This window comes from Trichosurus vulpecula, chromosome 8 (genome assembly GCF_011100635.1).
Source record: "Trichosurus vulpecula isolate mTriVul1 chromosome 8, mTriVul1.pri, whole genome shotgun sequence".
In the NCBI taxonomy this organism is placed as follows: domain Eukaryota; kingdom Metazoa; phylum Chordata; class Mammalia; order Diprotodontia; family Phalangeridae; genus Trichosurus; species Trichosurus vulpecula.
In genome coordinates this window covers 64,636,779-64,708,867 of record NC_050580.1, presented here as the reverse complement: position 1 = coordinate 64,708,867, position 72,089 = coordinate 64,636,779, and the positions used below count along the sequence as shown (strand labels likewise).

The 72,089-nt window shown below is 40.6% G+C and overlaps 4 protein-coding genes and 1 pseudogene across 4 annotated transcripts; 4 read left to right on the top strand and 1 right to left on the bottom strand.

Moving 5' to 3' along the window:
* The first annotated feature begins 16,607 nt into the window (after window positions 1-16,607).
* Window positions 16,608-18,008, top strand: LOC118829534 (probable E3 ubiquitin-protein ligase TRIML1). Its single transcript, XM_036736516.1, has one exon. The coding sequence runs from the start codon at window positions 16,608-16,610 to the stop codon at window positions 18,006-18,008; it is 1,401 nt and encodes a 466-aa protein (XP_036592411.1).
* Window positions 18,009-32,058: 14,050 nt separating this feature from the next.
* On the top strand, window positions 32,059-33,923 carry LOC118829967 (tripartite motif-containing protein 64-like). The gene has a single exon (XM_036736832.1). It carries the CDS (start codon window positions 32,318-32,320, stop codon window positions 33,716-33,718), a length of 1,401 nt encoding a protein of 466 aa, XP_036592727.1. The 5' UTR covers window positions 32,059-32,317; the 3' UTR covers window positions 33,719-33,923.
* Window positions 33,924-45,837: 11,914 nt separating this feature from the next.
* Window positions 45,838-47,037, bottom strand: LOC118829533 (annotated as a pseudogene).
* A 703-nt stretch (window positions 47,038-47,740) lies between these two features.
* LOC118829532 (tripartite motif-containing protein 64-like) lies at window positions 47,741-49,141 on the top strand. The gene has a single exon (XM_036736515.1). It carries the CDS (start codon window positions 47,741-47,743, stop codon window positions 49,139-49,141), a length of 1,401 nt encoding a protein of 466 aa, XP_036592410.1.
* A 5,863-nt stretch (window positions 49,142-55,004) lies between these two features.
* LOC118829531 (probable E3 ubiquitin-protein ligase TRIML1) lies at window positions 55,005-56,405 on the top strand. The gene has a single exon (XM_036736513.1). The coding sequence runs from the start codon at window positions 55,005-55,007 to the stop codon at window positions 56,403-56,405; it is 1,401 nt and encodes a 466-aa protein (XP_036592408.1).
* The last annotated feature ends 15,684 nt before the right edge of the window (window positions 56,406-72,089 follow it).

The following is a 72,089-nucleotide window of genomic DNA, read 5'->3' as shown; positions in this document are numbered from 1 at the left end:
CTCTGCACATTCCCAGAGTGCTCTCTTTGATCCTGATGTTTTCCAAAGCAACAATGACAACCCATATATTGATCCCACTGTCCTGATTGTAGATGCTACTGGAAGCCCCAACAGTGATTCTCCTACTAATCATTTTAAAAGGTAAGAAGGCCTTCAGCTCCAATGCAAACAAATCAGAACAGCAATACATTGAATATAGGACAGGCTTTATATAATTTGACAAGAATTGGAAATCAGAAAGGACTTGTGCCTCATCAAACAATAGCAATAACATAAGTCTCCTTTCCTTTATGATGGGCCTCACCTCTTCTCATACCATTTGAAACAACTGAAAACAGATGCACAAACCCCCTGAAACTTTGGGAGAGTGTGCCTTCCACCCTGGAAACAGAGCCTTACTTTAACAAAGACTTAAAAGTCACTAATTAGCTGGGAAAACAAGTGAACAATGGGAAAAAACTCTGACTATTGAAAGTTACTATGGTGACAAGGAAGATCAAAACATAAAGTCAGAGGAAAACAACAAGGTCAAAGTTCCTACATCCAAAGATTCCAAGAAAAATATGAATTGGTCTCAGGCCATGGAAGAGCTCAAAAAGCATTTTGAAAATCAATTAAGTAGACAGAGGAAAAATTAGGAAGACAAATGAAAGCAATGCAAGAAAATCACGAAAAATGAGTCAACAGCTTGGTAAAGGAGACACAAAAAATACTGAAGAAAATAACACCTTAAAAACCAGACTAGACCAAGTGGTAAAAGAGGTCCAAAAAGTCAATGAGGAGAAGAATGCCTTAAAAAGCAGAATTAGCCAAATGGGAAAAAAGGTCCAAAAGCTCACTGAATAAAAGAATTCCTTGAAAATTAAAATGGAAACTAATAATTCTATGAGAAACAAGAAGCAATAAAACAAAACCAAAAGAATTAAAAATAGAAGACAATGTGAAATATCTCAATAGATCCAGGAAAAATAATTTAAAAATTATTGGACTACCTGAAAGTCATAATAAAAAAAGAGCCTAGATGACATCTTTTGAGAAATTATCAAGGAAAACTGCCCCAATATTCTAGAGCAAGAAGGTAAAATAGAAATTGAAATCTTCCACTGATCATCTCCTGAAAGAGATCCCAAAATGAAAACTGCTAGGAATATTATAGCCAAATTCCAGATCTCCCAGGTCAAGGAGAAAATGTTGCAAACAGCCAGAAAGAAACAATTCAAGTATAATGGAGCCATAGTTAGGATAACACAAGATTTAGCAGCTTCTACATTAAAGGATTGGAGGGCTTGGGATATGATATTCTGGAGGGAAAAAGAGCTAGGATTACAGTCAAGAATCATCTACCTAGCAAAACTGAGTATAATCTTTTGGGGGAAAAATGGATATTCAATGAGATAGAGAACTTTCAAGCATTCTTGATGAAAAGTACAGAGCTGAATAGATAAACTGACTTTTAAATACAAGACTTAAGAGAAGCATATAAAGGTAAACAGGAAAGGTAAATCATAAGGGACTTAATAAGGTTAAACTGTTTACATTCCTGCATGGGAAGATAATACCTGCAACTCATAAGACATGTCTCATTATTAGGGTAGTTAGAAAAAGTATATATTGACTGAAGGCACAGGTGTGAGTTGAATATGAAGGAATGATGTCTAAAAAATAAAATTAAGGAGTAAGAGAGAAATGCACTAGGAGAAAGAGAAAGGGAGAGATATAATGGGGTAAATTATTTCACATAAAAGAGGCAGGAAAAAGCTTTTGCAGAGGAGGGGAAGGAAGAGGGAGGTGAGAGGAAGTGAGTGAACCTGACTCTCATCAGAATTGGCTCAAAGAGGGAATAACATACACACTCATTTGGGTATAGAAATCTATCTTACTTACTGTAAAGCCAATCAGTAAGTGAAAAGATCTTTCCCACCAACCGAAAAGCCTTCAAGTGAGGCCAAAAAAGGGAGGTCTGATTAGAGAGAGGCCCACACCCTTTAACTAAATGTGAGGCCCCAGGCCAATTAGCAAACTAGTTAGCTAGTTTGAGAGAGGCAGGAAGCCCTCAGGGCCCTAAGAGGAGTTGCTAAAACAAGAGCCAATGGTATATGCCTGAGCTCTAGTCAATCAGATGACATTCTAGTCAATCAGATGACATCTAAGGACTGTATAAAAAGAGAGAACAGAGCTGCGAAAGGGCAGAAGCTGAAGAAGCTGAGAAGTGGAGGAGCAAAAAGCAGCAGGAACTAAGAAATGGAGGACTAAAAGTGAGAATCTGAAGAATCCAAGAAATGGAGAGCAGCAGGATTCAGGAGGTGAGGGCCAGCCTCCAGAGCATGCACAGCAGAGAGTGCTGAACATAAGAGGGAGTTTCAGAACTTGGAGTCAGTGGAGCCACAGGAGAGAGTGATGAGCAGCGACTTAGGACTTGTGAGTGATGTTCATATAGGAGGGCCCTAGCATTGAGGAGAAGCACAAGTATGGTCTGGTTTGCTGCTATAATATTTTGTTGTAACTTCCTTGTTACTATAGTGACGTAGAATTATTGGTTGTGGAATGTTGTTGCCACAATATTGAATTGGGGGCATTCGTCCTTGGGTCTGATCCTTTGGAGTCTAAATAAATGTTATATTTTCTCTGACTTCTAGCTAGAGAATTCACTATATTCTGCAATTCCAAACCATTCAGATATGCTCATGGTCCCCTTTGAGGTCATGAATTTTGCCTTAATGATATATTTATCCTATAAGAAAGTAGGAAGGGAAGGGGACAAGAGAAGGGTGGGGGTGATAGAAGGGAGGGCAGATGGGGGGATGGGGTCATCAGAAACAACTCTTTTGAGCAGGGAAAATGTGAAAGGAGAGAGAGAATAGAATAAAGGGGGGATAGGATGGAGGGAAATAATAGTAACTGAAAAAATTTTGAATCAAATTTCCCTGATAAAGGCCTCATTTCTCAAACATATAGAGAACTGAGTCAAATTTATAAATAGAAGAGCCACGGCCCAATTGGGAAATGATCAAAAGATATGATCAGTTTTCAGATGAAGTAATCAAAGCTATCTATAGCCATATGAAAAAGTACTCTAACTCACTATTTTTTAAATTTATTTAATATATTTAGTTTTCAGCATTGATTTACACAAAAGTTTAAATTACAATTTTTTTCCCCATTTCTACCCTTCCCCCACTCCAAGATGGTGTATATTCTGGTTGCCCAGTTCCCCAGTCAGCCCTCCCATCTGTCACCCCCCTCCCCTCCCATCCCCCTTTCCCTTCTTCTCTTGCAGGGCAAGATAAATTTCTATGCCCTATTGCCTGTGTATCTTATTTCCTAGTTGCATGCAAAAACTTTTTGTTGTTGTTGTTGTTTTTGAACATCTGTTTTTAAAACTTTGAGTTCCAAATTCTCTCCCCTCTTCCCTCCCCACCCACCCTCCTTAAGAAGGCAAGCAATTCAACACAGGTCACATGTGTATCATTATGTAAAACCCTTCCACCATACTCACGTTGTAAAAGATTAACTATGTTTTGCTCCTTCCTAACCTATCCCCCTTTATTGAATTTTCTCCCTTGACCTTGTCCCTTTTTGAAAGTGTTTGTTTTTGATTACCTCCTCGCCCCCCCCATCTGCCCTCCCTTCTATCATCCCACCTTTTTTATCTTCTTCCTCTTTCTTTCCTGTGAGGTAAGATACCCAATTGAGTGTGTATGGTATTCCCTCCTCAGGTAAAATCCAATGAGAGCAAGATTTACTCATTCCCCCTCACCTGCCCCCTCTTCCCTTCCTACAGAACCACTTTTTCTTCCCACTTTTATGTGAGATAATTTACCCCATTCTACCTCTCCCTTTCTCCCTCTCTCAATATATTACTCTCTTATGCCTTAAATTGATTTTATTTTTTTAGATATCATCCCTTCATATTCAACTCACCCTGTGCCCTTTGTGTGTGTATACACACACACACACACAAACACACACACATATATATGTACATATATACATACATAGACACACACATATTATATATACGTATACACACACACACACACACACACATATATATATGCATACTCCTTTCAGTTACTATGATATTGAGGTCTCCTGAATCATACACATCATCTTTCTATGTAGGAATGTAAACAAAACAGTTCGACTTTAATAAGTCCCTTATAATTTCTCTTTCTTGTTTCTTTCTTTTCATGCTTCTCTTGATTCTTGTGTTTCAAAGTCAAATTTTCTATTCAGCTCTGGTCTTTTCACTGAGAAAGCTTGAAAGTCCTCTATTTTCTTGAAAATCCATATTTTGCCTTGGAGCATGATACTCGGTTTTGCTGGGTAGGTGATTCTTGGTTTTAATCCTAGCTCCATTGACCTCCGGAATATTGTATTCCAAGCCCTTTGCTCCCTTAATGTGGAAGCTGCCAGATCCTGTGTTGTCCTGATTGTTTTTCCACAATATTCAAATTGTTTCTTTCTGGCTGCTTGCAGTATTTTCTCCTTGACCTGGGAGCTCTGGAATTTGGCGAAAATGTTCCTAGGAGTTTTCTTTTGGGGATCTATTTGAGGAGGCGATCTGTGGATTCTTTCAATTTCTATTTTACCCTCTGGCTCTAGAATATCAGGGCAGTTCTCCTTGATAATTTCTTGAAAGATGGTATCTAGGCTCTTTTTTTGACCATGGCTTTCAGGTACTCCAATAGTTTTAAAATTATCTCTCCTGGATCTATTTTCCAGGTCAGTGGTTTTTCCAATGAGATATTTGACATTGTCTTCCATTTTTTCATTCCTTTGGTTCTGTTTTATAATATCTTGATTTCTCATCAAGTCACTAGCTTCCACTTGCTCCAATCTAATTTTTTTAACTTTTTTTTTATTTTTAGTTTACAACACACGGTTCTACATAATTTTGAGTTCCAGGTTTTCTCCCCTTCCTCCCCAAGATGGCATGGAATTTCATATAACTACCATGTATAACTTCGCATTGAATTAATTTATACACTAGTCAAGTTGTGGAGAAGAATTATGACCAATGGAATGAATCATGAGAAAGAAGAAACAGAACCAAAAAAAACCCCAAAAACAACAACAAAAGAAAAGAAAAAAAGGCGAGCATGAAGTGTGCCTCAATCTGCATTCAAATTTCATAGTTCTTTCTCTGGATGTAGATAGCATTCTCCCTCATGAGTCCTTTGGAGTTGTCCTTGCACCTTGTGTTGCTGAGAAGAGCAAAGTCTGTCAGGGTTGGTCCTCACAGAATCCATATATCTGTGGTTGTGTACAATATTCTCCTGGGTCTGCTCCACTTACTCAGCATTATGTCATGTAGGTTTTTCCAGGCTGTTATGAAGTCCGTATCATCCCCATTTCTTATGGCACAATAGTATTCCATTACTTTCATATACCACAGCTTGTTCAGCCATTCCCCAAATGATGGGCATCCCTTTGATTTCCAATTCTTGGCTGCCAGAAAAAGAGCCGCTATAAATATTTTTGTACATAAGGGTCCTTGTCCCGCTTGTGTGATTTCTTTGGGATACAACCCTAGAAGTGGTATTGCTGAGTCAAAGGGTATGAACATTCCTGTGGCCCTTTGGGCGTAGTTCCAAATTACTCTCCAAAATGTCTGGATCATCTCACAACTCCACCAGCAATGTAACAATGTTCCAATTTTCCCACATCCTCTCCAGCATTTATCATTTTCCTGTTTTGTTATTTTAGCCAATCTTACAGGAGAGATGTGGTATCTAAGAGTTGTTTTGATTTGCATTTCTCTAATCAGTAGTGATTTAGAGCATTTTTTCTTTTTCTTTTTTGTTGGGGGGGGCAGAGGAAGGCATTTTATTATGCTCCTCGAAAGAACAGGTGTAGTGCTCACGGGAACACACACTCATACAGCTGCAGGAGCAGGGGTAACCATTACCTCCACTTCTGGTAGAGTTATGGTTAGTTTCCAGTCTTTTTTTTTTACATAGTTTTCCTAGGTTATACAGTTTATATAAATAGGATAATAAGGATACAGAAGCAAAAGTGAAGTTAATGAGATTTTCCTTGTCTTAGTTTAGGATTAAACTACATTCTTTTACTTCCACTACTTTCCCTCTTTAACATATCCAAATTATGCAAATCAGTAGGCCTGGATTCTTGACCAAGACCAGACCCTAATTAAGCTTGAACTGGTTCAAGTGGGTTTGGCCTCTCTAATTCCCCAGACTGCCTTCTCAAAAAGCATGCACATGGGTACAAGCCTCTGACCTCTCACCTGACCGACCTTGAGGCCTGGTTTTTGCTAAAGCTGGCGTGGGGGAGGACGGGGAAGCACACCTTTAGTTCTGTGGAAACAAAACTCCTCCTCCCATTTCTCACAATTTCCCCCTCTTCTTTTATTCAAATTTTTGTTTCCACATTTTTAATATTCCCTTACTCTCCTTCTCATCTGAATTTTTCTCCTTAATCATCACCCCTTTAAATATGGGAAGGATTGATTGACGCATTGACAAATCAAAGGGGGCAGGCCCCTTTGTAAATACAGATACAGAGATCCAAAAAAAAAAAAACGATAATGCAATTGTCCCTTTAAGATTCAAAAGTCTTCTTCCCATAAGACTGTCTGGCAGGGAACAACATCAGTGAAGTCCTCTGGTCCTTGGTATTTGTTCCAGCCATCTCCAGCATCTTCTTCTTGCCTTCTTGTAGGAACTAGCTTTCTTTCCATTCTCCTACAAAAGTTACCTTGGCACAATTTTAAATTACCATTTCTAATCCTTATACCCTGATCATTTTTACAAATTCAGAATTGGAACTTTGGCCAATTCCCATGTTTAAGAAATTTACATCAGAACCCAGTTCCTCAAACTTTACATTAACTCTTTACATACTTTACTTAACATACTTTACATTAACATTTCCTCACCAGGAGAATGATATTTCACTAAGGAATTAACAGCAGACTCCAGCACATACATAAATACATTAGATAACCAATTCTTAACACAGTACATATAATATCATAAACTTTTAGTCACGCCATGTTTCTTTGATGGCATTTACAAAATAAACCACAAACCATTCTTCTTTTAACATTACTAATTGTAACAAAGCTTTAGACAAGCATGATATTAACCGAATAACAAAATATTCTCACAAGCCCTTGACCTAATTGTCTCCACACCACTGCCAAGAAAAAAACCTAACTTAACACTAGTCCCAGTCCTATAGTAATCTAAGATGTTCCACAATCAATTATTTTAATAGATTTACTAAACCTTCTGATTATAGAAATTTGCCACCAAGAGAGCAGGGACTTAGAGTAAGGGGACCATATTTTCCCCAGCTTCCTGTCAACTCCAGACAGAGGCTATGTCAAACTGCAAGCTGCATTGAGCCAGTCTTAGTCTGCCAGGTTTCAGTTAAGTCAAAAGGGTCCCACCTCAACATATGCTGAACAGTTGTCCCCTCAACTTTGCTGAGAAATCATACCTGCAGTTCATGCCTGCCTTCCAACAGGGCTGCTGCCGTCTTGGGTCAGCCTTCCTTGATACTCACACCTGGAGTTAGACTCAGAAAAACAGTCAGTTAACAGTCCCATTAAGTCTTTGAATGGCAAGTTCCAATAATTGGTGACTATAATCTCACATTGCCTAAGGGACATCCTAAAAGCTAGCTCTAAATAGCTTGCAAACATTTCCTCCCTTGTCCATAAAATCTTCCCATTAAGATCATAAGTTACTGCTCTAACACATTTGCATCAGTTTCTCCTCTGAATTTCTATTCTTCTCTAGTTATGCCTGATCTGAAAGAATTCAACCATATAATTTTATCTTTATGTTTTAAACTATGGAATGAATTCAAATCCACATTTAACTTTTCCCATCAATACAAAAATATTCTACACTTTATCTCTCCTAAAGAGACTTACATTGAAATTCCTTTCCCTAAACTGAAGATGTCTCTGGTTTAGTTCCAGTGATTACACTATTTATATTAATACCTAATTGCTCTTATATCACTTTAAAACATCTAAGGACCCTATCCCACATAGATACAATATAACTTTAAATCCCAGCCTTAGTCTATGGGATGATTCAACCTTACATTTGTAAACAATATAATCTCATAAAACTTCTTTTCCCTTTTTCCCAAATTATTCCCATTAATACTTTAGAAGCCATATTATTTTTCATTAGGCTATACAAGAGTACCAATGTAACCAGTCACTTGATTAAAAACAACAAGATTTCACATATCTGCATTTATCCAATTTTCCATATTTTTTTCCATAAAAGCAACTTCTTTCACAACGGTAACAGATTCTGGCAAGTACCTTCCCTTTTGTCACTACTGGCTTATTTCTGATTACAGAGATCTGCCATAAAAATAAGGCATCATATCATCTCACCCCGCGAGTGGGTTCTTTTACATCAGATGGCAAGTTTTACTAATGAAAACTACCAGAACAAACCCCATCTCAAATCTAACCTTATAAGTTCTGCTGACTTTAAGAAGCCAGGTTTGGAGGCTTCTGACCCCTACTGTAATGGTCCTTTAACCACACTCCCCCAAGGCTTCTATAGATAAGCATTAATTCTAATAAGGTTCTCACCCAGAAACTCCAAAAACTCACAATAGGTTTGAACTGCAACCAATTAGTTTACAGGTGGAAATTCAGCAGGCCTTCTAAAAATTATACAAAAAGATTTTACAAAACATTTTTCAAAAGTATTTTCCCTTCTTTAAAACAGTTTAAAATTGATCCTGATATAAACAGGGATTGTAACTAAACTTTCATGAAGAACAATTATTTGGACAGATCTAAAATGAGATGTGTCTCCTTCTTAAAGCAAAATAACCTTTAAACATTGGGATTAATTCAAATTCCCAAAGTGCCATCACCAATTAGTGCATAAATCTCTAGATTGACATACCAAAATATATCTTTAGATGACACAGGCTTGAAAATCACACCCCTGTATTTTTCAAAGTATTATAACAACTCAATTCCTTGTTATTACAGAATTTCTAGATATCACAAAAATTCTTCAGTCAAAAAGGTGTTGTAATGGGGAGAACACTTAGTTTCTATACATTACATACCCAATTAAATTAGCTTTATCACAATAACAAAGTCTACCAAGACTTTAAAAGCTTTGTCCATAGGAATCCCTCTACCCTGAAAACTTTTACACAAGATTGAATATCCAAAAGTCCTTGGTTCACTTAACAACATCAATTTCTTAATTAAGTACAATTCTTAATCTAACCTCTAGATTACAAGAGGAATTTTAATCACTAGTGGTAACATTTTAATTTCTAAGGCCCAATACTCTTAGCATTATAAAAGAAAACATTACTGTTTATAAAACCACATTTTAACAGTTCACAATGTATCCTGAATTGACAGAGATTACAAGAGGACTGAACAAGGCCTTTGTATAAATACTTGATTTATAGCAAAAACAATTTAAACTGAACTTAAACGTGGAAGTTATAACTTCTTAGGTTATAGCAATTGTCCAACTTCTTAACCTAGTGCAACTCTAACAAAACTTATATCAAGCTCAGATTAAAATCACATAATGGTCTTCTCAAATTTCACAATCTAAGAGAATTTTAGAAATACAGAAACAATAAATTTCAGGTGACATCAATTGCATTTCCAGGTTACCACATATAAGAATTGTTGATCCTATTACTTCTGGTATATATAAAAATTGAGCAAAAACCTGTTGACCCTTCCAATTAGATAGGGGTCCATCCTCACCCTTAACTCCGATAACCTTTAGGGCTTTTCTCCCAATTTTTATCCCAATGGGTAGTGTACAAAGGGAAGATCTCTCTGTCCCTGTGTCTATACCAAGAATATTATGTCTTCTTTATGATCCCCAACCTTTAAGTTTACTAGGGGTTCTCAGCTGGGTCTAGAGAGAAAGAACCCCAGACCCCAATAGTCTTCTTCCTCAAAAGTGAGGAGGAGAGCTATCTGTTCTTCCTTTCTTAACTCAGGACACTCTCTCTTAAAATGTCCTTTATTACAATAGTAACAGCTTGTCCTACCTGCCCATTTACCCACATCTCTCTTATATCCTGAAGCTCTGTGCCCTTTGAGATTCTCCTTTAAGAATTGTTCATGATCGCCTCTTCCTTCTTGCTTCCTCATAACTTCCCTCATAGTATTGGCCATGACCCGAGCTTTCTGTTTCTGTCTTCCATCCTCCTGCCTTACATACACTTTCTGAGCCTCTCTCAATAATTCATCTATTGGTCTCTCACTCCATCTCTCTGATTTTTGCAATTTCTTATTTATATCTGGCCATGCCCTAGTGACAAAATTTACCTTTACCATCCCTTGGGCCACAGTGATGAAGGCACAGTCTCTGGGAACACCCTTCAATCTGGAATACAGTCTTTGGGAGCCCCCTTGAACTGTCTTGAATCTTCCAACTAGATCTGGCCTTCCCCTAAGGCCACAAGCCTTACATTATCATTAGGCCCAAGTCTTTACCTAGCCTTGCCCTTTATTGTCCAGCTACTTCCCACCCTTGATACTATCAATATCCATGCCTTCAGCTACTTCCCACCCCCATTTTCTTGGTTGTTGGAGTCTGACCTCATCTCCTCCTCCTTAGACTCCTCCTCAAGACCCTTCCTAAAGCCCTCCTCTAGTCACCCCAGACCACCCCTCAATCCCTCCTACAATCTTTGTGTATATAATCTCCATCTTGCCTCCATGAAGGTGCTCAGATTCAATCTAGCTAAGCCCAGACTAAATCTGGCCTGCCTGTGAAAACAGGCGTCAGAAGGGGTGGGACCTCTCAAGACAACCCATCATGGTGAACCCCCAACAAACCCTGTCCCTTCCCTTGGCTGAGAAGGTCCCAGTGTGTGTAGGCACCTTGGGGTCTTGAGCACCCCCAGAAATCGATGGTTCACTAACAATCATTTTGATTTAACCTCTTCAACAGGATCCTGAATATCTCCTCATTCTTTCTAGGAAGTGAGAAGAGGGTTCATTTTTTTTTCTTGATCTATTTCAAAAGCATAATTTATATTCTGTGATTTTGGCACAGCTTCCCTTACCCCTTCTATTACCAATTGTCTAAGATCCTACATATTCCTATGATGTTCTTAGATATTGTTATCCCAGCTTGGATCTTCATTTGGGAATTTTCTATCTGCAGCTACCACTCCTGGTCCTGGAGTGTGTCTCCTTTCCCATCCCTCCATGGCTGCCTTTCTTAATCATACCCTTTTCTTCTCCCATAAACAGGAGAATGAGTATGGATATTAATTCTGCCAATGTATTATGAATATTTGCCTGGCCAAACTTAAAAAAAAGAAAACTTCATATTATTTGCTTTAAGAACCATCCAGATTTGAATTTGGCACCCTGCTTTCTCCAAGCTTCATCTTATGCATACTGGCAATTAACAAAATGCCTAAGGATTCTAAGGATTTTGAGGGGGAAGGGGTGTGGGCACTTCTCTTAAAAAAAACCTTTTGGACTCTAAGAAAGATAAGAAGGAGTGGTCCTTAAGAGCACGTGGGCTTGCGACTCCCCCATTCATTCTTTATACCAAGCTAAAATATTTCTCAGTTTCCCCTTCAGCCTGCTGCCTCTGATAAAGGGAAAAATCCCTTTCGGTTTTCTAAGGGCTCCTCCCTAGGTTGGGCCTGGCTGCCCCTTAAGAGCAAAGGAGGCTACCTTTCTAAGCACTAACTAATCAGCCTTTTTTTTTTCTAATCAGGTTACAAGTTTCTTTAGCTTCATCTCCTAATTGACACACCCAGTCTTCTAAGGTGGAGTGGGGGGGAGGGGGTGGCCAAGAGCACACGGCAGCTAAGAGGAGCATGTGGATTGAATACCAGGTGGTCTCAAGCCACCATTCTACAACCCCCCCTTTTATCTCTACCTTCTATCTTTCTTTCCCAATCTTTACTGAAACTTTACTCTCCGTATTTCCAATTTCAATCTTTCTTTCCCTAATCTTGACCCAAATTACCTCAAACATTTCAAATAAATAAATTACATACTCACCCAGCTTTCCTTTTTCCCAGCAGCTTTCTTTTTACCTTAAAACTTAAAAATGACCAACAATTTTTAATCACATTCTAAGCAGGCCACTAAACCTCTTTAAAGTGATCATCCAATTCTTTATACAGACCCTTTTTACTTCTACAGTTTTTAAAACACTTTGCTTGATGTTAGATATACTGACTCAATACAAAATACATTTTTTTTCTTTTAGAATCTAACCAACCCTTAATTCAGAGCCCCCAGTCCTCCTGGCTGACAGCTTCCGCTCTGATTCCTTATCTAACTATTTTCATACCAAAGGAGCCCATTTCAGTCTCCCTAGAGTTAAACATTTTTACCTGAACATAGAACAAAAAAAACACAGACAAAACATTAGTTAGACAGACATTTCACATGAACAACTTAGAATTTGAATTCAGATTCACTTCCAACATTAAACCAAATCACTTTGCCTGGGTCGACTTATTGTCTTCCCATCTAGACAACATTCTTCCTAACGGGTGGAGGAATGTTAGGAGGATCCCTTCCATCCTCCACAGGTACCTTTTTCTTAAAGCTCTTATTTCCCATTCTAGGCAAACCTTGCCTCTCAACCTAGAACCCCCAGACTTGACAAGGCAGTACTACCCATTTGTTCCTACCTTGCTCAGGTGACCTGACTTGCGCGGTCTCCAGCCATTCCCTTTTGTGTTCCTCTGCACACTCTTCTTGTTTAAACAATGTCTCAGGTCCTTCAGAGCCTCCAGGGGGTTTTCAACTTAGACAGTGGGACTGCTCTAACAGTGAGCGGGAGCCCTCTTCCCTCTGCCCTATCTTACTCACCCTTCCTGGGGTCTTCAGAATCCCACGACGAGCTCCCAAATTGTGAGAAACGTGGTTTTGGGGATCACTGGACTTCCTAGGCAGGGCCAAAGTCCCAAGGAAGAACCCTGTGATAATCCGTAGGGAAGGCTGTGCAGACCACAGGACTCCCAGAGGAAGACCAAGTGGTAGTCCCCCCTTAATCTGTGGGGATCACAAGGCCTCCTAGGGGTCAGACCCCTAAGGAGGACCCAAGTGATGGCCCCTTAGGATGGTGGTAAGATCACAAGGCTCCTGAGACAGGGCTGGAAGTCCCAAGTGATGTCCACTTAAGAAGGCTGTGCAGACCACAGCATTCCCCAAGGGAATCCAGAGTGGTAGACCAGTGGGGATCACAGGACACCCCAAGACAAGATCCAGGAGTAAGCCCGGCAAGCTTCCGCTGCCTATTGCTTCCCTTCACTTGACCTTAGGAAGATCCATGTGATTTGCCCATTCTCACCCAAAGAACTCAAGACCAGAGTGGGTAGAGGAAGGCATTTTATTATGCTCCTTGAGAGAGCGGGTGTAGTGCTCACGGGAACACTCACGCAGAGCATTTTTTCATATGCCTACAGATAGATTTAATTTCTTCCTCTGAAAACTGCCTCTTCATATCCTTTGACCATTTCTCAATTGGGGAATGGCTTGTATTCCTTCCTATATATTTGGCTTAGTTCCCTGTATATTTTAGAAATGAGGCCTTTATCAGAGATACTAGTTGTAAAGATTTTCTCCCAATTTTCTGCTTCCCACCTAATTTTTGTTGCATTGTCTTTTTTTGTACAAAATATTTCAATTTAACATAATCAAAATTATCCATTTTGCATTTTGTAATGCTCTCTATCTCTTGTTGGGTCATGAATTCTTTTCTTTTCCATAAATCTGATAAGTAAACTATTCTTTGTTCTTCCAAATTACTTATAGTATCAGCCTTTACTCCTAAATCATGAACCCATTTTGACTTTATTTTGGTATGTGGTATAAGATATTGGTCTATGCCCAGTTTCTGCCCTACCATTTTCCAATTTTCCCAACAGTTTTTGTGAAATAGTGAATTATTAGCCCAGACGCTGGCCTCTTTAGGTTTATCAAAGAGTACATTGCTATAGTTGTTGACTTCTCCATCTTGTATTCCTATCCTATTCCACCGATCCACACCTCTGTTTCTTAGCCAGTACCAGGTAGTTTTGATGATTGCTGCTCTGTAGTACAGTTTAATATCTGGTATGGCTAGGCCACCTTCTCTAGCATTTCTTTTCATTAATACCCTAGATATTCTAGACCTCTTGTTTTTCCAGATGAAGTGTTTCTGTTTGAAAATATCTTGATTTCTCATCAAGTCACTAGCTTCCACTTGCTCCAATCTAATTTTTAAAGTAGTATTTTCTTCAGTGGTCTTTTGGACCTCCTTTTCAATTTGGCCAATTGTGCCTTTCAAGGCATTCTTCTCTTCATTGGCTTTTTGGAGCTCTTTTGCCATTTGAGTTAGTCTACTTTTTAAAGTGTTGTTTCCTTCAATATTTTTTTCAGTATTTTTTCGGGTCTCCTTTAGCAAGTCATTGACTTGTTTTTCACGATTTTCTCACATCATTCTCATTTCCCTTCCCAATTTTTCCTCTACTTCTCTAACTTGCTTTTCCAACTTCTTTTTGAGCTCTTCCATGACCTGAGCCCAGTTCATGTTTTTCTTGGAGGCTTTTGGTGTAGGCTCTCGCACTTGGTTGAGTTCTTCAGGCCGCATGGTTTGGTCTTCTTTGTAATCTAAGAAAGATTCCCAAGTCTGAGACTGAATCTGGGTGTGTTTTCGTTTTTGCTGCCTGGCCATATTCCCAGCCAACTTACTTGACCCTTGAGTTTTTCATCAGGGTATGACTGCTTGTAGAGTAAAGAGTACTTTGTTCCAAGCTTGAGGGGATGTGCCACTGATTTCAGAGCTATTTCTATATAGCCAGCTCTGCCTCCCCAGCACTCCTCCTTCCTCAAGAACCACCAACCCGGACCTGATTCAAATCTTCAGCAGGCTCTTCACTCCTGCTCTGATCGGCAACTTAATTCCTCCCACCATGTGGGCCTGGGGCCGGAAGTAACTGCAGCTATAGTTCTGTAGCTGCACCTCCCCTGCTGCCCCTGGGGCACTGGCCAAACCTCGAACTCTGTCCCCTGCAGCTTTTCCCACTAACCTTCTCTGTTGTCTTTGGTGTTTGTGGGTTGAGAAGTCTGGTAACTGCCACAGCTCACTGATTCAGGGTGCTGGGGCCTGTTCCGCCTGGCTCCTGGTCTGGCTGGTCCTGCTGCCTCCCACGCTGAGCTCCACTCCCCTCCACTCCATGCATGATAGACCTCATCCAGCAACCATCCAGGCTGACCTGGGCTGGATCCCTGCTTCTCTCTGCTATTTTGTGGGTTCTGCAGTTCTATAATTTGTTTAGAGTCATTTTTATACGTTTTTGGAGGGACATGGTGGGGAGCTCACACAAGTCCCTGCTTTCCAGCCGCCATCTTGGCTCCATCCCCACTCTAACTCACTATTGATGGGAGAAATACAAATTAAGACAACTCTGAGGTAATACGTCATATCTATTAGTTTGGCCAATAGGACAGAAAAGGTAAATGACACATTGGAGGGAATGTGGGGAAAAAGACTTTATTGCATTGTTGGTAGTATTGTGAACTGATTTAAACATTTTGTAGAGAAATTTCGAACTATGCCCAAAGGGCTATAAAACCATGCATACCCTTTGATCTAGCACTGACACTACTAAATCTGTATCCCCAAAGAGATAAAATACAAAAAAGAAAAGGACACATATGTATGAAAATATTTATTGTAGTTCTTTTCTGAGGGCAAATAATTAGAAATTGATGGGATTTGCATTAATTGGGGAATGTCTAAACAGGTTGTGGTATGTGATTATGAAGGAATACTGTTGTACTATAAGAAATGATGAGTATGATGCTCTCACAAAAAGCTGCTAAGACTTAAATGGACTGATGCAAAGAGAAATGCACCATGTGCAAAGTAACAGCAATATTGTAAGCAGATGAGCTGTGAATGACTTAGCTCTTCTCAGCAATACAATGATCCAAGACAACACTGAAGGACTTATGGTATCTGAACTGATGGTATCTGAATACAGATTGAAACATATTTTTTAAAACTTTTTTTATTTTTCCTGAGGTTGTTTTGTTCGATGTTTTCTTTCACAACATGACTATTATGAATATATTTTGAATGACCACACAAGTATAACCTATATCGAATTGCTTTCCTTTTCAATGAGGGGGGTGGGGAGGGAGGGAGTGACTTCGGAACTGAGAAGTCTTAAAAATGAATGTTAAATGGTTTTTTACCTACAACTGGGGAAAAATAAAATACTAAATTAAAAAAAAGAAAATCCATTGAGCTAAATCTCCATGTTTTCATAGCATTGTTCCTTATACATACAGGAGAACTCTCAGCATGGTGAAACCCATCCATCCAAAGGAGTCAACCAGAGGTGTGAACCCTGGGGACCTCAGGGCTAACACAACTAGCAAGAATTAAAAGGTATTAACAAGAGTTAACAGGTAACAGTTAGCAAGATTTCAGGCCAGGGGAGTTCACACCTTCTAAGGGAGACCCTAAAGGGGTGGGGCTACCTCCTATAAAAGGAGAGCCTCCTTCAGCTCAGTACTTCCTTGAGTGGAACTGAAGTCTCTTCATCTCAGTTGCTACAGAAAGGAACAAAGTGGAGAGAGAAGAATGGCTGATGCTATGGAAATGCTGCAGGGAGTACAGGGGGAAACAACCTGCAGCATCTGCAGGAGCTATTTCTCTGAGCCAGTCACCATTAGGTGTGGGCATAGCTTTTGCAGAGCATGTCTCTCCTCCACCTGGAGAGTTGAAGCTAGAGCTATCTCTTGTCCTGAATGCAAGAAAGTGTCCCAGGTCAGAGAATTGCCAGCAGTCAATGAACGCCTAGTACACCTGACAGAGCTGGGCAAACAGCTCCATTCCCAGCTTTTGCAGAGCAGTCAAGGACAGAGCCAGTGTGCCAGGCACAAGGAAATCTTCAAGTTCTTTTGTGAAGATGACCAGACACCACTCTGCGTGAGGTGTTCCCAAAGCCCAGAGCACCAGACTCACAGGCTCTCTCCTATAGAAGAGGCTACTCACAGTTTCATAGAGAACCTTCAGCACATTTGGAACCACTGGGGCAAGTGCTTTGAAAAAGCAGAGAAAGATCTTGCTCAAAAGAAACCTGTTGTTGACTGGCAGTGGATGATCACAGAAGAATTTAACAAGGCGCACTGCTTCCTGTTGGAGGAAGAATCCCTATGTCTTGAAGGCATAAGGCAAGGACAAAGGGCAAGCCAGGACAGAATATCCCAGCACATGCGAATCCTTCAGGACCTCATGCTAGAGCTGCAGGAAGCTGGTAAAGAACCCAATTTGGAGCTACTACAGGATGTCAAGCAGTTGCTGAGAAGGAGTGAGTCAGTGTTGTCTCACTGGTCCAAGGATGTCATCCCAGAGCTGAGAGAATATCGCATCCCTGGCATGGTAGAGATGCTCAGACAATTCAGAGTGGACCTCACAATGGATCCAGTACCAGCAAGTCCCTGGGTAGTTGTTTCTGAGGATCTGAAGAGTGTGAATGCTGGAGAAGCCTGGCAGGTTGAGACCAAGGATCCTGAATACTCTGCTTGTTATGCTGTCCTTGCTAAGCAGGCCTTCAGCTCAGGCAGACAGTACTGGGAGGTGGATGTGACTCAAGTACCTCAGTGGATTCTGGGGATCTATGCACCTTACCTGAGGAGAAAAAGGCAGAGGAATGTGGACTTCTGTGCCTCTCTGTTCCTACTTCAATGTGTCAAGAAAGAAGAGGTTTACTATTTCCAAAGTGATCCTGGACCATTGAAACTTCAAATGAAGGGGCCAGTGCCCAGAGTTGGGGTGTACCTGGAATATTCCTCTGGTACCCTTGGCTTTTACAACGTTCTCCAGAGCTCCCTCATTTATCAATTCCCCTCCATTCCCTTTGCAGCACCTGTTACACCCATCTTCTCTCCTGGCCCTCCACTTCCAGGAACAAAGGCTGGTCCCATGACTCTCTCTCCAGTGGACTCTCACCTTTGTGTTTGCTGCTCTTCACCTCTCTGAACATTTCTTCAGGAAGAATTGTGAACCTACCACCAGGCTCCCTGACTGTGATTTCCAGCCTTCCTTTGCAAAAGGATGATCATCACCTACTTCATGATGAAGGAGAGGCTTCCTGCTCAGCAACTGGAGACTTGCCTTCCAAACTGCAAGCTGAAGGGGACCATTCCCAAATGTTCTGTATGCTCTTATCCTCCCTGGATCCTGTCTGCTAATTAATTTTCACAATAAATCCTGTTTCAGAAGTTAGAAAAAACTCACATGATGGCTATGGTTTTCATAGTATTGTGCTTTATTTCCTTTGTAGACTGTCCTTTGAGGTCCACAGATTTCAAACTTTTCCAGGACTCTGCTTCTGTATCCAGAATGGACTTTGTTTTCTTTGAATTACTCAGCTTGCCTCGTTGAGCTTCCCTGGACGCTTGGGCTTGCTCTTCCGGGGCAGAAGGCCCAGCGACCATGCCAGGGATCATAGAGCTTCCTGTGTGATGAGTCATGGGGCTGGCTGAGGGAGGTGTGTTAACGTGGTCTACTCTAGGGGGAGGGGCCAAGTCAAGAACCAATGGGCCCTGGTCTTTCAGGCGGCGCTTGATGGTGTCACAAACTCCATAAGAGGGGAGAGGACAGCTTGAAGATCCTCCTTTCCTTTTCCGGTTGGAGCCAGAGACGCCTACAGCCGAAGCTGAGCTGCCTAGCTGAGCAGAGCGGACTAGAGGCTAGTGGGTAATCTTCATACCATAGAAGGGAAGCATGTATACGATTTTGCCTTATACCATCTCGCTTCTCTGTGGCCTCCTGGTTACCCTTGTAAGGCGGACTTATTGGGCCTGGAAGCTTTTGATGAAAATATCAAAATGGGTACCCTGGTTTGTGGGCTTGTTATTGTGGAGTGTAAATACATGCTTTAGTTCTCCTGCCTTCTGCCTAGAGAATTCCTTATATCCTGTGGTTCCAGACCTTTTAGGCACATATGAGATTCTCTTTGAAATCATAAATTCTGCCTTCCTAATATATTTGGCGATGAGGATGGGATCGCTAGATATGAGATCTCTATTCAGAAGCAGAAGAACTTCAGAGGAAGAGATGAATATCCCAGGGTGGGAGGATCCATTTTATTCCTCCTTAGCAAAGGAATTGGCTAAAAAAGCTGGACCCTGTGAAAACTGGGAACCAAGGCTACAGAGAGGAGAGCCTAAGGATTTGAAAAAGTGTTTACAAGAGGTTGGGATTCAGTCAGGAGCATCACTATCTAGGCAAAGCTGGATAGTGTTATCAGCCTACCGGCTAGTATATGAAAGATTGAGATTAAGTGAAAGAGATGGGGACACTGCTATCCCACAGCAAGAAGAGGAATCTCAGATAGCAGGAGAACAAATTGCTGCTCAAGAACCCACTGACTCAGATGAGAACTTTTCTATTAATGTGGCTAGGAGCAACAGGAGGCCAAATAAGCCAAGAGTGCATCCCAACTCAGCCCAGACCAAGCCTGACTGCCTGCTTTGTCCTTGCCATGGTGGCAGGGGAAGCGAGTGGGGGGAAAATGAGACAATGTTAGGGGCTGAGACAGAAAACGCTACTAGGGTTCAGGACATCCCTCGCACAGAGAATGGGAGATGGTTAAATACTCAGACAAGTGTTCGTCCCGTAGAGAGGAGGAGGACAGAAACCAGAGGTGGCAATTTAGTTACGAGGGAATTTCAGGAAGATTTCTCACCACAAGAGGTCACAGATATTTTGAGTAGATTCAGCCAAAGAGTAGGAGAACCATTAATATCTTGGATGGTAAGGCTCAGTGATCAAGGGGCCGGTGGAATATTAGTAGATAAGAGGGATTGTATGAGATTCATAGGTAGCAGCCACGATCCTCTAGCTCAGCAAGCTTTTAAGGAACATCATCAGCGAGGAGATGATGCTAGCAGGACTACTCTGTTGGCATTAGCTGCTGCGGGATGCAATAAGAGATATACTAATGATCCTATGCGGCCCACTGAGCACAGACCCTGGTATTCACTTAAAGATTGTATCATGAGACTAAAGGAGGAGGTAATGAAGACTGCTATTATGACAGGAACTGCAGACAAATATCACAATGATCCCATAGGAATCCCTCATAGGAATTTAATAATTAGGACAGCTCCCGCTGCTTATGAACAACTAATTTTGAATCTGTTACTTGGGGAAGTAGGGAGCCATCTTACAGAGGTGATAAATAAGATTTTACAGTTACATGACTTAGGAGACTGGGGAAGGGATAGATCTCCTCGAGACAGAAGGGTGAATAGCCAGCAAACTTGGCACCAAAATGGAGTGACAAGAAAAGAAATGTTCACTGCTCTATTGAGAGCAGGGGTAGGTTTTGAAATGATAGATGGCATTCCAACCAATGAATTGTACAGGATGTACCGAGATAAAGGACTCGATAACAGGAGAGATAGGGAAATAAGAACTGCCCCTGCAAATGCTACAGATGTTGAACCTTCATACCCAAGTGAATCACATGCTAGGGAATACTAGGAAACAGGCCAGGCCCCAGCCCAAATTAAGGAGATACGTAAGCTGGATTGCAGATCTCACATTAACTTGACCATATATTGGAAAAATGGGTCAAGTACAGTAACTAGGGCATTAATAGACACTGCGGCCAAGGCCACCCTTATCTATGGGAATCTAGACAAATTCAGCCATGGAACTCCTATTACCATCACAGGACTAGGAGCGACTGAAATATCAGCCAGACAAGTTAAATTGATGATGAAAATTGGACAGTTGCCCAAGAAAGAATATAGTGTGGTTATTGTGCCTATTCCTGAATACATCATTGGAATAGACATTTTGAAGGGTATGACCTTAAATTTACCTGAAGGGAAATACCAATTTGCTGTGAGAAAAATAGGCATTAATGCAGTCTTAGTGGGGAAAACCAAGATGGATCCAATCACTTTGCCCAAACCTTCTGAAGTAATTACTTTGAGGCAATATCATGTGCCAGGTGAGCAAGATGAAATTGCCAACACTATAACAGAATGTGTTGAGGCAGGAGTGTTAGTCTGTACAACTACTCAATGGAACAACCCTGTCTGGCCAGTCCAAAAGTCAGATGGGACATGGAGGATGACAGTACATTATAGACAGCTGAACAAAGTGACTCCTCCCTTGTATGCTGCTGTTCTAGACACAGTTACATTAATAGAGAGAATACAAAAACATGAAGGGACTTGTTATGCAGTTATTGATTGGGCCAATGCCTTCTTTATGATCCCAATAGACCCCAAGCAATGGAACCAGTTTGCTTTTACTTGGCAAGGCCGACAGTATACATTTACACGCCTGCCACAAGGATATATTCATAGCCCAACTATTTGCCACAGGACTGTAGATGAGCATTTGGATGAATTAAAGCTACCTGGTGTACAGCTTACACATTACATAGATGACATCATGATACAGGGAAAGAATATAAAAGAAGTGGAGGAGAGTTTAGCATTATTAATTGACCATATGAAAAGCAAAGGATGGGAAATCAACCCTGCAAAGGTTCAGGGGCCAGCTCAAACTGTAAAATTCTTGGGGATACAGTGGAATAGAGGACTGCGAGAAATTCTCCCACAAGCTCGACAAAAAATTCAGGATTTTCCCACCCCTACTAATAAGAAAGAGGCCCAAAAGTTCATAGGGCTATTTGGTTATTGGAGACACCACATCCCACATTTGGGACAGATTTTAAAACCCTTATATAAAGTCACCAGAAAGAAATATGAATTCAATTGGGGCCTTGAACAAAGTAGAGCTTTTGAGGAAGCAAAGGCTGCTATACAATTAGCTCTGGACTTATGGCCTATGCAAAATGGGCCAGTGGAGTTACAAGTGACTGTACAAGTTGACTATGCAAATTGGAGTCTGTGGCAAAAACAACAGATCCGAAGTGTACCTTTAGGCTTTTGGTCAAGGAAACTGCCCTCATCTGGAGTGCAGTATACACCTTTTGAGAAGCAGCTGTTAGCTGCATACTGGGCTTTAGTAGAAACTGAGCAACTAACCCTGGGTCATGAAGTGATATTAAGGCCTGGAATTCCAATTATGACTTGGGTAATGAGTACCCCAGCTTCTCACAGAATTGGACATGCACAAGAGGCAAGCATAATCAAATGGAAGTGGTATATTCAGAATAGGTCCAGAGCAGGCAAAAGTGGAGTTTCTGCTTTACATGAATCGGTGGCGAACATTGGCACTGAGAGAAATGAAAAACCCCTTGAATCTAAGCAACAGATGGTGCCATCCTTAGTGAAATGGAATAATGGGTATGATGGACTAAGTGTAGAACAGAAGAAACACGCTTGGTTTACTGACAGGACAGCAAAATATTTAGGACAGAAGAGACATTGGAAAGCAGTAGCCTATAACCCCTGTACTAGGCGAACTCTGGAAAGTTCTGGGATAGGGGGAAGTAGCCAATATGCTGAACTGATGGCAGTACATCAGGCCATCAGAATGGAGAAGGGAGGACAGTGTCATATATTTACTGATTCATGGGCGGTAACTAATGGATTAGCTACTTGGATGCCTATATGGAGGAATCAGAATTGGGAGATTCATGGCAAACAAGTTTGGGGTAAAGAGGTATGGGAAAATATATGGGATATGTCTTTGGTTACGGATTTGTCAGTTTTTCATATTGATGCTCACGCGACCCTGACCACACCAGAGCATGAGTACAATGCACACGCGGATCGACTAGCAAAGATTGCCACTGAATGTATTGTCCCTACTCCAACTCCAACTGATGACTCAGCCTTAGCAAGATGGGTCCACCAGACCACCAGCCATTTACGGGTCCAGGCCACCCACCGATGGGCACAGGATCGAGGTATCAGTATCTCTCATGCGTTGTTAAAACAAATAACAGAGGGGTGTTATATATGTCAATTAGAAAAAGAACAAACTCTTCCTAGGATAGTAACTGGAGAAATAGCAAGGGGAAAATTTCCAGCCCAGATTTGGCAGATAGATTATATTGGCCCACTACCCCAGGATAAAGGATGTAAATATGTATGTACGTGTGTTGACACCTATTCAGGTGTACTAGTGGCTTGTCCTTATAAGGACGCAACTCAGAAAAACACCTGTAAAACCCTAGATATTGTAAGTTTATACTATGGAACCCCAATGCAGATTCAAAGTGACAATGGGTCACATTTCAAGGGCAAAGAAGTGAAAAGATGTTGTGTGTTGAATAATATAGAATGGATATATCATATTCCATATTACCCACAAGCATCTGGGCTGATTGAAAGAATGAATGGATTGTTGAAAGAACAGCTGAGAAAATTAAGCTCTAATAATTCATATCGACATTGGAAGGATAATTTGTCTATTGCCTTACGTAATTTGAATAATAGGCCCTTAGGGGGGAGTACACCTCTAGCCAGAATGATGACTCCAAATTTGCAGATTAGAGAACAGCAAACACGTGAGATCCAAAATATTGAATTTTGGACTGTGAGGGAAGATGTCCCCCTACCATGTCCAGGAACACCTGGTTCGGCAGGATATGATTTAAATTGTATAGAGAATTTTAGGTTGAATAGGAAAGAGATAAGAAAAACCCCTACTGGAGTATGTATGAGAATCCCGAAGAATCATTTTGGACGGATATTACCTAAACCAGGATTAGCAGCTCAAGGAGTACATGTATTGGCTGGAGTGATAGATTCGAATTATCAAAAAGAAATTGTTGTGACACTCCAGAATTTGGGTGAAAAACCTGTACAATTTGGTAGGAATGATAGGATAGTTCAAGTGATTATTATCCCCTGTGAAAAAATACCCTTTGTGAAAACTGACCCTCCTCCAAAAATAACTACTAGAGGGGCAAAAGGGGCTTGCTCCATTGACAGAATAAAGTTGGGAGCTAAGGTATGGGTAAAACGGAAGCCAGATGATATTCCAAAGGCTGCAGAAGTCATAGCCCATGGGAAGAACAACACTGTAACAGTTGTCTATTCAGGGGAAGATAATTACCAAATCGTGCCCCTGAACCATATATTTTACCATGAATAGGGCTATAATATTAGATTCATGGACCCCACAGGTATGGCTGATGCTGGTAATTGACACAAGCCACTCAGAGGGAAGGTGACTTTGTGTGATTAACGGATGAAAGCTTGTACATCTGGGGAAAGGCTGGGAGGACAATCCTAGTCTATCTGGGATGGGATCCTCCTGGTTTTCCTTGTACATCTGGGGAAAGACTGGGAGGACAATCCTGGTCTCCATCTAGGGTGGGATCTTCTTGGCTTAGTTTCCTCATTGTGTTCCATTTAAAAAGAAACATTTCCCATCTGAGTTTGGCTCTGATATTGGATCTCTGCATAACTGAAATTTCAACTAAACTGGAGATGATTTTATTTGAAGGATAATAGCCCATACTTGCCTACTCTTTTTGTTCTCTGTTTTAGTTAACCTTGTCGCTAGTTCTGTCTCCTGCAGGTTTAAGCACCCTGCAGTTTCCGGCGACTGCCTAAGCATGTAGCATTCTTGGAATTTCTGCCAGCTCGCTAAAGAATTGAACTCCGGAATGGGACTCTTTGGGGCAGGGACACCTCTACATCCAATTTCAGCAAGAAGAAGCTATGGAAAATGAGACCTTCACCCATTACCCCAAGATTTTGAGCCCCAATTGTTTGAGGGGGGGGAATGATGATAGTGTTCTGTGTACTTATTTTGTGTTATCCTTGCTATATTGTTTTATTGTTATGATATTATTGATCCTATGTAATGGATACGAAGATCTAGGGGTGGACATGTGAATTATTAATAATTATTTTGGGATGATTGCTTGAAGAGATTATCTGGCTGGGATCTAGGGGTGGATCACATTTGAATCGTAAACCAATATTTGGGAATGTCACTGAATGATATGTTTTGCTTTATTGTGAATGATATGTTTTAGTTTCCTGCACAATTGGATCACAATGTTCTAGGATATATAATTTAATTTGAATTATGATTGGATTGTACATCCTAGAACATTGTGAGGGGTGGAGTGTAGCCAGAATGGACTTTGTTTTCTTTGAATTACTCAGCTTGCCTCGTTGAGCTTCCCTGGATGCTGGGGCTTGCTCTTCCGGGGCAGGAGGCCCAGCGACCATGCCAGGGATCATAGAGCTTCCTGTGTGTTGAGTCGTGGGGCTGGCTGAGGGAGGTGTGTTAACGTGGTCTACTCTAGGGGGAGGGGCCAAGTCAAGAACCAATGGGCCCTGGTCTTTCAGGTGGCACTTGATGATGTCAAAAACTCTATAAGAGGGGAGAGGACAGCTTGAAGATCCTCCTTTCCTTTTCCGGTTGGAGCCAGAGACGCCTACAGCCGAAGCTGAGCTGCCTAGCTGAGCAGAGCGGACTAGAGGCTAGTGGGTAATCTTCATACCATAGAAGGGAAGCATGTATATGATTTTGCCTTATACCATCTCGCTTCTCTGTGGCCTCCTGGTTACCCTTGTAAGGCGGACTTATTGGGCCTGGAAGCTTTTGATGAAAATATCAAAATGGGGATGCTGGTTTGTGGGCTTGTTATTGTGGAGTGTAAATACATGCTTTAGTTCTCCTGCCTTCTGCCTAGAGAATTCCTTATATCCTGTAGTTCCGGACCTTTTAGGCACATACGAGATTCTCTTTGAAATCATAAATTCCACCTTCCTAATATAACTTCTTGCATTGCAGCAAATATTTCTTGTTTCCCTATTTATTATAAAATGAAATAAATTCTAGTTTTTATTGTGAAAAAAAAGAACTCTGTTGGAAAGGTTTTCCAGATGGAGGTTAATGTCAAGGAATGTTTTTGAAGGGGGAAAAATTGGTGTTTTCTTTTGTTTTCATAACTTTGTTGTGTCTGTTAGAAAAACCTGACTCCTCTGATTCATCTTGTGCCTTAGCACTGACCTGGCTCACCAGCTATTCAAACCCTATGCCTGGAGAGGCACCCCTTACTTTCAGTGGTTCTAAATCTGCATATTTATAGGAAATTATAGAAGATAGACTCAGCAAGACAGCTCAGACTTTGTGGGCTGATGGTTTGACCCTTGGTTGGAAGTTAGCTGATGAATGAGAACAAAGACATTTTACTAACCAATAAACTGAGACTGCTACAGCCTCAACTGAATTCCTATTCTGTGCCATGATAGAAACCAAGGTGTCCATCTCCCACTGTCTCTGCACTGTTGTTCTAAGTAGAGCAGACCACGTGGACTTCTTTGTGTTGTACCTTGTTCCTCTGCCATCATTTGCCAAATGTTTGAACCCATATCTCTTCCCAGCTTGATTATGGACTGGTGGTCTTATCTCTTCCAGAAAACCAAGGTTCACAAGGTGCCTTTTGTTTCTTTATCTGAGATTCTCAGCTTTGATTAATGTCAGAAAGTGCCATTTTTTCCACTCAGAAAGTCACATGTAACATTACTGCTCCAGGAGGGAAGAAGAATGAATGTCTTACTATGATGATACCTAGAGGGTCAAAGGAATACACAGCCATCTGAAAGAAGAGACATTCACTGATGGGTAGAGGATGATCTGGTACTTCCCCATCTCATCAGGGCAATGGTTCCTTCATGGAAGCTACAGTATGAGGATTCTATCAGGGGAGTTGATTCTTGGACTCTTGACTACCTTTTCTGCTTTATGTTTCCTTGCTTGAGTAGGTGACCAAGTACCAACTAGAAGTGGTTCTGTGCAGCTTTGGAAGTGGCCTTATGAACTTGAGAGGTTCAGAGGTGTGGGGATGATTGAGTGGAGCTGAGTAGACTGATATCTAAGAATAAATTAGGATCACACTATATCATGATCCCATTCAAAGTAAAGGGTCATCCACAAGTGGCAAGTTTTGTAACAAGGGGAGAGTTAATGGTACTTTTCTCCTGAGCATCAAGATTTAAAGGGTATGAAAACTGAACACGCATAGTCCTGAAGGGTCTAGAAACAAGTGAGGTTATCAGGTACAAGTACAAAAGGGGTATTATTCCCAAGGTACAGAAAATATTAGTCAAAACAGGAAACTAATGTGTCATTGTTAATAATACCCATTTGTGAGATGCTTATTTAAATAATCCCCCTCCTGAATTTGTCTTAATTATTCCTTGTTTTATTCTTTCACCATAATTACAAAGCTGATTTGAAGGCCTGATTTGTGCTGCTTGACCAGGACCTCAAAATTGCTAGATATGTCCCTGGTGAGCAAAGAGAAGATGTAAAGAATATAACATCAAAGTCAGCCAATAGTGCCAAGAAAGATTTAGGCTAAAACTGGGATGCCTACATGTACAGGTCAGCAAAAAAAGATATACTTAGCAAAAAGTCTAGTCATTGTTACTGAGTATCTGTAGCTATAAGTAACTTTCTTTGCTCACTTGCTGCCCTGCTTCTGAGCTGATGGGGCATGGCTTTGTCCATGATTCTCCATTTTTCTTGAGGATTTATCGTTGTACTCAGTGATTGATGGGTTTGATTTGTTATATTTTCATGTCTCCATTTATATACAGGCTCTTTTATTATAATATAAGCTCTTTGAAGGCAAGAATGTTTTAGCTTTTTTCTTTGTATCTCTAGAGCTTAGCACAGAGTCTGACTCACAACAACTTAATAAATGTGAGTTGACTGATTAGTGGGTCCAAATGACCAACCTTGAGGTCAGGTCTCTTTAGCAGGCAAAGAAGAGAGGCATGAGTTTAAACTGAGACGTATGGCTTGAGAAAGTATTGAAAGTGATAGAAAGCCACAAAAATATTACTACTGGTAATCACCAATGAGTTTGCGACTTGGTGGAACATCACTATGACTGGCTACAGCTAGTCATCCCTGCAGAATTAATCAAAGTACTCAATCACAGTGTCCTCTCTGATGCCTAGTTTTGTCTCCTCTGATTGGACTGAGCTGGGGGAGGTAATTGAACAAGGAACCTTTGAAGCAACCCAGGATTGTATGAACTCATAAAGAACTCAGAGGCCTTCCATCATCACACCCCATGCAGCGTCTGGACAGGGAGAGAGAATGTTAGAAGAGCTATATACATCTCCATAATATTAAGTTTTCTATTATGGATCAGATAATCAAAAAAGGACTCTTTCAATAGAATCTAAGAAATAAAAATTTAAAATATATAAAGGCAGTGTAGTGAGGTGGAGAAGAGAGTCAAGAGGCACAATGCTATAGAACAGCAGAATCTCAGAATTGGAAGGCTTCATTCCAACCCTCACCTGGACCAAAATGTCCTCTGCTGCATTCCCAACAAGTGATCATACAGCCTCTGTTTAAAAATTTATTGTGAGGGGGTCCACACTGTCTTTCTAAGGAGACTACTCATTCCGTTTTGGAAATCTCCAATTTTTAAGAAGTTTTTGAAGATTAGCCTGTCTGCAACCACCAACTCTTCTTCTTAGTTCTGCCCTCAGAGGCTAAGTAGCATATAAGTTTAATCTCTCTTGTATTCTAAATATTTAAAAATATTGAAGATGTTATTATGTCACTATCTCTTCACCCTTCCACCAAACCTTGTCTTCTCTTCTCCATACTAAATATTTCCAGTTCCCTCAACAGATGTTCATATGGCATGGTCTTCAGATGGCCAATTTCCCCTGCAGAATTTCATCCTATTGGATTGTAACTATCCTTTCTCTGAATCCTTTTCAATTTGTTCTGTTAGTATATGTAATAGTACACGCTCATAATTGCCCATTGCCTACAAAGAAGGGAGGATGGTACATTTTCTCATTTCTTCTCTAGGGCCAAATTTGGTTATTCCAATTACACAGAATTCAGTTTGGGTTTCTTTTCTTTATTTTCGTTTGTACCGTTGTAGTAGCTGTACATAAGTTTTTCCTGGTTCTGTTTACTTCACTGTGTATCACATCATACAGGCCTTCCTCTGATTCTCTGAATTCTTATCCATTAGTTCTTACAGGCCAATAATATTCAATAAATCCTTGTACCACAATTTGTTTAGCCATTCCTCAAATCCAAGAGTAACTACTCTATTTCCATTTCTTTCCGTCAAAAATGTGTTTCCTGGCCCTTATTTTATTTACTCCATTCGTGGCCAAAAAGCTATGTTCTATATACTAAGCTATTGTCTATAATCCAAAATCTGTTTTCAGATACCATTCTGATATCTAGCTATTCCCTTTTAAAATCTGCTTTTTTCTTCTGCAGCCTTGAATTAGCAGAAGTGACGCAAATATCTTTAATGTCTTTTTTTCTTTTTCTGTTTTTGTTTTTGTATTTGTTTTTTAAGTAAGCTTTCATAATCCTTAGCAGTACTTTCTAGATTCCATCTGGCAGTATTACCTATCTTAACAACAAGTCACTAGGCATGGATAGTTAATGATCCTAAGATTTGTCAGGACTGGTGATATTCTTTGTTCAAGATACTTGGGAAATCAGAGGGTTTTTTTTCTATAACTTATGTCCAGTGAACACACGTGCCTTCATAGTTGGGTAATGATCAAACATTACCACTCTTTTCTTCTTCCTATGACCATTACTGTATAAGCTTGGTTTGGGGCATATTGAGCTTGAGGTGTTTCTAGTGTCTTGCACATAGTAAGCATTTGATAAGTATCAATTGAATTGAATTGATGGTGTAATTGTGGTAGGGGTGAAGTTCAGAAGAGACATCAGAGGTAGAGACATCAATTTGAGAATTAAATGTATAACAGTAACAGGTGAAACCTTGGCTTTGAGTGATGTTGCCTAAGGAGGGAGAACAGAGGGAATGTAGAACAGAACCAAGGCTAGGAAGTAACAGTTACTTTAAGGAAAAGGGAAAAGAAGTCATTAAAGAAAGCAAAAATGGAAGTTAGAGAAGTAGGAACTTCTGGTATGTGTGAAACAAAGGGAAAAAAGAGTAACATGACGGTGTAGGATAGGCAACAACATAAAACAGCACAGAGAGGTAAGGAAGGAGGAGGATTGAAAAAAAGGCATTAAATGTGGCTATTACTAGGTCATGGTGACCTTTGGAAGAGTAGCATAAGTAGTGTGTTTGGTACATTAGTTAGATTGCAAGGGGTCAAGAAGACAATGTACAGGGAGGATGTGGAAACATCAGGTGCAGACAGCTTTTTCACAATGTTAGCTGTGGAGAGAAGACAGTTGCTGGACGATATAAACTCATCAAATAAGTTTTGTTTGCTTGTGTTTTTGCTTGTTGTAGGAATGAGAGACCTAAACATGTCTCTAGGCACATGAGAAAAATTAGTGAGGAGAAAGAGAAGGAAGAAAGACGATGGGGATAACCTCCAGAGTAAGTTCTTGGGGAGGTGGAAGAGGGTGGGATGAAGGACTCTGTCATTTTATTGGAGGGATGAGGATAGAGGAACTTGAAATATAGAGAAGTATTTAGGGTCAGAGTAGATGAGTTGAGAGAGCCCAATCATACTAGTGGAATAGGATGATAAGTCATTTGGGATAAGTGTATGGGTTGAGTAGTTGATAGAGACCTAAAGGAGAGAAGAGATGATTTGGCAATAATTATTGTGCATAATTCTTTGTTATCTCCAAAATTACAGGATGTCTTTGACCTTAAAGCCCAGTTTCCCATCTGAGTGGCTCTAGTACCCAGACCAGTGCTAAATTTCACAGTAGTTAAAAGAAGTAACAAATATGGTTCCCGCCCTCAAGGATCTTCCACTCTTGCTGAGGAGAGATATTATCCACACATGCAGTTAAACAACAGTCTAAGAGTTAAGTAACCATACCAGATAAGAGTACATTAGGCATCTAGTATGGTTAATATTTTGCTACATATGAGTGCTATAGTAGTTGAGAGGACAGAAGCACCATTGTGCATGGGAGTAGTGAGATAAGAACTCGTAGAGGATGTTACATCTAAGGAGTCAAATAAATTTGTTCTTATTATGTCTCAGAAAGGTAGTAGTGAAACACCAGGAGGCTTAGGGAGCTGCCCAAAAGCATATGATGAGTCAGGTGTGGATTTGGCATAAGCAGAATAAAGTAGTGGTGTTTCCCTCCATGTGTCTAGGCTTCCTTCCATGCCTCTCCTATGCCTACTCTCAAAAAGAGTTAGGAGCTTGTTTGCAAGTGTCTCTGCCTATAGAAAGAAGTCCAATGTCTCCAGTGCCTAAAAGCCCTGAAAATAAAACTATTTCTCAGCAAAGAAGGCCAGCCATGGGAGGAAATGGCATCAGGAGGAGGAAGAGTCTTTGACTAAGGGACATCTGGTTTGGTCCAGCAGAAGTTGGTTGAAAAGAAACAAATTTCCCTTCTCTTCACTGTGATTAAAGACAAAGCACAAGCCTTCTCATGACTTGTGAGGAGGCCACCTGTGACACTCTGATAGGTAACCTCTGTTGTCTCCTCCATGGGCAAGACTGAGCTCAAAGAGCTGCAATGATGGCCAACATGAAAGTGAACATTCCTCTCTTATCTCAGGTTCTTAGATCTAGAGCTGGAAATGATCTTAGTGTCCAGTGAATCATTTTACAGATAAGGAAACTGAGTCTGAGAGGGGCTGAGTGATTTCCTCAAAACCAAAGAAGGTGCAAGTGACATAAGCAGGATCCTTTCAGCCCTGAGCATGACTGATTTTAATCAATAGACAGTTGTTTCTGAGGTGATACTTAATATAGCCAAGAAAACCTGGCTACCACCAATTATTGCCCTAATTTGCTTGCTCGTACTTAAGAGTCTCTTATACTTCAGTAGGATTTAATTCATCAGCTTCCTTTTTGGGAACAGAATAAGAAAGAGAGTAGGGCGTAAGAAGAAAGAAGTCTTGAGAAGGAAAGAGAGAGGTTCCAAGGAGGAGGAGGACAAGGAGGGAGGGAAGAAGAAAGGAAGGAAACAGGCTGGAAAGAAGGAAGAGAGGGAGGGAGAGAATTTGGAACTCAAAAGTTTTAAAAATGAATGTTAAAAATTGTTTTTATCTATAACTAGGGAAATATAAAATACTAAATTTTTAAAAAAGAAAATCCATTGAGCTAAATCTCCATGTTTTCATGCCAATGCTCCTTACACACACAGGAAAAGTCTCAGCATAGTTGAACCCAGCCATCGAAGGAGTAAATCAGAGGTGTGAACTCTGGGGGCTTCAGAGCTAACACAAGCAGCAAGAGTTCATGGGAATTAACAAGAGTTAACAGTTAGCAGGATTCCAGGCCAAGGGAGTTCACACCTTCTCATGGAGGCCCTAAAGAGGTGGGGCTACCTCCTATAAAAGGAGAGCCTCCTTCAGCTTAGTACTTCCTTGAGGGGAACTGAAGTCTCTTCATCTCAGTTGCTACAGAAAGGAACCAATTGGAGAGAGAAGAATGGCTGATGCTATGGAAACGCTGCAGGGAGCACAGGGGGAAACATCCTGTAGCATCTGCAGGAGCTATTTCTCTGAGCCAGTCACCATCAGTTGTGGGCATAGCTTTTGCAGAGCATGTCTCTCCTCCACCTGGAGAGTTGAAGCTAGAGCTATCTCTTGTCCTGAATGCAGGAAAGTGTCCCAGGTCAGAGAATTGCCAGCAGTCAATGAACGCCTAGTACACCTGACAGAGCTGGGCAAACAGCTCCATTCCCAGCTTTTGCAGAGCAGTCAAGGACAGAGCGAGTGTGCTAGGCACAAGGAAACCTTCAAGTTCTTTTGTGAAGATGACCAGACACCACTCTGTGTGAGATGTTCCCAAAGCCCAGAGCACCAGACTCACAGGCTCTCCCCTATAGAAGAGGCTACTCACAATTTCATAGAGAACCTTCAGCACATTTGGAACCACTGGGGGAAGTGCTTTGAGAAAGCTGAGAAAAATATTGCTCGAAAGAAATACGGTGTTGAGTGGCAGTGGATGATCGCAGAAGAATTTAAGAAAGTGTACTGCTTCCTGTTGGAGGAAGAATTACTATGTCTTGAAGGCATAAGGCAAGAACAAAGGGCAAACCAGGACAGAATATCCCAGCACATGCGAATCCTTCAGGACCTCATGCTAGAGCTGCAGGAAGCTGGTAAAGAACCCAATTTGGAACTACTACAGGATGTCAAGCAGTTGCTGGGAAGGAGTGAGTCAGTGTTGTCTCAATGGTCCAAGGCTGTCATCCCAGAGCTGAGAGAATATCCCATCCCTGGCATGATAGAGATGCTCAGTCGATTCAGAGTGGACCTCACAATGGATCCAGTAAGAGCAAGTCCTTGTGTAGCTGTTTCTGAGGATCTGAAGGGTGTGAATGCTGGAGAAGCCTGGCAGGTAGAGACCAACGATCCTGAATACTCTGCTTGCTATGCTGTCCTTGCTAAGCAGGCCTTCAGCTCAGGCAGACAGTACTGGGAGGTGGATGTGACTCAAGTACCTCAGTGGATGCTGGGAATCTATACCCCTTATTTGAGGCGAAAAAGGTGGAGGAATGTGGACTCCTGTGCCTCTCTGTTCCTGCTTCAATGTGTCAAGAAAGAAGAGGTTTACTGTTTCAAAACCCATCCCGGACCATTGAAACATCGAATGAAAGGGCCGGTGCCAAGAGTCGGGGTGTACCTGGAATATTCTTCTGGTACCCTTGCCTTTTTCAACGTTCTCCAGAGCTCCCTCATTTATCAATTCCACTCCATTCCCTTCGCAGCACCTGTTATACCCATCTTCTCTCCTGGCCCTCCACTTCCAGGAACAAAGGCTGGTCCCATGACTCTCTGTCCAGTGGACTCTCATCTTTGTGTTTGCTGCTCTTCACCTCTCTGAACATTTCTTCAGGAAGAATTGTGAACCTACCACCATGCTCCCTGACTGTGGCCCTTTGATTTCCAGCCTACCCCTGCGAAAGGATGATCATCACCTTCTTCATGATGGATAGGCTTCCTGCTCAGCAACTGGACACTTGCCTTCCAGACTGCAAGCTGAAGGGCATCATTCCTATATGTTTTATATGCTCTTTTCCTCCCTGGATCCTGCCTGCTTATAAATTTTCACAATAAATCTTTTTTCAGATGTTAATAAACAACTCATATGATGGCTATGGTTTTCATTCTCTTATGTTATATATATAGTTTATAAGAAAGGGAGAGTGAGTGGTACTTTGCTCCTGAGCATAATCCTGAAGGGCCTAGAAACAAGTAAGTTTATCAGGTACAGGTTCAGAAGGGGTATCATTCCTTAGGTACAGAAAATATTAATCAAAACAGCAAGCTAATGAATCACTGTTAATAATACCCATCTGTGAGACACTTATTTAAATAATCCCCCTCCTGAATTTGTCTTAATTTTTGTTTTATTCTTTCACCATAATTACAATACTGGTGTGAAGGCCTGACTTGTGCTGCTTGACCAGGACCTCAAAATTGCTAGATATGTCCCTGGTAAGCAAAGAGAAGATACAAAGATTATAACATCAAAGTCAGCAAAGAGTGACTAAGAAAGATTTAGGCTAAAATTGGGGTGCTTACATTTATCGGTCAGCAAAAAATTATATACTGAGTAAAAGGTCAAGTTAGGGTTACTGAGTATCTGTAGCCATAAGTAACTTTCTTTGCTCACTTGCTGCCATGCTTCTGAGCTGATTGGCCATGGTTTTGCCCATGATTCTCCATTTTTCTTGAGGATTCATTGTTGTACTAAGTGATTGATGGGTTTCATTTGTTGTATTTTCATGTCCCATTTATGTACACACTCTTTTATTATAATATACGCTCTTCGAAGGCAAGAATGTTTTAGCTTCTTTTCTTTGAATCTCTAGAGCTTAACACAGAGTCTGACACAATTACAACTTAATAAATGTGGGTTGATTGATTAGTGGGTCAAATTGACAAACCTTGAGGTTGGGTCTCTTTAGCAGGCAAACAAGAGAGCCATGAGTGTAAACTGAGACCTATGGCTTGAGAGAGTACTGAAAGTAATAGAAAGACACAAAAAATATTAATACTAATAATCACCAATGACTTGGTGGAACATCACTGTGACTGGCTACAGCTAGCCATCCCTGCAGAATTAATCAAAACACTCAATCACAGAGTCCTCTCCAATGGCTTGCTTTGTCTTCTCTGATTGGAGTGTGCTGGGGGAGGTAATTGAATAAGGAACCTTTGAAGCAACCCAGGATTGTATGAACTCATAAAGAACTCAGAGGCTTTCCATCATCATACCCACATGCAGCCTCTGGACAAGGAGAGAGAATGTGGGAAGATCTACATACATCTCCATATTATTTAGTTTTCTATTATGGATTAGACAATTAAAGAAGGACTCTTTCAATAAAATCTGAGGCATAAAAATTTAAACTATATAAAGGCAATATAGTGAGGTGGAGAAGAGAGTCACGAGGTCCAAGTACTATAGAACAGCAGAATCTCAGAATTGGAAGACTTCATTCCAACCCTCACCTGGACAAAAATTGCTACATTCCTAACAAGTGATCATACAGCCTCTGTTTAAAAATTGATTGTGAGGAGGTCCCCAATACCTTGCAATGAAGCCTATTCATTCCTTTTTGGAAAGCTTAAATTTTAAAAAAGTTTTTGAAGATTAGCCTGTCTGCAACCACCAACTCGTCTTCTTAGTTCTGCCTTCAGAGGCTAAGTAGAATATAAGTTTAATCTCTCCTCTATACTAATTTTTTCAAAAAGTAAGATTAACTTGATATTTTAAACAAAGTTTAAAATAAACAATATTAAAATATTACACTTATACAATATATGTACAAGTAAGTGGTTGTGTTTTCCTCACACAATCCACTGAAACTTTTTAGGAGGAAAAAAACTAACCTAGTGCAATTTCTACAAAAGAAGAAAAGATTTCACAAGTCAAGTAGCAGAAATAATCTAATGTAATGTATTTTTCTGATGAAGTCCAGTCGCCTAGCTGCTGAGCTAAGATATTTACACAGAAGCTTTTCTTTACACACCAAGTCCTTGAGTGCCCTGCTTTGAGTTCTCTCTAGAAGCCACAATATAAATATTAATATATATATATATATATCTTTTGCTTTAGCCATTTCTACTTTTAATAATAAGATTTTTTTATTTTTAGTTTACAACACTTAGTTTTACATGTTCTTGAGTTTCAAATTTTGTTCCCTTCCCTCCCCTCTCCTCTCCCCTCCAAGACGGCATGCAGTCCAATATAGATTTTACATAAACGTTCTCATTTAACTTATTTACACAATAGTCAAGTTGCAAAGAAAATTTATGACCAATGGAATGAGTCATGAGAGAGAAGAAACAAAACCAAAACAAAAAGAGGAAAAAAAGAGAGCAAATAGTTTGCCTCAATCTGCATTCAGATTCCACAGTTCTTTCTTGGGATGTAGCCGGTTTTTCCATCATGAGTCCTTTGGAGCTGTCTTTGAGCCTTGTATTGCTGAGCAGAGGCAAGTCTATCAAAGTTAGTCATCACAGAACCAATATGTCTGTGGTTGTGTGAAATATTGTCCTGGTTCTGCTCCTCTGACTCAGCATCAGATCATGTAGGTCTTTCCAGGTTATTATGAAGTCCATATGTTCCCCATTTCTTATAGCAAAATAGTTTTTCATTACCTTCATATACCACAACTTGTTCAGTCATTCCCCAATTTTGTTTGACTACTTCTTGATGCCTCATAGAGTCATTAGCTTCTTCATTTTGCTTTTGATTCTCCTTTTACAGTTGGTTGATTTTACCTCTCAAGGGTGTCATTTTCTCTATTTAGATTCTGAATCTCCATAGCCATTTCACCTATCTTATTCTTTGAGGACTTGATTTCATCAGTGGATTTTTTTTTCATTTTTTCCATTTTTTCTTTTACCTCCCTAATTCAGTTTTAAAATCCTCCTTTAGCTCTTCCAGTAATGCTTTTTGGACTTGAGACCAATTCACATTCCCTTTTGAGGTATCAGATGTCAATTGCTATCCTCTTCCAAATGGGTATTTTGATTATGCCTGTCTCCATAAAATAATCAATGGTCCTCAGGTTTTTTTTGTGTTTTTCTTCATATTGGTTAGCTTTTTCCTGGCTTTACAGTAAATATCTGCTTTTGGGGCTCAGGGCTCTCTGTCCCAGATTTCTTCTTCTGGGGATTGTGAGTCTAGTTACTGGCTTTGTGTTTATCGCCTTTAGTTTCCTGAGGTGTGGGGGAGGGGACCCCCACAAACCTTATTAATCAATAAGGGCAAATTATTTACATCTTTATATAGGATTATATCATCTTATTTAGGTTAAATATATATATATATATATACACACATATATATTTCTAATGTCAATCTTGAGAATAGCATAGGTACCTTGACAATTGAAAGGAATACACATAGACTGTGGTTGTCAGTATAAAATAACTGATATAAGGATAAAAATATAATTAAGAGATGTAAAGAGAGGGTTATGGCAGAAGAGGTAAGGAAGTACCAGAAAGGGGTAAATTACATCAAATGAGGAGGCACAAAACACATTATAGTAGAGTGAAAGAAGGGAGGGAGAAGAGCAGTATTTGAGCTTTACTGTCATGGGATCTGGTTCAAGAAGGGAATAACATACCCTGATAAGTACAGAAATCTAACTTGTCCTACAGGCAGTAGGAGGGGAAAGGCAGAAAAAGGGAGGGGGTGGTCAGATGGGAGGGAAGAAGTAGCAAGTGGAAATGGTAAGGATAAAGGAGGGGAATCAAGAGGGAGGGCAAACTGAGGAAGGCAGCAGTCAAAAGCAAAACTCTGTTGAGGAGTGGAAGGGGAAAGGGAGAAATAAAAGCATAAACAGGGGGCAAATAGGATGGAGAAAAAGACACAGATAGAAATCATAACTGAATGTGAATGGGATGAACTCTCCAACAAAACAGAAGCAGATAGCAGAATGGATTAAAAACCATAATCCTACAATATGCTGTTTACAAGAAACACATTTGACACAAGGTGATACACACAGGGTAAAGGTAAAAGACTGGAGTAGAATATATTGTGCTTCAGCTAAAGTAAAAAAAAAAAAAAGCATGTGTAGCAATCCTAATCTCAGACAAAGCAAAAGTAAAGATATTCAATTCAAAGAGATAAGGAAGGACACTACATCCTGCTACAAGGCACCGTAAACAATGAAGCAATAGCATTGTTTAACATATATGCACCAAGTGGTATGGCATGCAGATTCTTGGAGGAAAGGTTAAGGGAGTGACAGGAAGAAATAGACAGCAAAACTATAATAATGGGAGACCTTAAACTCCCCCTCTCTGAACTTGATAAATCTAACCTCAAAATAAATAAGAAAGAAGTTAAGGAGGTAAACAGAATTTTAGAAAAGACAGGTATGTTAGACCTCTGGAGAAAACTGAGGATAATGGGGATAAAAAGTAATACACTCTCTTCTCAGTGGTACATGGCACATACTCAAAAACTGACCCTGTGCTAGGGCATAAAAACCTCACAGTCCAGGGCAGAAAGGCAGAAGTAGACAAAGCATACTTTTCAGATCACAATGCAATAAAAGTTATTTGTAATAAAGAACCATGGAAAAATAAGCTAAAAATTAATTGAAAACTAAATAATCTAATTCTTTCTTTGTTTTTGTTGTTTTTTTTTGGAAGGGCAAATGGGGTTAAGTGACTTGCCCAAGGTCACACTGCTAGTAAGTGTGTCAAGTGTCTGAGGCTGGATTTGAACTCAGGTCCTCCTGACTCCAGAGCCGGCGCTCTACTCACTACGCCACCTAGCTGCCCTAAATAATCTAATTCTAAAGAATGAGTGGGCCAAAGAACAAATCAGAGAAACAATTTATAACTTCATTCAAGAGAATGACAATAATGAGACAACATACCAAAACTTATGGGATGCAGCAAAAGCAGTTCTTAGGGGAAGTTTTATATTTCTAAATGCTTACATGAACAAAATAGAGAAAAAGGAGATAAATGAATTGGTCATGCAACTGAAAAAGTTAGACAAAGAACAAATTGAAAATTCCCAATTGAATATGAAATTATAAATACTGAAAATCAAAGGAGAGATTGATAAAATTGAAACCAAGAAAACTATTGAATTAATAAATAAAACAAAGAGCTGGTTTTATAAAAAAACCAATAAAATTGATAAACTTTTGGTCAATTTAATCAAAAAAAGAAAGAAGAAAATCAAATTACCATTATCAAAAATGAAAAGGATGAATTCACCTCTAACGAAGACGAAATTAAAACAACAATTAGGAATTATTTTGCCCAATTGTATGCCCATAAATTTGACAACCTTAGGGATATGGATGAATATCTACAAAAACATAAATTGCCCAGTTTAACAGAAAAGGAAGTAAAATTTCTAAATAACCCCATCTCAGAAAAAGAAATTGAGCAAGCCATCAATGAACTCCCTAGGGAAAAAATCTTCGTGGCCAGATGGCTTTATATGTGAATTTTATCAAACATTTAAAGAACAATTATTTCCTATACTTTACAGACCATTTGGGAAAATAGGTGAAGAAGGAGTCCTACCAAATTCTTTTTATGACACAAATATGGTACTAATACTCAAACCAGGTAGACTCAAAGCAGAGAAAGAAAATTATAGACCAATTTCCCTAATGAAAATTGATGCAAAAATTTTAAATAAAATATTAGCAAAAAGATTGCAGCAACTCATCATGAGAATAATACACTATGACCAGGTAGGATTTATTCCAGGAATGCAAGGCTGGTTCAATATTAGGAAAACTATCAGTATAATTGATCATATCAACAACAAAACTAGCAGAAACCATATGACCATCTCAATAGATGCAGAAAAAGCATTTGACAAAATACAACACCCATTCCTATTTAAAACACTAGAAAACATAGGAATAAATGGAGACTTCTTTAAAATTATAAATAGCATCTACCTAAAACCATCAACAAGCATTACTTGTAATGGGGATAAGCTAGATGCATTCCCAATAAGATCAGCAGTGAAACAAGGATGGCCATTATCACCCCTACTATTCAATTTGGTACTAGAAACATTAGCTATAGCAATAAGAGAAGAAAAAGAAGTTGAAGGAATTAGAATAGGCAAAGAACAACTAAATTATCGCTTTTTGCAGCTGATATGGTGATTTTCTTAGAGAATCCTAGAGAATCAAGTAAAAAACTATTCGAATAAAGAAACAACTTTAGCAAAGTTGCAGGATATAAAATAAACCCACATAAATCCTCAGCATTCCTATATATTACTAACAAAGCCCAACAGCAAGAGATAGAAAGAGAAATTCCATTCAAAGTTACTGTAGACACTATAAAATATATGGGAGTCTATCTACCAAAACAAACCCAGGGTCTATATGAACATAATTATGAAACACTTTTCACATGAATAAAGTCAGATCTAAATGAATGGAAAAAATATCAGTTGCTAAGGTTTAGGCTGAGCTAATAGAATAAAAATGACCATTTTACCTAAATTAATTTACTTATTCAGTGCCATACCAATTGAACTACCAAAAAATTATTTTACAGAGATGGATAAAATAATAACAAAATTCATCTAGAAGAACAAGAGGTCTAGAATATCTAGGGTATTAATGAAAAGAAATGCTAGGGAAGGTGGCCTAGCCATACCAGATATTAAACTGTACTATAAAGCAGCAATCTTCAAAACTACCAGGCACTGGCTAAGAAACAGAGTCATGGATCAGTGGAATAGGATAGGTACACAAGATGCAGAAGTCAATGACTATAGCAATCTACTCTTTGATAAATCCCCGTAATCCAGCTTCTTGGTTAAAAATTCACTACTTCATAAAAACTGCTGGGAAAATGAGAAAACAGTATGGCAGTAACCATATCTTACACCATATACCAAAATAAAGTCAAAATTGGTTCATGATTTAGGAATAAAGGCTGATAGTATAAGCAGTTTGGGAGAGCAAGGAATGGTTTACCTATCAGATTTATGGAAAAGAAAAGAATTCCTGACACAACAAGAGATAGAGAGCATTACAAAATGCAAAATGGATAATTTTGATTATGTTAAATCGAAATGTTGGGGGGGTGGAGTCAAGATGGCGGCTGGTAAGCAGGGACTAGCATGAGCTCCATACCGAGTGCCTCCAAAAACCTATAAAAAAATGGCTCTGAACCAATTCTAGAATGGCAGAACCCACAAAGCAGCAGAGGGAGGCAGGGCTCCAGCCCAGGACAACCTGGATGGTCTCTGGATGAGGTCTATCCCACACGGAGCTGGGAGCTGGGAGCTGGGAGCTGGGAGCTGGAAACGGAGTGGAGCAGAAGCCCAGCCTGAGCAGTGTGGACCAAAGAAACCAGGAGCTGGGCGGAGGAGGCCCTGGCGCCTTGGATCAGTGAGCTACGGCAGTTACCAGACTCCTCAACCCACAAACACCGAAGACTGCTGAGAAGGTTAGTGGGAAAAGCTGCGGGAGTGGAAGGAGTTCGCGGTTGGGCTTCCAGCCCCTGGGGCAGCGGAGGTGGGGCAGCCAAGGCTGTTGTTGCTTCGGGCTCCAGGCCCACCTGGTGGGAGGAATTAAGTGGCGGATCAGAGCAGGAGTGCAACAGCCTGCTGAAGATCTAAGCCCAGTCTGGGTTGGGGGTTTTTGGGGAAGGAGCAGTGCTGGTGTGGCAGAGCTGGCACCTCCCCCCCAAACGCAGAACACAGAACTCTCTAGTCTACAAGCAGTCATACCACACTGAAAAACTCAAAGGTCAAGTTAGTTGGCTTGGAATATGTCCAGGACGCGAAAACGCACCGAGATTCAGTCTCAGACTTTGCATTCTTTCTTTGCTGACAAAGAAGACCAAAACATACAGCCTAAAGAAGTCAATAAAATGCAAGAGCCTGCACCAAAAGCCTCCAAGAAAAACATGAACTGGCCCCAGACCATAGAAGAACTCAAAAAGGATTTGGAAAAGCAAGTTAGAGAAGTAGAGGAGAAATTGGGAAGAGAAATGAGAAGGATGCGAGAAAACCATGAAAAACAAGTCAATGACTTGCTAAAGGAGACCCAAAAATACTGAAAAATACACTGAAGAAAACAACACCTTAAAAAGCAGACTAACTCAAATGGCAAAAGAGCTCCAAAAAGCCAATGAGGAGAAGAATGCCTTGAAAGGCAGAATGAGCCAAATGGAAAAGGAGGTCCAAAAGACGACTGAAGAAAATACTACTTTAAAAATTAGATTGGAGCAAGTGGAGGCTAGTGACTTTATGAGAAATCAAGATATTATAAAACAGAACCAAAGGAATGAAAAAATGGAAGACAATGTGAAATATCTCCTTGGAAAAACCACTGACCTGGAAAATAGATTCAGTAGAGATAATTTAAAAATTATTGGACTACCTGAAAGCCATGATCAAAAAAAGAGCCTAGATAGCATCTTTCAAGAAATTATCAAGGAGAATTGTCCTGATATTCTAGAGCCACAGGGCAAAATAGAAATTGAAAGAATCCATTGATTGCCTCCTCAAATAGATCCCAAAAAGAAATCTCCCAGGAATATTGTTGCCAAATTCCAGAGCTCCCAGATCAAGGAGAAAATATTGCAAGCAGCCAGAAAGAAACAATTTGAGTATTGTGGAAACCCAATCAGAATAACCCAAGATCTGGCAGCCTCTACATTAAGAGATCGAAGGGCTTGGAATATGATATTCCAGAGGTCAATGGAGCTAGGATTAAAACCAAGAATCACCTACCCAGCAAAACTGTGTATCATGCTCCAAGGCAAAATATGAACTTTCAATAAAATAGAGGACTTTGAAGCTTTCTCAGTGAAAAGACCAGAACTCAATAGAAAATTTGACTTTGAAACACAAGAATCAAGAGAAGCATGAAAAGGTAATTAAGAAAAAGAACAAGAAAAAGAAATTGCAAGGGACTTACTAAAGGTGAACTGTTTTGTTGACATTCCTACATGGAAAGACGATGTGTATGATTCATGAGACCTCAATATTAGGGTAGCTGAAGGAATATGCATACATATATGTTTATGTATATATTTGGGTGAATGTCTATGTATGTATATATCTATGTGTGTATATATATATACACACATATATATACATATTATACATATATATACATATACATATATATACATACATATATATATATATATATATATATATAGAGAGAGAGAGAGAGAGAGAGAGAGAGAGAGAGAGGGAGAGCGGACACACGGTGAGTTGAAGATGAAGGGAAGATATCTAAAAGAAATAAAATCAAATTAAGGGATGAGAGAGGAACATACTGAGAGAGGGAGATAAGGAGAGATAGAATGGGGTGGATTATCTCGCATAAGGGTGGCAAGAGGAAGCAGTTCTGTGGGAGGAGGGGAGAGGGCGGATGAGGGGGGAATGAGTGAACATTGCTCTCATCAGATTTGGCCTAAGGAGGGAATACCATACATACCCAATTGGGAATCTTACCCCACAGGAAAGAAGAGGGAAGAAGAAAAAAAAATGGGGACGGTGATGGAGGGGAGGGCTGATGGGGATGGAGGTCATCAAAAACAAACACTATCCAAAGGGGACAGGGTCAAGGGAGAAAATTCAATAAAGGGGGATGGGTTGGGAAGGACAAAATATAGTCTTTCACAACATGAGTATTGTGGAAGGATTATACATAATGATACACACGTGGCCTACGTTGAATTGCTTGACTTCTTAGGGAGGGTGGGTGAGAAGGGAAGAGGGGAGAGAATTTGGAACTCAAAGTTTTAAAAACAGATGTTCAAAAACAAACAAAAATGTTTTTGCATGCAACTAGAAAATAAGATACACAGACAATGGTGTGTAGAAATGTATCTTGCCCTACAAGAAAGGAAGGGAAAAGGGAATGGGAGGGGAGTGGGGTGACAGAGGGGAACACTGACTCGGGAACAGGGCAACCAGAATATACGCCACCTTGGAGTGGGGGGGGGAGGGTAGAAATGGGGAGAAAATTGGTAATTCAAAGTCTTGTGAATATCAATGCTGAAAACTAAATATGTTAAATAAATAAATAGATATTTAAAAAAATTAAAATAAAATACTATTGAGTACTAAATAAATAAATAAATAAATAGAGATGTTTTTGCATAAAAATGCCAATACAACAAAGATTAGGAGGGAAGCAGAAAATTGGGAGAAAATCTTTACAAGCAGTATCTCTGATAAAGGCCTCATATATAAAATATACAGGGAACTGAGCCAAATATATAGGAGTACAAGTCATTCCCCAATTGAGAAATGGTCAAAGGATGTGAACAAGCAATTTTCAGAGGAAGAAATTAAAGATATCTATAGGTATATGAAAAAATACACTAAATCACTACTGATTAGTGAAGTGCAAATCAAAACAACTGTTAGGTACCACATCTCTCCTGTCAGATTGGATAAAATGACAAAACAGGAAAATTATAAGTTCTGGAGAAGATGTGGGGAAATTAGAACATTGTTACATTGCTGGTGGAGTTGTGAACTGATCCAGTCATTCTGGAGAGCAATTTGGAACTATGCCCAAAGGGCTATAAAAATGTTCATACCCTTTGACCTAGCAATACCACTTCTAGGGTTGTATCCCAAACAGATCACAGAAGTGGAAAAGGACCTTTGTGTACAAAAATATTCATAGTGGCTCTTTTTGTAGTGTCAAAGAATTGGAAATCGAGGGGATGCCCATCAATTGGGGAATGGCTGAACAAGTTGTGGTATATGAAGGCAATGGAATACTGTTGGGCTATAAGAAATGGGGATGATATGGACTTCAAAACGACCTGGAAAAACCTACATGATGTAATGCTGAGTGAGCCGAGCAGAGCCAGGAGAACATTATACACAACCACAGATATATGGATTCTGTGATGACTAAACCCGATAGACTTTGCTCTTCTCAGCAACACAAGGTACAAAGACAACTCCAAAGGACTCATGATGGAGAATGTTATCTACATCCAGAGAAAGAACTACGGAGTCTGATTGCAGATTGAGGCACACTTTATGCTCTCTTTCTTTTCCTTTTTTCTCTTTTGTTTTGGTTTTTGGGTTTTTTTTGGTTCTGTTTCCTCTTTCTCATGATTAATTTCATCGGTCACAGTTCTTCTTCACCACTTGACTAGTGTGTTATACATACAAGATATATCAGATTCCATGTCATCTTGGGGAGGGAGGTGAGGAGGGGGGGGGGAAGAAAACCTGGAACTCAAAATTATATAGGACCCAGTGTTGTAAACTAAAAATAAAAACTCTCAAAAAAGGAATGTTTTTTGGGCTTGAGAGCAGTTCACATTCCCTTTTGAGGTATCAGATGTGGGTATAGTGTCAATGCTGTCCTCTTCTGAATTGGTGTTTTGATCTTCCCTGTCTTCATAAAAAGAATCAATGGTCGTTCCTGAAATTCACAGAAGTTCATGTATTTTGGAGCAGAATGCTCCAAATAGGTGTAATGAAAATTTCATCATTTTATTATGTAACTTAAACCTTTGTAAACAGAGTCGAGAATTTTTTTTCAAGAATTAACTGAATAGCACCAATCAAATGAGTTCTTGAATTTTCAGAGTACAATTTAAAGTAGCACTTATCTAGTTCAAAATATCGCAAATAGTAACATTGCTAATTTATCAGAATGAACTTTGTTGCATGAGTCCTAAAAATGTAGCTATGGTAAAAATTATATCTGACTACATAGTTCCTGGATCTGTAGTTACCCTGGGAATGAAATACTGATGTTTCTAAACTAGTTCAGCCATTTTTTTGACAGCTAAAATTTGAACAATGCTTATGCCAATTATAAATGGGCAGGCTTTTAACTCGTTCATGGCAGTGTAATTCTGAATTGGTTAAAGCTATTACTCAAGTCGTGTTTTAGCTTTTTTAGTACTCCAAAAGGAATATGATATTCAACTGCCAAGTAAGAACACATCCACTGAGGATGTTGTCAGTTAACTTTGTCTTTAGAGTTTTCCTGGGGACTTGCCTGTGCTCTTTGGTGGTGTCATGATGCCTCCATTGCACACTGGTGACAACTGTCTCACTTTTGTGAAAGCTGACACATAATTGACATATTCCAGCATAGCCAAGTAATTTGTGTGTGTCTGTCTTCTATAGAAATCTTCTTAAAAACCTTCAGTTTCACCGGAGGACCAGCCTTCACTACTCTGGCAAAAGGTACCACCCATTCTACACATTCTGAAATGTTGTCCCAGTCTAAACCTGAATCTTTCTTAACAACTACAATGGAGGTAAAATGGCATAAGGCAGCTGCAGCCAATATCCTATACTGGAATTCTAATGAATCAACGGAAGAATGCACAGATCCAGGAGCTGGGTTATTTGAACAAACTTTTCCCGGGAATACTGAGGTAGGAGTACTTTAGGAACATCTTTTAGAGCTTCAACTTGGAGAAAGACATTTATCCAGGCAATCACTGTTACTGGACAGAGCTCCCCCTTTAAGACCTTTAATATAATGAGTTCCATCCCTAGGATATCATCTCCATTGCAAGCACCATCAGCAACATAAGCCAATTCTTGTAATTTAGGAGCATAGATGTCCTTAAGTTTTGAAGCACTCAATAAGGAGGTAACACCAATGAGTTGAAGTGTATTTTTGTTGATATCCTTTTGTGTCAACATAAATCCATCAAAAAAATCTTCAGCAAGATAAAATGTTTCCCTGTGAAGTGTATATACTTCACATACCTCTCAAAGCCAGTCTAGAAGTATTGACCTCATCTGTGGTTCTAGGTCAGAGCGTAGCATTTCAAAATGTTTGTCATGAACATATTTGGTCTCCTTTTTTAACATATTTAACCAGACATCCTTAGAACATCCGCAACTTCAGTCAGGCAGAGGTGAAGGATTTATGAAAAGGTTTTTATACCTCTAATTAGTAAATCTGGAGAAGTCACTGGTGACAGTTTCTTTATGTGGTGTTTCAATAATAAGCAAGGAGTGATACCCCCATATAACACAGATGGCCAACAATTCCTAATTTCATATTACTGCCTCTTGGCCACAGTCTCCTCTTTTCTTTTCCTTACATCCTGAGCTGTTTTTCTTTTTTTGGCTTGAAGGAATTGAACATCCTGCGGGGAATCTGGTTGACTGGTCTGGGGCTGCTCTTTAGCTTGCAGATGGCTACTTCTTCACATTTTTTAATTTGGGTTCTTCAAAGCTTCTGTTCCACCATCAGACTGGCTTCAGACCCACTCTCAGCTCTACAGGAGGAAGATAAAGAGGAGGAGAGGAAGGAAGGGAGAGAGGAAGAAATGAAGGGAAGGAAGGAAGAAAAGAAAGGAAGAAAGGAAGGAAGAAAAGAAGGAAGGAAGGAAAGAAGGAAGGAAGGAAAGAAGGAAGGGAGGGAAGGAGGGAGGGAGGGAGGAAACAGGGTGGAAAGAAGTAAGAGAGGGAGGGAGAGAATTTGGAACTCAAAACTTTTAAAAATGAATATTAAAAATTGTTTTTACCTGTAACTAGGGAAATATAAAACACTAAATGTTTAAAAAAGAAAATCCATTGAGTTAAACCTCCCCATTTTCATAGCATGCTACTCACACAAACAGGAGAACTCTCAGCATGGTTAAACCCACCCACCCTTCCAAAGGAGTCTATGAGAAGTGTGAACTCTGGGAGCCTCAGGGCGGACACAACCAGCAAGAGTTAATGGGAGTTAACAAGAGTTAGGAATTAGCAGGATTTCAGGCCAGGGTAGTTCACACCTTCTCTGGGAGGCCCTAAAGGGGTGGGGCTAACTCCTATAAAAGGAGATCCTCCTTCTGCTCAGTAATTCCATGAATGGAACTGAAGTCTCCTCATCTCAGTTGCTGCAGAAAAGAACCAATTGGAGAAAGAAGAATGGCTGAGGCTGTGGAAATGCTGCAGGGAGTACAGAGGGAAACAACCTGTAGCATCTGCAGGAGCTATTTCTCTGAGCCAGTCACCATCAGGTGTGGGCATAGCTTTTGCAGAGCATGTCTCTCCTCCAGCTGGAGAAGGGAAGCAACAGCTGTCTCTTGTCCAGAATGCAAGAAAGTGTCCCAGGTCAGAGAATTCCCAGCAGTCACTGAACACCTAGTACAGCTGACAGAGCTGGGCAAACAGCTCCATTCCCAGCTTTTGCAGAGTAGTCAAGGACAGAGCCAGTGTGCCAGGCACAAGGAAATGTTTCAGTTCTTTTGTGAAGATGACCAGACACCACTCTGTGTGAGATGTTCCCAAAGCCCAGAGCACCAGACTCACAGGCTCTCTCCTATAGAAGAGGCTACTCACAATTTCATAGAGAACCTTCAGCACATTTGGAACCACTGGGGGAAGTACTTTGAAAAAGCTGAGAAGCATCTTGCTCCAAAGAAACCTGTTGTTGACTGGCAGTGGATGATCACAGAAGAATTTAACAAGGTGCACGGCTTCCTGTTGGAGGAAGAATCCCTATGTCTTGAAGGGATGAGGCAAGAGCAACGGGCAAACCAGGACAGAGTATCCCAACATATGCAAATCCTTCAGGACCTCATGCTAGAGCTGCAGGAAGCAGATCAACAACCCAATTTGGAGCTACTACAGGATGTCAAGCAGTTGCTGGGAAGGAGTGAGTCAGTGTTGTCTCAATGGTCCAAGGCTGTCATCCCAGAGCTGAGAGAATATCCCATCCCTGGCATGATAGAGAGGCTCAGACAATTCAGAGTGGACCTCACAATGGATCGTGTACCAAAAAGTCTCTGTTTAACTGTTTCTGAGGATCTGAAGAGTGTGAAAGCTGGAGAAGCTTGGCAGGTAGAGAGCAACACTCCTGAATTCTCTGCTTGCTTCGCTGTCCTTGCTAAGGAGGCCTTCAGCTCAGGCAGACAGTATTGGGAAGTGGATGTGACTCAAGTACCTCAGTGGATGCTGGGGATCCATACCCGTTATCTGAGGAGAAACAGGAGGAGGAATTTGAGCTCCCGTGCTGCTGTGTTTCTGCTTCAATGTGTCAAGAAAGAAGAGGTTTACTATTTCCAAACCCATCCTGGACCATTGAAACTTCGAATGAAAGGACCAGTGCCCAGAGTTGGGGTGTACCTGGAATATTCCTCTGGTACCCTTGGCTTTTACAATGTTCTCCAGAGCTCCCTCATTTATCAATTCCACTACATTGCCTTTGCAGCACCTGTTACACCCATCTTCTCTCCTGGCCCTCCACTTCCAGGAACAAAGGCTGGTCCCATGACTCTCTGTCCAGTGGACACTAAACTTTGTGTTTGCTGCTCTTCACCTCTCTGAACATTTGTTCAGGAAGAATTGTGAATCTACCACCAGGCTCTCTTACTGTGGTCCTTTGATTTCCAGCTTTCCCCTGCAAAAGGATGATCATCACCTACTTCATGATGAGGGAGAGGCTTCCTGCTCAGCAACTGGAGACTTGCCTTCCAGACTGCAAGCTGAAGGGGACCGCTCCCAAATGTTTTGTATACTCTTATCCTAACTGGATCCTGTCTGCTTATGAATTTTCACAATAAATCTTGTTTCAGAAGTTAAAAAACCTCACATGATATCTATGGTTTTCATAGTATTGTGCTTTATTTCCTTTGTAGACTGTCCTTTGAGGTCCACAGATTTCAACCTTTTCCAGGACTATACTTCTTGCATTGCAGCAAATATTTCATTTTTCCCTATTTATTATAAATGAAATAAATTCTAGTATTTATTGTGAAAAAAGAACTCTGTTGGAAAGGTTTTCCAGATGGAGGTTAATGTCAAGGAATGTTTTTGAAGGGGGAAAAATTGGTGTTTTCTTTTGTTTTCGTAACTTTGTTGTGTCTGTTAGAAAAACCTGACTCCTCTGATTCATCTTGTGCCTTAGCACTGACCTGGCTCACCAGCTATTCAAACCCTATGCCTGGAGAGGCACCCCTTACTTTCAGTGGCTCTAAATCTGCATATTTATAGGAAATTATAGGAGACAGACTCAGCAAGACAGCTCAGACTTTGTGGGCTGATGGTTTGACCCTTGGTTGGTAGTCAGCTGATGAATGAGAACAAAGACATTTTACTAATCAATAAACTGAGACTCCTACAGCCTCAACTGAATTCCTATTCTGTGCCATGATAGAAACCAAGGTGTCCATCTCCCACTGTCTCTGCGCTGTTGTTCTAAGTAGAGCAGACCACGTGGACTTCTTTGTGTTGTACCTTGTTCCTCTGCCATCATTTGCCAAATATTTGAACCCATATCTCTTCCCAGCTTGATTATGGACTGGTGGTCTTATCTCTTCCAGAAAACCAAGGTTCACAAGGTGCCTTTTGTTTCTTTATCTGAGATTCTCAGCTTTGATTAATGTCAGAAAGTGCCATTTTTTCCACTCAGAAAGTCACATGTAACATTACTGCTCCAGGAGGGAAGAAGAATGAATGTCTTACTATGATGATACCTAGAGGGTCAAAGGAATACACAGCCATCTGAAAGAAGAGACATTCACTGATGGGTAGAGGATGATCTGGTACTTCCCCATCTCATCAGGGCAATGGTTCCTTCATGGAAGCTACAGTATGGGGATTCTATCAGGGGAGTTGATTCTTGGACTCTTGACTACCTTTTCTGCTTTATGTTTCCTTGCTTGAGTAGGTGACCAAGTACCAACTAGAAGTGGTTCTGTCCAGGTTTGGAGGTGGCCTTATGAGCTTGAGAGGTTCAGAGGTGTGGGGATGATTGAGTGGAGCTGAGTAGACTGATATCTAAGAATAAATTAGGATCACACTAAATCATGATCCCATTCAAAGTAAAGGGTCATCCACAAGTGGCAAGTTTTGTAACAAGGGGAGAGTTAATTGTACTTTTCTCCTGAGCATCAAGATTTAAAGGGTATGAAAACTGAACACGCATAGTCCTGAAGGGTCTAGAAACAAGTGAGGTTATCAGGTACAAGTACAAAAGGGGTATTAGTCAAAACAGGAAACTAATGTGTCATTGTTAATAATACCCATTTGTGAGATGCTTATTTAAATAATCCCCCTCCTGAATTTGTCTTAATTATTCCTTGTTTTATTCTTTCACCATAATTACAAAGCTGATTTGAAGGCCTGATTTGTGCTGCTTGACCAGGACCTCAAAATTGCTAGATATGTCCCTGGTGAGCAAAAAGAAGATGTAAAGACTATAACATCTAAGTCCGCAAATAGTACCAAGAAAGATTTAGGCTAAAATTGGGATGCCTACATGTACAGGTCAGAAAAATAAGATATACTTATCAAAAGGTCTAGTCATGGTTACTGAGTATCTGTAGCTATAAGTAACTTTCTTTGCTCACTTGCTGCCCTGCTTCTGAGCTGATGGGGCATGGCTTTGTCCATGATTCTCCATTTTTCTTGAGGATTCATCGTTGTACTCAGTGATTGATGGGTTTGATTTGTTATATTTTCATGTCTCCATTTATATACAGGCCTTTTATTATAATATAAGCTCTTTGAAGGCAAGAATGTTTTAGCTTTTTTCTTTGTATCTCTAGAGCTTAGCACAGAGTCTGACTCACAACAACTTAATAAATGTGAGTTGATTGATTAGTGGGTCCAAATGACAAACCTTGAGGTCAGGTCTCTTTAGCAGGCAAATAAGAGAGGCATGAGTTTAAACTGAGACGTATGGCTTGAGAAAGTATTGAAAGTGATAGAAAGCCACAAAAATATTACTACTAGTAATCACCAATGAGTTTGGGACTTGGTGGAACATCACTGTGACTGGCTACAGCTAGCCATCCCTGCAGAATTAATCAAAATACTCAATCACAGAGTCCTCTCTGATGCCTAGTTTTGTCTCCTCTGATTGGAGTGTGCTGGGGGAGGTAATTGAACAAGGAACCTTTGAAGCAACCCAGGATTGTATGAACTCATAAAGAACTCAGAGACCTTCCATCATCACACCCACATGCAGCGTCTGGACAGGGAGAGAGAATGTTAGAAGAGCTATATACATCTCCATAATATTAAGTTTTCTATTATGGATTAGATAATCAAAAAAGGACTCTTTCAATAGAATCTAAGAAATAAAAATTTAAAATATATAAAAGCAACATAGTGAGGTGGAGAAGAGAGTCAAGAGGCACAATGCTATAGAACAGCAGAATCTCAGTATTGGAAGACTTCATTTCAACCCTCACCTGGACCAAAATGTCCTCTGATGCATTCCCAACAAGTGATCATACAGCCTTTGTTTAAAAATTTATTGTGAGGGGGTCCACACTGTCTTTCTAAGGAGACTACTCATTCCGTTTTGGAAATCTCCAATTTTTAAAGACGTTTTTGAAGATTAGCCTGTCTGCAACCACCAACTCTTCTTCTTAGTTCTGCCCTCAGAGGCTAAGTAGCATATAAGTTTAATCTCTCTTCTATTCTAAATATTTAAAAATATTGAAGATGTTATTATGTCACTATCTCTTCACCCTTCCACCAAACCTTGTCTTCTCTTCTCCATACCAAATATTTCCAGTTCCCTCAACAGATGTTCATATGGCATGGTCTTCAGATGGCCAATTTCCCCTGCAGAATTTCATCCTATTGGATTGTAACTATCCTTTCTCTGAATCCTTTGATATTTGTTCTGTTAGTATATGTAATATTACATACTCATAGTTGCCTATTGCCTACAAAGAAGGGAGGATGGTATATTTTCTCATTTCTTCTCTAGGGCCAAATTTGGTTATTCCAATTACACAGAATTCAGTTTGGGTTTCTTTTCTTTATTTTCGTTTGTACTGTTGTAGTTGCTGTACATAGGTTTGTCCTGGTTCTGTTTACTTCACTGTGTGTCATATCATACAGGCCTTCCTCTACTTCTCTGAATGTTTATCCATTAGTTCTTACAGGCCAATAATATTCAATAAATCCTTGTACCACAATTTGTTTAGCCATTCCTCAAATCCAAGAGTAACTACTCTATTTCCATTTCTTTCAGGCAAATATGTGTTTTCCTGGCCCTTATTTTATTTACTCCATTCGTGGCCAAAAAACTATATTCTATATACTAAGCTATTGTCTATAATCCAAAATCTGTTTTCAGATACTATTCTCATATCTAGCTATTCCCCTTTAAAATCTGTTTTTTTTTTCTTCTACAGCCTTGAATTAGCAGAAGTGATGCAAATATCTTTAATGTCTTTTTTTCTTTTTCTGTTTTTGTTTTTGTATTTGTTTTTTAAGTAAGCTTTCATAATCCTTAGCAGTACTTTCCAGATTCCGTCTGGCAGTATTATCTATCTTAACACAAGTCACTAGGCATGGATAGGTAATGATTGTAAGTTTTGTCAGGACTGGGGATATTCTTTGTTCAAGATACTTGGGAAATCAGAGGTTTTCTTCTATAACTTATGTCCAATGAACACACTTGATAGTTGAGTAATGATCAAACATTATCACCCAGTTTCCCTTCTTATTGGCTCTAGTACCCAGACCAGTGCCAAATTTCACAGTAGTTAAAAGAAGTAACAAATATGGTTCCTGCCCTCAAGGATCTTCCACTCTTGCTGAGGAGAGATATTATCCGCACATGCAGTTAAACAAGAGTCTAAGAGTTAAGTAACCATACCAGATAATAGTACATTAAGCATCAAATATGGTTAATATTTTGCAACATATGAGTGCTATAGTAGTTGAGAGGACAGAAGCACCATTGTGCATGGGAGTAGTGAGATAAGAACTCGTAGAAGACGTTACATCTAAGGAGTCAAATAAATTTGTTTTTATTATGTTTCAGAAAGGTAGTAGTGAAACACCTGGAGGCTTAGGGAGCTGCCCAAAAGCATATGGTGAGTCAGCTGTGGATTTGGCATAAGCAGAATAAAGTAGTGGTGTTTCCCTTCGTATGTCTAGGCTTCCTTCCATGCCTCTCCTATGCCTACTCTCAAAAAGAGTTAGGAGCTTGTTTGCAAGTGTCTCTGCCTATAGAAAGAAGTCCAATGTCTCCAGTGCCTAAAAGCTCTGAAAATAAAACTATTTCTCAGCAAAGAAGGCCAGCCATGGGAGGAAATGGCATCAGGAGGAGGAAGAGTCTTTGACTAAGGGACATCTGGTTTGGTCCAGCAGAAGTTGGTTGAAAAGAAACAAATTTCCCTTTTCTTCACTGTGATTAAAGACAAAGCACAAGCCTTCTCATGACTTGTGAGAAGGCCACCTGCGACACCCTGATAGGTAACCTCTGTTGTCTCCTCCATGGGCAAGACTGAGCTCAAAGAGCTGCAATGATGGCCAAGATGAAAGTGAACATTCCTCTCTTATCTCAGGTTCTTAGATCTAGAGCTGGAAATGATCTTAGTGTCCAGTGAGTCATTTTACAGATAAGGAAATTGAGTCTGAGAGGGGTTGAGTGATTTCCTCAAAGCCAAATAAGGTGCAAGTGACATAAGCAGGATCCTTTCAGCCCTGAGCATGGCTGATTTTAATCAATAGACAGTTGTTTCTGAGGTGATACTTAATATAGCCAAGAAAACCTGGCTACCACCAATTATTGCCCTAATTTGCTTGCTCGCACTTAAGAGTCTCTTATATTTCAGTAGGAATGAATTCATCAGATTCATTTTTGAGAACAGAATAAGAAAGAGAGTAGGGCGTATGAAGAAAGAAGTCTTGAGAAGGAAAGATAGAGATTCCAAGGAGGAGGAGGACAAGGAGGGAGGAAAGAAGGAAGGAAGGAAACAGTCTGGAAAGAAGGAAGAGAGGGAGGGAGAGAATTTGGAACTCAAAAGTTTTAAAAATGAATGTTAAAAATTGTTTTTATTTATAACTAGGGAAATATAAAATACTAAATTTTTAAAAAAGAAAATCCATTGAGCTAAATCTCCATGTTTTCATACCAATGCTCCTTACACGCAGGAAAAATCTCAGCATGGTGAACCCAGCCATGGAAGGAGTCAACCAGAGGTGCGAACTCTGGGGGCTTCGGAGCTAACACAACCGGCAAGAGTTCATGGGAATTAACAAGAGTTAACAGTTAGCAGGATTCCAGGCCAGGGGAGTTCACACCTTCTCAGGGAGGCCGTAAAGGGGTGGGGCTAACTCCTATAAAAGAAGAACCTCCTTCAGCTCAGTACTTCCTTGAGTGGAACTGAAGTCTCTTCATCTCAGTTGCTACAGAAAGGAACCAATTGGAGAGAGAAGAATGGCTGATGCTATGGAAATGTTGCAGGGAGTACAGGGGGAAACACCCTGTAGCATCTGCAGGAGCTATTTCTCTGAGCCAGTCACCATCAGTTGTGGGCATAGCTTTTGCAGAGCATGTCTCTCCTCCACCTGGAGAGTTGAAGCTAGAGCTATCTCTTGTCCTGAATGCAAGAAAGTGTACCAGGTTAGAGAATTGCCAGCAGTCAATGAAAGCCTAGTACACCTGACAGAGCTGGGCAAACAGCTCCATTCCCAGCTTTTGCAGAGCAGTCAAGGACAGAGCGAGTGTGCTAGGCACAAGGAAACCTTCAAGTTCTTTTGTGAAGATGACCAGACACCACTCTGTGTGAGATGTTCCCAAAGCCCAGAGCACCAGACTCACAGGCTCTCCCCTATAGAAGAGGCTACTCACAATTTCATAGAGAACCTTCAGCACATTTGGAACCACTGGGGGAAGTACTTTGAAAAAGCAGAGAAAGATCTTGCTCAAAAGAAACCTGCTGTTGACTGGCAGTGGATGATCACAGAAGAATTTAACAAGGTGCACGGCTTCCTGTTGGAGGAAGAATTACTATGTTTTGAAGGCATAAGGCAAGAACAAAGGGCAAGCCAGGACAGAATATCCCAGCACATGCGAATCCTTCAGGACCTCATGCTAGAGCTGCAGGAAGCTGGTAAAGAATCCAATTTGGAGCTACTACAGGATGTCAAGCAGTTGCTGGGAAGGAGTGAGTCAGTGTTGTCTCAATGGTCCAAGGCTGTCATCCCAGAGCTGAGAGAATATCCCATCCCTGGCATGATAGAGATGCTCAGTCGATTCAGAGTGGACCTCACAATGGATCCAGTAAGAGCAAGTCCTTGTGTAGCTGTTTCTGAGGATCTGAAGGGTGTGAATGCTGGAGAAGCCTGGCAGGTAGAGACCAAGGATCCTGAATACTCTGCTTGCTATGCTGTCCTTGCTAAGCAGGCCTTCAGCTCAGGCAGACAGTACTGGGAGGTGGATGTGACTCAAGTACCTCAGTGGATGCTGGGAATCTATGCCCCTTATTTGAGGAGAAAAAGGTGGAGGAATGTGGACTCCTGTGCCTCTCTGTTTCTGCTTCAATGTGTCAAGAAAGAAGAGGTTTACTATTTCAAAACCCATCCCGGACCATTGAAACATCGAATGAAAGGGCCGGTGCCAAGAGTCGGGGTGTACCTGGAATATTCCTCTGGTACCCTTGGCTTTTACAATGTTCTCCAGAGCTCCCTCATTTATCAATTCCACTCCATTCCCTTCGGAGCACCTGTTATACCCATCTTCTCTCCTGGCCCTCCACTTCCAGGAACAAAGGCTGGTCCCATGACTCTCTGTCCAGTGGACTCTCACCTTTGTGTTTGCTGCTCTTCACCTCTCTGAACATTTCTTCAGGAAGAATTGTGAACCTACCACCAGGCTCCCTGACTGCGGTCCTTTGATTTCCAGCCTACCCCTGTGAAAGGATGATCATTACCTACTTCATGATGGAGAGGCTTCCTGCTCAGCAACTGGAGACTTGCCTTCCAGACTGCAAGCTGAAGGGCATCATTCCCAGATGTTTTATATGCTCTTTTCCTCCCTGGATCCTGCCTGCTTATAAATTTTCACAATAAATCTTTTTTCAGACGTTAATAAACAACTCCTATGATGGCTATGGTTTTCATTCTCTTATATTTCATTTTCTTCATAGAATGTCCTTTGAGGTCCACAGATTTCAACCTTTTCCAGGCATGTACTACTTGCTTTACAGCAAGCCTTCCTTTTTGCCCTATTTAATATAAAATGAAATGAATTCGAGTATTTACTGTGAAAGGAAAGATGTCTTTTAGAAAGGCTTTCCAGATGAAGGAAAATGTCAAGGAATGTATTTGAAATGGGGAAAAAAGTGTTGTTTTCTTTTGATATCATTGTTTTGTTGTATCTTTTAGAAAAACCCGACTCCTCTGATTCATCCAGTGCCTTAGCACCGACCTGACTCACCAGCTTTTTGAACCCTACGCCTGTAGAGTCAGCCCTTACTTTCAGTGGTTCTAAATCTAGAAATGGAAGATTATGGGAGAGAGAGACTCAGCAAGACAGCTCAGTTTGTGGGCTGATGGTTTGACCTTTGGTTGATAGCTGATGAATGAGAACAAAGACATTTTACTAATCAATAAACTGAGACTCCTACAGCCTCGACTGAATTCCTTTTCTGTGCCATGATAAAAACCAAGGTGTCCATCTCCCACTGTCTCTGCGCTGTTGTTCTAAGTAGAGCAGACCAAGTGGACTTCCTTGTGTTGTACCCTGTTCCTTTCCCATCATTTCCCAAATGTTTGAACCCATATCTCTTCCCAGCTTGATTATCTCTTCCTGAAAACCTAGGTTCACAAGGTTCTTTTTTTCTCTTTCTGAGATTCTCAGCTTTGATTAATTTCAGAAAGTGCCATTTTTTTCCACTCAGAAAGTCACATGTAACATTTCTGCCACAGTTGGGAAGAAGAATGAATGTCTTAGAATGATGATACTTAGAGGGTCAAAGGAATACACAGCCATCTGAAAGGAGAGACATTCACTGATGGGTAGAGGATCATGTGGTACTTCCCCATCTCATCAGGGCAATGGTTCTTTCTGGAAGCTAGAGTAGGGGGATTCTATCAGGGTAGTTGATTCTTGGACTCTTGACTACCTTTTCTGCTTTATTTTTCCTTGCTTGAGTAGGTGACCATGTACTAACTTGAAGTGGTTCTGTCCAGGTTTGGAAGTGGCCTTGTGAGCCTGAGAGGTTCAGAGCTGTGGGGATGATTGAGTGGAGCTGAGTAGACTGATATCTAAGAATAAATTAGGATCACACTAAATCATGATCCCATTCAAAGTAAAGGGTCATCCACAAGTGGCAAGTTTTGTAACAAGGGGAGAGTTAATGGTACTTTTCTCCTGAGCATCAAGATTTAAAGGGTATGAAAACTGAACACGCATAGTCCTGAAGGGTCTAGAAACAAGTAAGGTTATCAGGTACAAGTACAAAAGGGGTATTATTCCCAAGGTACAGAAAATATTAGTCAAAACAGGAAACTAATGTGTCATTGTTAATAATAGCCATTTGTGAGACACTTATTTAAATAATCCCCCTCCTGAATTTATCTTAATTACTCCTTGTTTTATTCTTTCACCATAATTACAAAGCTGATTTGAAGGCCTGATTTGTGCTGCTTGACCAGGACCTCAAAATTGCTAGATATGTCCCTGGTGAGCAAAGAGAAGATGTAAAGACTATAACATCAAAGTCAGCAAATAGTACCAAGAAAGATTTAGGCTAAAATTGGGATGCCTACATGTACAGGTCAGAAAAATAAGATATACTTAGCAAAAGGTCTAGTCATGGTTACTGAGTATCTGTAGCCATAAGTAACTTTCTTTGCTCACTTGCTGCCCTGCTTCTGAGCTGATGGGGCATGGCTTTGTCCATGATTCTCCATTTTTCTTGAGGATTCATGATGTACTCAGTGATTGATGGGTTTGATTTGTTATATTTTCATGTCTCCATTTATATACAGGCTCTTTTATTATAATATAAGCTCTTTGAAGGCAAGAATGTTTTAGCTTTTTTCTTTGTATCTCTAGAGCTTAGCACAGAGTCTGACTCACAACAACTTAATAAATGTGAGTTGATTGATTAGTGGGTCCAAATTACAAACCTTGAGGTCAGGTCTCTTTAGCAGGCAAACAAGAGGGCCATGAGTTTAAACTGAGACCTATGGCTTGAGAAAGTATTGAAAGTGATAGAAAGCCACAAAAATATTAATACTAATAATCACCAATGAGGTTGGGACTTGGTGGAACATCACTGTGACTGGCTACAGCTAGCCATCCCTGCAGAATTAATCAAAATACTCAATCACAGAGTCCTCTCTGATGCCTAGTTTTGTCTCCTCTGATTGGAGTGTGCTGGGGGAGGTAATTGAACAAGGAACCTTTGAAGCAACCCAGGATTGTATGAACTCATAAAGAACTCAGAGACCTTCCATCATCACACCCACATGCAGCATCTGGACAGGGAGAGAGAATGTTAGAAGAGCTATATACATCTCCATAATATTAAGTTTTCTATTATGGATTAGATAATCAAAAAAGGACTCTTTCAATAGAATCTAAGAAATAAAAATTTAAAATATATAAAGGCAATATAGTGAGGTGAAGAAGAGAGTTAAGAGGTCCAAGTGCTACAGAACAGCAGAATCTCAGAACTGGAAGACTTCATTTCAACCCTCACCTGGACCAAAATATCCTCTGCTACATTCCCAACAAGTGATCATACAGCCTCTGTTTAAAAATTTATTGTGAGGGGGTCCCCACTGCCTTTCTAGAAAGCCTGCTCATTCCATTTTGGAAAGCCCCATTTTTAAAGACGTTTTTGAAGATTAGCCTCTCTGCAACCACCAACTGCTCTTCTTAGTTCTGCCCTCAGAGGCTAAGTAGAATATAAGTTTAATCTCTCTTCTACACTAAATATTTAAAAATACTTGAAGATGATATCACTTCACTATCACTATCACTTCACCCTTCCACCAAACCTTGTCTTCTCTTCTCCAAACTAAATTTTTCCGGCTCCCTGAAGAGATGTTCATATGGCATGGTCTTCAGATGGCCAATTTCCCCTGCAGAATTTCATCCTATTGGATTGTAACTATCCTTTCTCTGAATCCTTTGATATTTGTTATGTTAGTATATGTAATAGTACACGCTCATAATTGCCCATGCCAACAAAGAAGGGAGGAGCGTATATTTTCTCATTTCTTCTCTAGGGCCAAATGTGGCTATTCTAATTCCACAAAATTCAGTTTGTGTTTCTTTTTTTTATTTTCATTTGTACCAGTGTAGTAATTTTATATAAGTTTGTCCTGGTTCTGTTTACTTCACTCTGTATCACATCATATAGGCCTTCCTGTGGTTCTCTGAATTCTTATCCATTAGTTCTTACAGGCCAATAATATTCAATAAATCCTTGTACCACAATTTGTTTAGCCATTCCTCAAATCCAAGAGTAACTACTCTATTTCCATTTCTTTCAGGCAAATATGTGTTTTCCTGGCCCTTATTTTATTTACTCAATTCTTGGCCAAAAGACTATTTTCTATATATTAAGCTGTTGTCTATAATCCAAAATCTATTTTCAGATACCATTCTCTTATCTAGCTATTCCCTTTTAAAATCTCTTCTTTTTTCTCTTCTGCAGCCTTTAATTAACAGAAGTGATGCAAATATCCTTAATGTCTTTTTTTTCTTTTTCTGTTTTTGTTTTTGTATTTCTTTTTTAAGTAAGCTTTCATAATCCTTAACAGTACTTTCTAGATTCCATCTGGTAGTATTATCTATCTTAACACAAGTCACTAGGCATGGATAGGTAATGATTGTAAGTTTTGTCAGGACTGGGGATATTCTTTGTTCAAGATACTTGGGAAATCAGAGGTTTTCCTCTATAACATATGTCCATTGAACACACTTGCCTTGATAGTTGAGTAATGATCAAACATTATCACCCAGTTTCCCATCTGATTGGCTCTAGTACCCAGACCAGTGCCAAATTTCACAGTAGTTAAAAGAAGTAACAAATATGGTTCCTGCCTTCAAGGATCTTCCACTCTTGCTGAGGAGAGATGTTATCCACACATGCAGTGAAACCACAGTCTAAGAGTTAAGTAACCATACCAGATAATAGTACATTAAGCATCAAATATGGTTAATATTTTGCAACATATGAGTGCTATAGTAGTTGAGAGGACAGAAGCACCATTGTGCATGGGAGTAGTGAGATAAGAACTCATAGAGGATGTTACATCTAAGGAGTCAAATAAATTTGTTCTTATTATGTTTCAGAAAGGTAGTAGTGAAACACCTGGAGGCTTAGGGAGCTGCCCAAAAGCATATGATGAGTCAGCTGTGGATTTGGCATAAGCAGAATAAAGTAGTGGTGTTTCCCTCCGTGTGTCTAGGCTTTCTTCCGTGCCTCTCTGTGTTGGTAACCAAAAATGGGCTCCTTAGCACTTAGTCAACAAGTGCCCTTGACTAGTTTGGCTTTTTCCCCTGAACTGAATGCTGTTTGTATGTTAGGTTGGAGTAAGCTTGTCGGCCCCTTCACCTTGCTTCCCTTGCTTAAGCTGATCGAAAGAACCTGTGCTTTCCCTGGCATACCTTACCCCCCCACCCCCGCAGAACCCGGATGGTTAAAAACAGCTTCTATTGGAGCCAGAGGCTGCTACAGCTACAGCCACAGCCGAAGCTGAAGCAGGAGCTGCCGGTAGCAGAGCTGACCTACGGGAGGAAGCTGAACAAGGACTTGAGGCCAGTGGGTAATCTTTTTACTATAGAGAGGAAGCATGTATATGATTTTGCTGTACACTATCATGCTTCTCTGTGGCCTCCTGGTTACTCTTGTGAGGCGTACTTATTGGGCCTGGAAGCTTTTGATCAATATATCAAAATGGGGATGTTGGTTCATGGGTTGGTTACTGTGGAGCCTAAATATATGCTTTGATTCTTCTGCCTCCTACTTTGAGAGTTTCTTATATCCAGTGGTTCCGAACCTTTCAGACATATATATGATCCTCTTTGAGATTATAAACTCTGTCCTCCTAATACACTCTCCTCTACCTATTCTCCAAAGAGTTAGGAGCTTGTTTGCAAGTGTCTCTGCCTATAGAAAGAAGTTCAATGTCTCCAATGCCTAAAAGCTCTGAAAATAAAACTATTTCTCAGCAAAGAAGGCCAGCCATGGGAGGAAATGGCATCAGGAGGAGGAAGAGTCTTTGACTAAGGGACATCTGGTTTGGTCCAGCAGAAGTTGGTTGAAAAGAAACGAATTTCCCTTCTCTTCACTTGATTAAAGACAAAGCACAAGCCTTCTCATGACTTGTGAGGAGGCCACCTGTGACACCCTGGTAGGCAACCTCTGTTATCTCCTCCATGGGCAAGAGTGAGCTCAAAGAGCTTCAATGATTACCAAGATGGAGGTGAACATTCCTCTCTTATCTCAGGTTCTTAGATCTAGAGCTGGAAATGATCTTAGTGTCCAGTGAGTCATTTTACAGATAAGGAAACTGAGTCTGAGAGGGGTTGAGTGATTTCCTCAAAGCCAAATAAAGTGCAAGTGACATAAGCAGGATCCTTTCAGCCCTGAGCATGGCTGATTTTAATCAATAGACAGTTGCTTTTGAGGTGATATTTGATAGAACCAAGAAAACGTGGCTACCACCAATTAATGCCCTAATTTGACTTAACAGTCACTTATGCCTTAGTAGGAATTAATTTATCAGCTTCTTTTTTTGAGAGCAGGATAAGAACGAAAGGAGGGGGTATGAAGAAAGAAGTCTTGAAAAGAAAAGATAGGGGTTCAAAGGAGGAGAAGGAGAAGGAGGAAAGGAAGGAGGAAGGAAAGGAAGGAAAGAAGGAAGGAAGGAATAAAGAAAGAAAGGAAGAAAGAAAAAGAAAGAAGAAGGAAAGAAGGAGGGACGGAAGGAAAGAAGGGAGGGAGGAAGGGAGGTGAGTAGAGAGGCAGGGAAGAAAGAAGGTGGAAAGAAGAAGAGAGGGAGGGAGTGAAGAAAGAAAGCAAAGGAGGGAAGGAAGTATGGAAGGAAAAACAAAGGAAGGGCAGGAAAAGAAAGGAAGGAAGCAAACAAGCAAGGTAGGAAAGGAAAGAAATTCATTTCCTTAGTATTCTAAGAACATAGCTGTAGAGCTGGAAAGGAATGTAAAGATTGTCTTGTCTAACCCCCTGTGCTTCTCACGCTCAACTAGGTATGTAGTAGATAGAACTCCAGACCTGGAGTCAGGAAGACCTGTGTTTAAATCCAGGCTCAGACACTTACCTGTGTGGCAGTGAGCAAGTCATTTAACTTTTTCCTATACCTCAATTTCCTCCAGTGTAAAATGGGGGTACAATAGCCCCTTCCTCATAGGGTTGTTGTGAAGATCAAATGAGATAATTATAAAGTGTTCTGTCTGCCTTGAAACTCTCCACCTCAGTGTTGCACGAGGCTTGGGCCTGTCTCTGGGTCCCAGGGCAGCAGAACCTCCAACCTCTTTCTTGGGGCCTGAGAAATTCTACACACCTCCAGGGACCTATCACTGGAATACTAACTATCCCTGTATTACATTTAATACCCAATCTAAGGCATTTTACTCAGCTTTGAAGTATATGCAGGTGGGGGTTTTGTGGCAGGGGGCAGGTGTTTGTACATATTGGGGTGAGGGAGAATATTATGTTTGTTAGCAGGGGCAGCATTGAAGCAATATCTCTATTGGATAGAGAATGTATATTATGAAGAGGTTGTTTAAATTCTTTAAAAAAATCTTCCCTCACCTCCTTTATTTTGAAGGGGGAGGGATGGAGGAGCACATAAGGCTTGAAAAACAAAAGCCATGTTGAGCAACTGTGAAGTAGGAGCGTGGGTAGATAGGTTCTGCTATATGTAGGATGAGGAGCTGGAGGCTCAATGCCAGCACATCATAATAAGCCACAGAACTGCTGCCCATCTTAGCTTCTTCCAGGTGGAATTGTCCCGCAGGTTGGCGGTCTGTGTGGAGGGGTTAGTCCTTATCTGAGAATGTCACTCCAGTTCCTGTGATCCTGGTCCGCCTTAAAAAAAATGAGCAAACGATGTACGCCTTTTGGTGACCTCAGGTGCAGTGCCAGTGTAAATGCCAACTGGTATCTTGGCAGTAAAAAGAGATCAAAGCTTCAGGCCCTGAAAGCAGAAGGGGGTAGCTGAGGGCCCTGGCCCCGTGCTGCCCTCTTTGTCAGCCATCACTCTCGGTGTCTTGCTCTGTTCCCTGTGGCTAACCTGGCCATCTGCTTGCCTGGTTTTCTCATGTAGCAATAACTCCCATTTGGATTCTGGTGAACAGATTCTGGGCTGGCTGAAGTTAAGGCTCAACCAACCTCTCCTGGTAGGCTCAGCATGGATGTGAAAAGTGCAGCTGGGGCCCAGAGCAGTCCAACATGATGGGGAGTTTCTGAGGGTGGTGGAGGGAGGGGCTGTGAGACTAAGCCAGCTAGCAAGGAAAGATGGCCATGCAGCTGGGTTGAAAATGGTGTAAGCCTGGGGGAGGAAGGAGGGAGGCTTCCAGTTTTGGGAGATTTTGCTTTTTACAATTGCCTCCTCAATATCAAATATCTACTTCCTAGCTTTTCCTAGAGGTCTTGTCGAAACAGTAACTCTGGTCCTCGGGGTTCTCCCCATTCTCTGAGCTGCCACAGTATTTATTGTCTGCATCCAGAAACTTACTTAATTCTACTGTTTGGTTCTCCTAGTCCAATGCCTGGAAATGAGAAGATGCAGGAGGAAGACATAACTATCTTCGGATGTTTGAAGGGTTGTCATGGAAGACAGATTAGACTTATTCTGTCTGACCCCACAGGGCAGAAGCAGGAAAAATGTGTAAGACAGTAATGATGATGAATCACTCATCGTCCTCCTCTTCCTCCTCCTCCTCCAGCCCCTCAGCCACCTTACTACCCTGGAGAAACCTCTGCCCTGGGGCTCTCCACTCTCCTGATTGATGACTTCCTGCTCAGTACCATGATTTTAGGAGAGACTAATTCCTATCATAGGATCATAAAGGTGGAAGGAACCTTAGTGTCTAATGAGTCCAACTCCTTTTATTTTGACAGATAAAGAAACTGAGATAGGGTGAGTGACATGTTGGAGAGCTAGTATCTGAGGCAGGATTCATACTCAATGTCTTCTGGACTTCAAGCCCAGTACTCTATCCACTTCTCTACCTCCTTTTGTTTCTTCCCCTTAAACTACCTCCCTCCACCTCCCCTCTCCACCACACCCACAGGAGTGATTTCCAGAGGATTGGAGTCTCTACCAAACAAATAGCACCATGCTTGCTGACATTTATTACACTCTCCCATCAGTAAAATGCTATTATTAGATTGTGTTACCATCACTGAAAGTGGCTCTCTATAGCTCTGCACTGTCATGCATACATTTGTAAGCTCCTAAAGGTCATGAGCGATTCATTTGTAACCCAAGCTCCTAACACAGTGCTTTGCACATAGCTGGTGCTTAAGAAATGTTTATTGAACTTAATTGAAGTCAGAAGGTACTGGAACTGTCAGGCACCAAATCATATACATGAAATCAACTATATCTTAATAGAGAGGAAAGAGCTAGTTATGGGAGGAGCAGTCATTTCAGAACAGTGCTCTCTGGGCATGGTTAGATCATTAGGACCTTAGGGCAACGGTCAGGGTAAACACTCAAGGGAAGGGAAGGAAAAGGGACTTAGTGTTTAGGGAGGGCCTATTATGTGCCAGGCACAGTGCTTAAGTCCTCTAAAATAGGATAGAGGCAAGAAGACCCTGAATATGATCCCAGCAGCCCCCATTTGGCCCATTTAAAAGAGCTGTCCACCTCCTTACATCTCCCATAAATAAGAAATGGACAAAAGCCAATTGTAGACATGCCTCCCAGAAAGCCAGACTTCCATTTGGAAGTGACCATGCTGCTAGTTTTAAAGCTAGTCATGGAACTCTCTTTTGTCCTTGTTATCGTTGACTTAGCTCCTTGATAGCTTCCAGGGGAAGTCATCTATGAGGCAATGATTATGAGAGCAACAGCACTAGGGAGCTTGTGTTAAAATCCATTCTACTGAGAAACTCTGTCCCTGAAGTGTAGCCAGGCCAGGCCTATCCTCCCACTACATTGTCAGTGTGTGTTTTCTACTGCATTCATATACCAGGTACAGGTTTCTGGGATAGACATCTCATTTTTCATGTTCAATGGACATCATGGATACAAGGTAGAGGGTACTTCAGTAGGTCAATTAATAAACAAGCATTCATTAAGAACCCACTATATTCAAGCACTGTGCTAGGTGTTCAGTTATTCAGTCAATAAGCATTTATTAACTATTCACTATGTGTAAAGCACTATTCTCAGCACTGTGGTTATAGTTTTAAAAAAGGGGGGGGCAAAAATATGGTCCTTGTTTTCAAGGAGTTTACATTTGAATGGGGGAGACAACACACAAACAGTTATGTAGGCACAGTGTAATTGTAATCTCAGAGGAAAGGCACAAGCAGTGGAAGGGACTGGCATCTTTCAGCCCATGAGACTTTATATGAGTCTTGAAGAAGGCCCGGGAAGCCAGAAGGAAGAAGTAATAAGGAAGAGCATTCCAGGTATGGGAGGATGACAGGGCACAGATTCAGTAGATGGATTTCAGATGTGAGGAGCAGCAAGGGGGCCAGGGTAGATGAATTTTAGGATACAGCAAAGAGTTTAATTTTCAAGAAGACTTGAAAGATAGGAAAGTGACAGATTATAAAAAGCTTGATAATGCCAAACAGCATTTTATATCTGTTCCTGAAGATATAGGGCCCACTGGAATTTACTGAACAGTGGAGAAGGATGTGAAGACATAAATACAATAAATGAAAAATAAATTTATATTCACAAGGAGTTGTAACAACAATGCTACTTGCCACTACTGTGGCTGTGTAAGACCAATAGCACCAGCACACAGGAGAGCTACTAGCTCAGGTTCTTTGATCTGCTTTTCTAAAGAAAGCAACTTTAAGGGGTTTATAATTTCACTTTAATTAAACATACATATATCATTCACTTAGTTCAGGGGAAAAATCAGCACCCCGAACTTCAGAGAAAACACAGAAATTACAAGTAGAAATTATATAAACAAAGCAAAATAACACAAATCAGGAGACAGGCTTCCAGGCATCTGTCCAAGACATTACATACATAGTTACCAGACAGAGAAGCACCAATATCTGGGTTTTTCAAAGCTGGGGGCTCCTTACCAGCTACCCAGAGTCTCATCTGGCCAAATCACAGGACATTCTTCCATTGAGTGAGTCCCAAGCAAAATGCTAACCTCAGAGCATATACATACATACATACATACATACATATACCCACTTCTTCAGGGTCAGAGGGCATCACAACCATGTGACTGAAACCCATGTGATTTAAGCCTTCCTGTGCAGGTCATCAAAGACTCCCTATTCAAACAAAGACTCTAGAGTAAACAAAGGCAAGACTCAAAGGCACTTTGATTGCCTTAGTGCTGAGAAGTACTCCAGATAAAAGACAACAAAAGTCCTACTTTACTTGCTATTACAGAAGTTTACTTTGAAATGGTAAACACAAAGGCATCTATAATTACGTGAAGAATAAATATAAACTCTCTGGAAGTGAGAATCATAGATTTAGAACTGAATAAAATCTTAGAAGTCACCAAGTCAAACATTTTCATATTACATTTTAGGAAACTGAGGTTAGAGAGATTAAGTGACTTGCCCAGAATAATACATCTACTAGTAAATTTCTGAGGCAGGATTTGAATCTAGACCTTCCTGACTTCAAATCCAATGCTCTATTTGTTCAGGTTTAGGGGTGCTGGGATCCCAAAATAGCGACACTCAGGTCCTGCCCAAATGAATTAGACCCAAGCCTTCTTTTGGCCAAAGAAAAACAAGGCTTATTAAAGATCTGCCCTATTGGCCAGATTCTTAGGGAATCTGAACATTTGTATTGCTAATGCAAGCAGCCAGATTGAATCTGAGTACCTTCAAGGAAACAAGATGGATCTTACATACAGAAAGACTGTGGGAAGGATTTAGGAGTGGCCAAGTAGTCTGGGGTGACTGGAGGAGGGGTTTAGGGAGGATCTCGATGGGAATGGCCAATAGGCTGGGGTGACTATGAGGTAACAGAGAAAGGCCAGGAATGCCAGGGACTTGGCCCACATGGCCAAGGGAGAATGAGGTCTAGATAGGATCAATGGTGGGAAGTCTAGGGTGGGGCCAGGTGCAGACAATGAAAGGGCAGTTAACTGGGATGGGTAGTTGCCTCAGGCCAATGCCAGACCAAATGGGAAGATTCAAGGAGAGTTCAAGGGGGTTTCCAGAGCCTTTTAGGAGCTGAAGAAGTCAGGAAAGGCTTCATGAAGGATATGGTGTTTGAAGGGACGAAGTGATTTTGGGAGCTGGAAGTGAAAAGTGAGAGACCATTCTAGAGATAGGGAATTGCCAATACAAAGGTAATGGGGGCGAAGGCCAATTTGGCTATGAGCCTGTGTGGGAGCAAGAGGGATTCAGGCACCAGTCCAGAGCTCATAAAGTTGTTGTGACTAGTAGTCACTGATTAGAACTGCTTTCAAGATTGTCTGGGCAAACTCTAATGAAAATTAGGATTCTGAAACCCTACCTAAATCTACCAGGAGAGGGAGCTATGGGAGAAGAGACAATGCCCTTAAGATCCAGACTAATGCCTCACTGGGGGCATATGTAAATATACACACATATACATGTATGTATACACATATATTTGTAGCTTATATAGTTTATATATACATGTAGCACATGTAAGTATATTATATGTGATACATGTGTTATTACATGTGCATTATATAATGTGTAGGATAGAATATATAAATTATATATGACTTCTATTATACAGAATTGTATAATGTAATATATAAATTATATATGTGTTTATATTGTGTGTGTGTGTGTGTGTGTTCCAAGGCACTTTGTCATAGAAAATACTTTGGGAACTGTGAAGAACAGCATAGATGTAAGATATGATTATGATTCTGTACATACTTCACCAGAGTCCACTGTCATATCTCATTATGGTAAGGAGGTGTTCTGATCCATGTTCCCAGGTTTCTAAAGGCTGTTTTAGAAAAAAAACACCAGTTTGGGCACATCTCACCAAGTTAAAAGACTTCCAGTACAGGCCCAGCAATGGACTCCAAGTCTATTGTCCCAGAACCAGCCTAGCCAAGTTGAAAGAGAAGCTCATCACCAGAGAACCAGCCACCAGGTAGGGAATTTTTTTTCAGCTAGAGCAATTCATTAAAGGCAGACTAATAAGGCACAGAGGGATTGTGAGCTATTAGTGCAGTGCCCATGTTGATGAAATTGCGGATCCTTGAAGTATTGATTTTTGTTTTTTGGACTGTGCTTATGATTTAATTAGTGCAGGGAACTACAGTGAAGATCTCACTACCAATGCCCACTGGCGTTTTCTCTGAAATTTCTGTTGTCTTAGAGAGTTACCTAGAGACGCTGAGAAATGACCTGCTTAGGATCTCAGTAGCCAAAATGCATGCTTCAGAGCAGAATTTCAACTCAATTCAATAAGCATTTATTAAGCACTTACTATGTGCCAGGCATTGTGCTAAGTCCCTGGGATACAAAAAGAGTCAAAAGACAGTCCCTGTTCTTGAGGAACTTATAATCTAATGGAGCAAATTTATACAAAGCAAACTGTATACAGGATAAATTTTGCTAAATAATGCTAGCATTTTATTAATAAAAGGAATGGTCATTGGGCCATGTCTCTCTCGGACCAACGACAATCATGGGGGTGGGTTCATGCTTTATATGCCCTTGAAAGAGTGGGTGTTCCTGAGGGTGGCAATCAGCTCTGATTGGTTATTATAATGAGAGGTGGAACCATTCTAATGAAGGGCTGGGGGATGTAACTTCATGTCATTTACTTTAAAGTTGCCCAGCCTTGGGCAATCTAGTCAAAGATTAGAACCTTAGGAAGGAACCTTAGGAAGATGAGTCTTCCTGACTTCAGTGCCGTCGCTCTATCCACTGAGCCACCTAGCTGCGCTTGTTGGCAGGACTAGCCACAATTGAGGCTTTACCCGTACTTAGCAGCTCATTTAAACTTCCATTTACTTAAGGGCATATAAGTAGCCCAGTGGATAGAGAGCTTGATCCATGGTCAGGAAGACCTGAGTTCAAACTCAGACTCAGACTCGTACTGGTTGTGTGACTCTGAGTAAATACATTCACCTTTCTTTTCTCCTCTGTTAAATGAGGATAACAACAGAACCTCCCTCCCAGACTGGTTGTCTAGGTCAGATGAGAGAGTATTTGTAAGGGGCTTTGCAAATCCTAAAGCCTTATAAATGCTGGCTGTATTTTTTTTTGGCTTTATATTTGACCCCCTTCTGATGTCCAGTCCCCCACTCCATTGATGTTTTCTTGAGTTGTAGATCCTTCATGTACTGCTTCAAAACCATGTTTAACCCCTTCCAGTCCTGTTTCTCTTCCCTGCCCTTGGATCTCTCATCTAGTCTTTCTCAGTCTATGCAACACAGGCCCCCTTTGCTGTAGGGTTATTCCATCCCTCTGTTTTGATTTAACAGCTCACTTTCATTTTGGTAGTTCTTTATACTTTTCTGCCTCCACATTGCTTCATAGTTTCTAAACTTGTTACCAGGCCTTGCCCCGATACTGTCAGTTGGGTAACCCAGCCCATTCTCATATCTCATTTGCGACCGTCATGTTTTCTTTTTCCTTCTGTGTCTCTTCTTTGCACATTAGTGCATTGCTGTACTGAGCCAATTATCCTTTCAGAGCAAGACATTGGCTGCCTGTAACAGTCAAGTTGTCTGCGCTTGTCTTTTACCTCCACATCTCTTCTGCTTTTTGTAAAATTCTCCACGTTCCTCACACAATTGGATGCTGGCTCATCAGATGGAAAGCCCCTTCTCATGTTCCTACCTCCATTTTTTTCCAATTTAGTCTCTTACCCACAGGATGGCCCTTTATCTCTACCTGTTTGTATTCCCTTTCTCTGTTCAAATGCCTTTACCTGCCTCCCACAAGTGTCTGGGCATAATTGACTCCAATTCAATAAATAATTCAATCCAGACAAATCATTCTTTCGAGTTTCCCCATGTGGTCAGGCAAGTTAACTTTTCCCACACTAAATTTAAATGGATGGCAGAAGTAGGGCCTTTTCCAAAAATTCACAACCATGTCCATGTTTCCATTGCCAAAATGAAAAATTCCTAGTTCTAGATAGGAGAGAGAGAGAGAGAGATAAAGAGAGAGAGAGACAGACACACACACACACACACAGAGACAGACAGAGATGGAGAGACAGACAGATATGGGGGAGGAAGAGACAGATAATGAGACAGAGAGAGACAGAAAAAGAGGAACACAGAGATAGAGAGATATACAGAGAGAAAAATAGAGAGACAGAAACAAAGAGAAAGAGAGAGACAGAGGGAAAGAGAGCAACAGAGGTAGGGAGGTAGAGAAAGATGGAGGGACAGAGACAGAGAGAGGAAGGGGGAAAGAGACAGAAAGATAGAAACAGAGAAAGAAAGGGAGGGACAGAGAGAGAGGGATGCAAAGGGACCAAATGAAGCAGCAGGGCCATGACTAGAGACCCAGAAGCAGCTTTGTATGATGGCATCAAGGCTGGATCTGAAGACATAGGACCTGGCTCTGCCATTTGCTCTCGATAGCATCCTAGATTTAGACCTGGGAAGGACTTTTGAGACCTTCTAGTTCAACGTCCTCATTGTGCAGAAGAAGAAAGCAAAGCCTAAAGAGGTTTGTGACATAACTGAGGTCACACAACTAGTAAGTAGAAGAGCTGGGATTTGAATTCTATTCCTCTCCTGCCAAATCCAGCAGTATTTCCATCATGTTACCCTCCTTCCCACTATGAGACCTTGAGCAATAAACCAAATTATTAATAAGCATTTAATAAGAACCTACTGGGTGTCAAGCATTATACTAGAGGCACACGGGAGACAAAGGTGGGGGAGGGAGGACAAAAAATTAAGTAGCCTGCTGTCTAAGAGCTTACATTCTATTGAGAGACAACATGTCCATTTATAAGTATATGCAGGATAAATACAGTATTCATACCAGATGGTTAAAGACAAAGTAGTTAAGGAAGGAGGGTACTAGTAGTAGGGTGATCAGGAAAGGTCTTGTATTGGATTTGAAGGAAATGGGGGATTCTGTGAGGCTGAGGTTAGGAGAGAGCATATTCCAGTCATGGGAGAGAATCAATACAAAAGAACAGAAACAGGAACTGAGTCCGGAGAAAGCCAAGAAGGCTGGCCTGCCCTGTGTGGGGCTGGAAAGAGACTGGGGCCAGACTGTGAAGGGCTTTAAAACCAAACAGAGGGGTTATTTTTTATCCTAGAGACAATAGGGAGTCACTGGAGTTTACTGAGCAGCAGAGTGACCCCTTATTTCTATTACATAGTCAGTGACTCAGCTCTAGG

What these genes read in the sequence shown, in the direction of transcription:
- LOC118829534 (XM_036736516.1), top strand. Translation starts at nt 16,608, where the DNA reads ATGGCTGATGCTATGGAAATGCTGCAGGGAGTACAGGGGGAAACAACC.
- LOC118829967 (XM_036736832.1), top strand. Translation starts at nt 32,318, where the DNA reads ATGGCTGATGCTATGGAAACGCTGCAGGGAGCACAGGGGGAAACATCC.
- LOC118829532 (XM_036736515.1), top strand. Translation starts at nt 47,741, where the DNA reads ATGGCTGAGGCTGTGGAAATGCTGCAGGGAGTACAGAGGGAAACAACC.
- LOC118829531 (XM_036736513.1), top strand. Translation starts at nt 55,005, where the DNA reads ATGGCTGATGCTATGGAAATGTTGCAGGGAGTACAGGGGGAAACACCC.